The sequence below is a fragment of the Echinococcus granulosus genome (genome assembly GCF_000524195.1).
Source record: "Echinococcus granulosus chromosome Unknown EG_S00032, whole genome shotgun sequence".
In the NCBI taxonomy this organism is placed as follows: Eukaryota; Metazoa; Platyhelminthes; class Cestoda; order Cyclophyllidea; family Taeniidae; genus Echinococcus; species Echinococcus granulosus.
In genome coordinates this window covers 491,055-561,919 of record NW_020170412.1, presented here as the reverse complement: position 1 = coordinate 561,919, position 70,865 = coordinate 491,055, and the positions used below count along the sequence as shown (strand labels likewise).

The following is a 70,865-nucleotide window of genomic DNA, read 5'->3' as shown; positions in this document are numbered from 1 at the left end:
GGAAGTGTTATAATGGGGCAGAAGGGCTTGGGAGTTAATGGCTTAACCCAGAGGTAGGGCCACCTAGGTGAGGCACAGTAATGGAGTCCCATGTGACCCGTTAACAAAACCAAGATTTAAGCAAATAAAATATTGTATGTGTTTCTTTGGAATTTTGTCAAGCTCGACTGTGTAAACTAAATGGGTAGGGATCCTAACGGACAAACAGTAGCCCTGGCCAATAAGCGTTTTTGTGTTAATGGGGATATTGGCATTTATAGATTTTGCAATTGTAAATCTAGGTAAATTTTTAAGTTCGAGTGTGATTATAAAGGCATTTTTCCAAAATCCATCACTTTGGTCCACCAAGCTATCACGCAAAATAAATAATTTTCCGTAGAAATAAAATTTAACCATATGTCTTTTCAGTAAAATCTGTGACAAGATCTCAAAACTTTATTTTCTAGGAGTTTGTCAACTTTCCAGTCGGGGGTGCTCATTGGCTAGTGCTTTACGCTTTCCATCTGCACTCTGCGGCCGTACTCGCTCGTGTGGATAATGGAGCAGCCTCTGTTCTCATGTATACGTTGTCTCAAAAATTTTCCATCTTCGCAGATGTCACGATCTGGGACAATTTGCAAGGTTTTGCGCTCCCTCTTTTACTTGACGACTGATGTCTAGGCATGCAATCCACACCATTCGTCATTCAAGCAATGCGAGTATTGCAGATCCGATTTCAAACAGTCGATGTAAGCCACCGCTCCGTTTCATTGGTTTAATATTTTAGGTCAGGTGCAATTTGTCCCCGATGTTGCTCACTAAAATCCAGATACGGAGATCCGAAATCTTGTACAATTTGTCAACTTCCGATGGCATTCGGTAGTGCATTAGTCTGTCAACGGTGTTTACACTACCGCACCAAGTTTGGTGATCCCAGACAGTGTGAAAAATGTCTTCATATGTGTGCTTTTTATAAGGACGAGGTAATTAACGTCTACCCATTTCCTCGATTCCTATATTGTGTCTCTACTTCCCTATTTCGTTTTCAGGCTAGTCGAAGCAAGGTTGATGGTCAAGTTCTCTGCTGGGTGTGTACATATAATTACAAAATGTCCAAATCAAAGGAACGGTCGGAGAAGCATCAATCAAAGCGCAGTAGCTTCAATGACTCTTATCTATCGAAATCTCACGACTCATCAAAGTACGCTGTTCTGTTAAGCTTTTCATTCCAATGTGTCTTTTTTCAAAATTCATCGGAACCGCTTTGTTCGGTGATAGTTCAAGCGCCATCAAACGTCAAAGAACCGAAGAATACACAAGTAGACATTCTTCAAACCGTCCTGGAAATGCTGCCAATTACAGGTACGTTACTGTGGCGCCTCTTTTGTATCCCATGTGCATTCTTGTCTTCCTAGTATGTTGAATCGACTTGAGTTACCTATGTAGACCTATTTCATATCAGTTTATCTTTGTACGTTTTATAGGCTTTCCTTGAGTTATAGTGACCTTTTGTAATCCTGATATATTTCTCTGCATACGTCTTTTATTCCATTAAACTACGAATTTCAATCGCGTTTTCAATATTATGGAAGAAGTGATTTTTGGGTATTTGTCCCTAGATTGGGTTTCAGCCCTGTTTCCATACCATATTTTCTGTCCATTCTTCACATTCTGCATGTGCCCTTTCGGCGTCTTTAAGTACAATGAGAGCTGTTGTGTAAATTTGCCTTAAAACTTTTTCTAGGCGCTTATATGTTGGATCGACAGACAATCACGTACTTGTAGGTACCATCAACTTCCTGTACGCTCTCATACACCAATGCTGCTTCAAATACCGCTTTATTTTCTCAAATACCATATACATTATTTACGTGGCTCATCATTGGGCAAATTTTTATTAATTTGCCCTCTTTTTTTCAAACCATTTTTCATACTGAAATGTATTTATACTTGTATTCCCAGACTAGGTCATCTCGACGTTTAATCCTTCAATTTCGGTCTATTCTACCTCTTTTTGAAAAGGATTTTTATTTAGTACTGCAATGAGAAGTTTCTCTAAGCATTTGTATTGAGCCGCTCTACAAATGTCCATTATTCTAAGCATCTCGTTTTTCTTACGGACTTATGGGCAAAAGCCTCTTCGCTTACTTAAATTCAATGCAAGCTAGTCATTTGTAAAAGCAAAGTTTTAACTTGGATCATAAGTTGCACGTTTCCCCACCCCTGATCCAGCATGGACTCGGCATACAATGAGCATCTCCTGACTATCGGCCAATTGCAGGAAGATATCAAGGCTTTGAAACGCCAACTGGCGCAGAAGGATGCGGAGTTATTGGCGAAGGATAAGATGATCGCGGGTCTTAAGTCCGACCTCGATGACTACGAGTCACAACAGCGAGAGCGCGCCTTCAAAACGCAGCACATAGCCAACGAAGAGATTGAAAGGCTCAAGGTGAGCTGCGCTTGGATGTGGTGATATTTTGCACGAATTATCCCGAGTCCTATTTCACCATTGCAAAATTGGATTTCTTACGTCAAAATTTTCTTTAGGAATTGAGCAAAAACATTAAAACAAGGCTGGTGAAAGCCATGAAAAAACCGAAGATCTGAATTTCTTTGGACATTTTTCATTTGCTCACGGCGTCCAAATGGGGCTGAATCACTTATAGATTCCGGTATGCTGAATTAGGACTGGACCTCGTGGTACAGCATGCGAGTAACTCCTATGCTTACATACGAGACATTTGCCCATTATTGTGTCCACCGCTCACCAACAAGCCTTCCAATTTTACTATTAAAAACTTGTCTCTGGAAAACTTAAGGATTAGTGAAATTAGGATTGAGTATGGAACAGGAAGACTGAAATAAGGCTAATCTAGGGGGATTGAAGATGTGGAACTAGTCATTACTTTTTAGGGTGTAACGATGTAGCGCCCGAGTTGGCCCCAGGCATACTTGCGGGTCTATGTTTACTCCGCAGCACTAGTCAGTGCTAGGCTAAAAATATAACTACCTGGAATCTAAAGAGGCATCTTATTTGGCTCTAAGCGCACATATACCAGACGTATGTCTATGACTTTTCGGCGTCATTGTCGACAAGTTTAGCCGTCCACTTGCGGATTTGTGGCACCCGTAAGAGTAAACTTGGAGATTGAAGGAGAGGCGATGTAGGTGACGCCTTTGCTTCTGCTTTGTTAGCCTATGTCTTGCTGTAGTGATGCGGTGCCTAAGTTACCCTGGTTTGCGTTCAGTGCCCACAGATGATACTTTTATTTCTGCTACTAAATTGTTAAACCTCTTGTGATGCTAAATTGTTCACACGATCTTGGTCAAAAGTTAAACTGCAATAATGGCGATATAAGAGATTAATATATTCAAGATTTTTTGCACACATGTATGGCACTCCAAGTCTGCGGTTATCCTTAATGCTTTAATTTGTCGAAAAAGTGGGTCCCTTACGGGCCCCCTGCTCTGAAACCAAGTAATCTTATCCCAAATCGGTACATCTCCATCCTTAGGTGGCCTTTTACTCGGTCTGGGTTACGCGTTGCCACCCCAGTCACTTTCAATGGATGCTCAACAGTGGAGTCCTATCATTCATTCACAACTTTATTTTTACATAGACTGTCTTTTCCACATAAGTTTGTCCTATATATCATTCCAACTTTAAAATTGCAAATGTTTTTAACTCACGTGCTATTTTTACATATGAAAGGGCTTCCAACCCATGGTGTGGTTCTCAAGTTATGGAATGCTAGATTAACTGCCATTAAAAGGCCTGCTATTTTTTGATTTAGGAGTGAATATTTTTAATCACATCATCCCAGTTAAGGTCTCGGGGAATAAGGGTTTGAATTCAATTCTACTGTTCTTGTTTCGGGTATAGCGCTTTTCATCGTTGGCGTTCTCAAACCGCCTTCTCCGTGATTAAAAGACGCAGCCAAAGACAAGATATGCAGCCTATAGTGACTTCTTTTTTGTTTTACCCATGATTAGTGAATGCCACGTATCTGCTTCTGGTAATTGTCACTTAAGTTTCAGATCCCCAAGTATGCAGAGAGCGACTTTTTGTCATCTTTTTGGAGTAGAATGTGGGACATGGTTACAGTGGCTTCTTTCATTTGTTCAATAGGAGACCATCCGTACCCTGAAGCGAGAAAAGGCAGAGCTGTCGGCCTCTCGTTTTACCTCCAAGAAACGTCGCATCGTAGCTCACACCGGCTCCCCCCTCACCCTCTCACCCATCCGTGTTCCACCAAAGCCAGCCAAACTCACCACCGTTTCCACTCCCAATGCTGTCTTCCACCGTAGCGGTGGGGGCGGTGCCGCCGCCAAGGAAGCCGGTGATAGTACTGCCTCCCCTACTCCGCCTCACAGCCCCGACACGAGCGGTGGTGCCGCAGTTGACTTGCCATCGACCTCCGGCACTCCTCCGACGCTTTTGACTACCACCACTGGTGAGGAGAAGGCGGGGGCTGGGTATGGCTCTTCCGCTCCGTCTTCGGCGCATTCATCAGTACCCCCGTCGCCTGGTTCACTGCCAACAAACGGACCGAGTAAAACGGTGCTGGCGGAAACGGGAGAACTGGAGTGTGCTATTCGGAGAGACTTGTTGGGCAGAGGTAGCAGTAGTGATAGTAGCGATGAAGAAGCGACAGCGGCGGTGGTGGATTAATCTCGACTACTTTGAACTACTGTTGACGAGCTGTACGCCCTCGGCGGACGTCCGACCCGACTCCGATGATGACTATTGCCATTGTGTCATTTAGTCACAAATTTTTTTGTACTCCGTGCTGATACTTATCCGAAGGGAACAATATACGCCCTGGTTGCGTAAGGCGTCGTGGGGTTCTTTGCGCCAGGTCGGGGTTTTGGACCCCGCGGGGTGGCTGCGGCGCATTCGACGTCGGCATTGGGGTGACTAGGTTTCCTTGTCCGGATTGTCTGGTTACGCCCCTCAGGCTTGAGGTTGTTTAACTGCGGCCTATCTCAATGAACATGAGACGCCCCACTGGTATACCAGAGAAATATTTTCTAAAACGGGATGTAGGAGTATCAACGAATACTAAGCTGACAAATCGCGAAGCTTAGCTAGTCCTATAAAGTGGAACTGATTTAAATATGTGAATGGATTGTGTCGAAAATGTTGTTAATAATAGCTGTAATTGCTTATCATCGTTAAACATATCATATAAAAACAACGGTATTTAATATTTTGAATTTGTTTTTGTTTCAAGAAACTTCTTAGTCACTTTTCCTTATTTTTAACAATGAGATTACATTTGACCTTGTGGTTGTCTTTACTCCTTGTTTTAAGCACCACCATGAGTGTAGAGGGCTGGTTAATTTAGGCCTATAGGCTTCATTTCTAATTTAGCTATATTTTATTGTGGAGGAATGGAAGAGTATTATGAAATATCTATCAAAAGCCCGGCTGGTGCACCGGATGAGATTTTTCGTGTGGTCAGATGTTCGGTGAGAGTTTAGGAATTTTTATTTCTTTAATATTGTTATAATTTCTTATATCACTTTCTTACCTTATAGGAGGATTTAGTAAAAGATGATAATAGGGAACTTTACGATTGTATTAATTGTACATTATTTGATGTTGAGGAGTTAAACGCAAACAAAGTTTTGCTTAATGGTTTTTCGGCTGTGAGTTGGACTTCGTGGAAATCAATTTCTTCGTACTGCATATTTTACAATTCCTGTGTAGAAGAATTTTGCAAACAAGTACTGTCAATCATTTACATAATCAGTTTTCTTATAGTGGAAAGCTAGCGGGATCACCCCAAAATTTTGCCAACGCCAAGCCAAATTCCATCAATTGAAATATATCATGGCACTTTGCTACAATCGTGCTATCGAAGAGCCCGACAGACTAAACCAGTATCCACCCTTTTCCCCTCAAGTCTATGGGGAAACTTCCTTCGAATTGATCCAGCAAATGGTCGAAAGTATCCCCATAAGCGGCGAGGACACCTTTATCGATCTTGGTAGCGGTGTTGGCCAGGTGGTTTTGCAGGTAGCCGCGTCCACTAATGTCAAATTCTCCTACGGAATTGAAAAGGCTGATTATCCTGCCCAATGTGCAGTCCGTATGGACAGGGAATTTCGAAGGTGGATGGCTTTTTTTGGGAAAACTTATCAACCATACGAGGTTTGGTTTTATTTCATCTATTTACACATTTGAAATTCCAAAACTACCATCTGTTTCTCCTTTGTTTGTTTATAGTTAATTCAGGGTGATTTCCTTGCTGATGAATATGTGGATATTATCGAGACATCGACAATCGTATTCGCCAATAATTTTGCCTTTGGTCCGGAGTTGGACTACCAATTGACTCTTCGGTTCTCCCGCCTCTGTGAGGGGGCTAGAGTCATCTCTTCAAAGTCCTTTTGTGGACGTACCATTCGCATGTCTGATCGCAGGCTTGGAGGTAAGCGTTTTGTATAAGCAGTGAATTATGGCCCTTTATTTGTTATCTAATTGTAGTCTCCCCTTTTTTCTGCAGATCTGAGCTCCATCATAAAGCTGACTCTACTAGATCCCGTTAACGACGGTGTCTCTTGGACAGATAAGCCTTTCAGCTACTATGTCCACACTATAGATCGGTCTCCGGTAAGTCGACTCTCTCTCTATCCTGTTGGTGTGAATTTCACTTTGTGTGCGTTAGTGCTCGTTTCTGTATGCGTGCGTATTCGCCTTCATTACTGCTTCATTTCACTTGCTTTCCATCCACTTCTGTCATCTGGTGACTCACCTGAAGAAAGCCTGTGCAAACACATCTTGGTTGACCGTTTCTTGTTGCATAGATGTATGCACAACTGTTGCCATCATTATTGCTTCCGCTGGTGCTCCTTTTTGCTCATTCGTTACCCTTTTCTTAGGCCCCTTGGAGAACCTTGGTGATTCATTTTGGGGGTATGAGTTGATGGAGCTTTTCCAATTTTTCATTCCACCTAGCAATTAAAGGGGATAGGATTGTTTACTTCGATTTAAATCATCATCTGTTCGTCCGTGATATTTGTGGATGCTGCGATGCCATTAATCACCTGGTTCACCTAAACAAGAGTTATTCTCGCATCTACCGTCTAACATTATCACTAGGAGAGTCAGGCTGTCCATTTGTCGTGCTCGAATTTTACCTGGTTCACTCGGTTCTTTTACTGACCTCAACATTGTGACCATTTGCATGTGTGAGGACACTGTGAGAGCATCGGGGATCTAGTTTCGCTTCTCTCATTCGCTAGATTGTCTTTTGCCTTGTGATAGATTTATTGTTGCGTTATGTAACTCTATTAAAAATAATGAGGCTGTTTGCCTTCAATACTATTTGAGGGCGCTGTGAGACCATCAAGCAACTATTTCCGGTCCTTTTATCATCGAATCTTACCATAAGAGGGCCTGACATTTGTTTATCTCGTGTTAGATTACCAATGCCCCAGATGGTTTTTCATTAGCTGGACTTGTTAACTCCGAAGTCTATGGAGGTATCGGTCGTCTAATTCCATTCCTCTTATTGTTAGATTCCATCACTTTCAATGACCCTGTCCACTTGCGAACAAACGTGTGGTTGCTGTGGCGATAAACCTGACTTCGCTTCCCCCGCCATTCAATTCTGTCACATAATGTATCGTCCACTTTTCTCGTTGCTTCATTTCGTTCCTGGCTAGTAATGGGAGGTTGTCCACTCAACAGCATGCGAGGATACCCTGGTGGCATTCATCTTGGTTGGGGACTTTGACCTTAGAGATCACATAACTAGTTGTATCTCCTTTTCATTGTCTCCCTTTCAGTTACTTAAATACTTCAATGACCTCAAAAAGGGTCAGCGAGGACATAGGACGAAGGAGCGCAAGTCAGCCAGTTCTGCGTCAACCCCTTCTGCCACCAACTCCACGTCCAATTCCAGTGATGGCTCACAGGTGATTTCTCTTATTTTAGCTTGTACTCTGGTGTGGTGGTTGTTCCACAGTGTAACCCATGCTGAAGTGGAAACGTGTAGGTTAAATCAACTTTCAGCCGGCACAGCGCTCTTTGGCTTTATGGAATGCGGTGCCGGGAGATTGCTGCAAATAAGCTGCTGCGTTATTCCTTTTACTTTTTCTATTAATAACGTCTAATTATCCCACGAGAACAATGCGTTCATAACTAACGCATTTGAAGCCGGATTAAGTTACTGGTGGAGTATCACGCGACATCGGGATATTTCAATGGCTCCAAAATGATACCTGCTTACTCTTTAAGGGGCGGCTATTCATATAAATATCATTTTCATGACGATACTGAAGGATTAGGACTACATAGTCACGCTTTAGCAGCATATCACAGTTGGGTGATAGTGAAATCCCACTCATTTTTCATTCCCCCTTGCATTTTTTTGAGTTGGCCCCCAGTGCTTATCATTCATGTGCCCTCTAGCGGCCTTGGAGACCTCACAGTCATGTGGGGCTTAAGTGGTAGTGCACGCTTGACCCTGTTGCGTTTTGCTGTCAGTATAGTCACCAGGGTGGTGTTCACCACTGAGGGCATATGATTCTGAAAATGTCTGCGCCGAAATAATACCCGTTGGTGTTAGTCACCGGGTCACGAGGCAGTGAAATATGACGGTTGAGTCGATTACGCTCCGAAGGCAGAGGTGCCTGAAACTAGTCTCTTTGCCATGCTTCTGCGTTATTACCAACCTTAAACGACAGCCGGGCAGTAGCAGAATTCACTTCGCCTCTCATATCATTCCGTTTCTGCTGTCTCTGATCGCTTGGGTAAAATGACTACCACTCCCCTCTGATTAAGGTGGAAGTCAGTGGGCAGTATCTCTGTGGTAGTTTAAGGGATTCGGACCCACCCCAAACCGTCCCTTGAAGTACCTCTTCATCTGTAGGATGGATTCTAATTATAAAATATTCGATAAACTTGGCGTATCTTTTCCTTGTTTGTTCCTTATTTTTTACCCACCAGTGATCCCTCCGGTTACCACTAAGCCCACCTTATGGGATGGGGATCTGAAGATTGAAATTGGACAGTTTAGCGACCATTAAAAACAGTAAAATCCCATCAACGTTTGCTGATGCTCGTCCTTGCTGTAAACCTTGATAGTAAAGGCACTGTAGACCCTTGTGACCCAAAAACGCATTAGCCATCTGTGAATGAAACTTCGAAGTTAAGTGGTAATCAAAATATTATCACCTTGTGCTTTTTTGATCACTTTTCGATTTATCATCAATGTCATCCCTGGACGAAACAAAACTCTAAACAATATCGGCTTCTTAAATATCAGAATTGCTTTTCAAATATCTCCCAAACTTTTGAATAACGTCCTTCTTGTGACGCAGAAGGGTTAGAACCAAGCCCGCTCCATCTCGGAGTGCCAAGCCCTGTCAGCATGCTAGTATCCCGTTGAAGTCAAGGTGCATCCATATGTATGAAATCTATCTCGATTATTCAATTTTTCTGTACCGGTCCTCCAAGTTTTCTCATTCTCTTCTAAAAGCGGGTGCATATAATGGTTACGTTCATATTCCTTTGCCTTTCTAGGTAGGCTGACAACTATTTAAAGCAGTTTTCATGCGAGCATGTTTTGGGGGTGGATGTTGTTGACGTAGTTGAACACGTGACAACTGCCTAAGCTTGGTTTTTGATCTTTCTTCCTCTTTCCTTTCAAGGCTGGAAGCGCAACGCCCTCAGTGTGTGGCAGTGAACAGCCTCACACTCCGCAGTCGCAGCGTTCAACCAACGCTGCCGAGGCTCGTGGCGGCCGCAAGCGCCGACGACGAGCTGGCTGCCGCCAGGGTGGTAGCAAGGCAAAGCGATGCACCGTGCGCGAGGCTGATGCGAAGCCTAACATCTCCTTCTCGTCCTCCTCTGCTTCCACGATTGCAGAGCATGATGGAGACGATGGCGACAACGAGTCTACCATGGACTCGGTGCAGCCGGCACCACCGCCCTCTCCGTCTCCTCCCCCTCTTCCCGCCTTGCTCAAAACCGAGGAAACTGACGAGTTCAGTGGTGGTAAGAGGCCTTTGCGCATGAAAGTGGACTTGAGACTACTTCAGACCACCTTCGTCTAGTCCACATGCCCTCGTATCCACCTCCTACCACCGGTTTTTTGTTTATTCTTTTGCATTTTTGGGGGTTTTTCGCTTAGCAGCCATTAGATAGACCTTTGTGTGCTTCCGTTTTTTACTTTTGCCAGTAATAAACCTTTTGCGTTTTTCCTCAGCATGCTTTTATTTCGACTCATTGGGGTGATGAGTGGGCGGACTGCTCACTAGCGCATGAATGCCACTGTGACTTCAGGCATTATGGCTCTTAAATAAACCCCTTTTTATGGTTTTTGCTTTTTTATCCTCTAAGAAGGGTTTTGAATGGATACCTATCGCTGAGTTGTGGGAGTGGAAAGTAGAAAACCTTTTATTTTTGCCTCCTTTGGGAGCCTTTAGGTAACCTTTTCTGATTTACCGGCAGTCACCTACTTGTTCATGGGTTTGGGATTTCTAATTAACTTGTCGTGAAAAGTTTTTCATTCATGAAGTTGGCTCGGGTAGTCTTGTCTGTCTCTTCAAAATACGACTATATCAGAATGTATTTCTGCTACTTATTCTACTGGTAAAACTCATCTTACCGTGACCTTTCTGTCTGTCAGAGTGGTACAAGTGGCTTTTTTTTGTTTCTCGTCCTCTCCGAGCGCGTTCGAATAGGAGACTATCAGTGATTTGTTCCCTGGTGTTTTCGGTTCACTCTCCCCCTTTCCTTTGGTTTACAGACACCTCTCGTATGACCTCCCATTCCGATCAGTGTCTCCCGCAACCGTTGGGTGACCTCCCCACTTCACCATCCTCAGCATCACCGTCTACCTCTTTATGTTCACATTCGGATTGCACCTCCGCTGACTCCGACTTCAAGGTCAAATTGGAGCCGAAGACGGAGCTTTCACTGCCTTCCACCTCTTCTTGGTCGTCCCTCCACGGGGCTATCCTAGAGAAGAATCCTCACCACCACCAATTTGGCTGCTCGACGTCATCGGCTCTGCGGCACCATCCCAGTAGGTGTCTAAGTGGTGTCAAAATCAACTGCCTCTTCTACTTTCTGTGGTTCGAATCAAGCGAGGTGCTCTAGGCTACCATGAAGAACAATTTTAAGTAGTCTTCTACATCTACACACCTACCTCAGCATTTATACCTGGAAGACTTAAAAGTGGTAAATTTTATCGGAATGGTTGAGCCATCCTAGGACAACTGACCCCATCTCATCATTGGTGCAAAGGCTGTCTTGCTCTCGAGTGTATTTGCCGTCTCAAATAGGAAGATCAGAGTATGCATCATTCAGACATTACAAGCACTAAAAGTTTATCCAAGTGGTTGTTATGTTGGTAGGCTGGGAACCGCCATGACGAAAATCTCCTCTGAAGTATGGCCAGCCGTCCTTGAAACCTTTGTATCATTCAAGTGCCTTACAGATGAGAAGATGAGCATCTTGCCGCCAAGCTAGATTGTGTTTGAGATATTCCATGGGAATAGATATTTGTTAGTGTTGCCTTTGTGCACCCATTGCCTACCATCTTGAAGAATGGTTTCTCGACTGGTCCATGACATGCGCACCTCTCACGTCAGCACCCACAAATGGTCCTCACTGCTGAAGGGAATCTAATCTTTCTACCTCCTTTTTTTCATGTCTGCAGAGCTGACGAAACGGATGCTTCTCAAACAGGTTGGTCGAATGCGACGTCCAGTGTATGCGAAGGGGTTGCTAGATAAGGCGATAAACCTTGAGAAGGAGCGTCAGAATCGGTTGATGGGCCATGTCATCAGGCTGGAGGAGACGATAAAATTGATGCATGAAGAGGGGAGGCAGCAGCTCGCGGCTTTCACGAACAAGGTTAGTCAAATCTCATCCAGAAGGGTTTACCTCTAGGTTAGAGGGATTAACGGGATGTCGGTGTCTTCCAATCCCACTTGAATACTCCTATTCACCAAGCTTACTGCGGCTTTAAAACAATAGGCATTGTAGATCACAGGTGGATTGATAAATAGCGGATTGCTTTATCCTACAATAGCATCCCCCGCACTTCGCTCGCTATATATAGTGTAAGGAGTGGGGCGTATCTTCAAAGCACCTCAGAAGCCTTTTGATTGATGGTTTTTTAGTAGTGCTAGCACTGGTTCCACAAATCGCTGATTAAACGCACCACTGTGTTCTGGAATGCCTCCAAGTGTAATGAGGAGTATTGTGTTAGAATTCTAGAGTTTCCGCGCGAATCACGCGTGGAGTAATGGTTACCAGGCCGAGAAACGATTAGCCACTTTGTCGATCAGTGGCCTAAAATCCCTGCACCAGTTGTGACATCAAGCGAAATTCATATTCTCCAACACTGGAACCTTCTCATGCAGCCTGATCAAAAGATTACACCCATCTCCCTTTCTCATTGGTAAGAGAAGGGTACGTGGAACGAGGCTTCTCCCCGAATCGCACGTCACGTCCACGATACTGTTTGCTCCTAGGCGCATTCAAAAAGACCTTTGTTGTACGTGCTTTGGAGGTAGGAAAAGGAAGGTGGTCCAATTAATCAATGTTTTGAACACACCCATGTCGCCTGTCCAATTGTGGAGGCACAACCATGACTCACTCTCGTTTCCTGCTTTCTTTTCAGCTCGGAATGCTAGTCACTACCCCGGCCACCTTCTTCTTGGAAGCGCGTAAAATTATCCGACATCATCGCAACCTCGAGGCGAAAATGGTGGAACTGCGCGAGGAGGTGAGGCACATTTTTCCCCTTGTCCCCTATTCTGTCATCTCTCCACTTATTTGGATGTTGGCACCTTAGTTGGCCCGACTGGCTGATTTCCAACGTCAGATGGCGATGAAGACGCAGTCGAATTGCGAGCACCTCGAGCCCGAGGAAGAGGAGGAGGAGGAGGCTGATGTCGAAGCCATCTATCGACCGCCGATTGCGAAGCGCCCTCACTATCCTCCTCAACTCTTTCCCGAGACGGAGGTGACGGTGCTAACTCCGCCAACCCTCTTACCGACGGAGGAGGACATACCACCGCCACAACTTATTGCTCCGGCGATAGCCCCGCCACGACTTACACCGATCCCGTGCGTGCATAGTGAGGGCACACCGCCACCACCATCTCCTCACGCTGATGATGAAGTAGGAAACTCAGCTTTTTCTTTGACCACTGCCCTATTGCCTTTGAGAAAGTCGCTCAGTTTTACTGGTGGGAGTTCTTGTGTGTTTGTGTATGTGTGGAAATGGGGAAGTAGTGTTGTTTAAGTGTGAAAAGTGCTTTCGTTTGCCTCTTGTCAGGCGGTAGGGCTTCGTGGTTGATGTGATTCTGATGCCTACCCCGAATTTTGTAGGATGGGGAACGGAGTTTATCAGCTATTTAAGCTTTGCGTGACCCCTGCCATCAGCTCTTGTGGGTGGGTAAATGCTGCGCTTGCCTTCCCGATGCTCTTTTTTGTGATTCCTGCTAATTTACGAGCCTCTCGGATTGGTTCGACCAACTGCCTGGGTTGAATTTGGATTGAATGCAGCTTTGAGGCGGGTTGGTGTCAGACTAGGTGTACTTGATTCTGGTAAACGTCTCGTTTCTTGCACTCTTTTTTTTTAAGAATTAAGTCGAAATTGACGTCAATCTAAATCCGGTTCTCAGGCTTCATTATTTTTAACTTTTGTAGCTCCCTGTCTCGACCCTTTCTGCTGTCTTCGTATGCTTGACGTCTCTGAAACTTTCTGGTAGCCGTCCTTGTAAATAAGATGGTGGAGGTAGCGACTTCAGTTCCACTTCAAGTGCCTCAGATGGAGTTGGGGTGGCGCGATGCTGATAAGGGCCTTGAGATCAGTGAGAAATTGAGAAGAGCTTTGAAGTTCGTTAATCATTTGAATTGGTTCTCTATGAAATTCCCACCTTTAAAGTTACTGTGGCATTCTCTTCTAAAGTTAGCCTTCTTTAGTCCTACTCCTGGAGTATTCCATTCACATTCCATCGGTCTTGGTATAATTACGTTGGCAGGGGTTACCAGACGCCCCAGAATGGAATTAAATGTAGCCCGAGTGTTCTTCCAGTTTCTGCACTTTGTGATGGATTTAAACGACTTAGGTTGTAGTTTCATCCATGACTGGACCCGAAATTGACACTTATAGTGTTACCCTCGGTTTGCACACCTCGTATTTTGCATAAGCTCGAATGACTGTAAATTTCACCAAAATTCTCGCCGCTGATGTGAAATTGGGGAGGATGAAGGCAAGCTAGACTGTCCTAGTGCTGATGGCTGCTACGCCACTCCTTGCGTCATACATTACTCATGAAGTAATGTGCGGAAAATTGGAAGCACAGCTCTGGGGGCTGGGGTTAACCCGGCCCGATTTGATTTTGATGATGACAAGCTGAGATTGATAGAATGCAATTGGGAGAAGCATGGATCTTCGATGTGCTGCAGGGACTTGTGGACTGAATCGTCTTCCCGAAGGCTGGAAGTCTTGAATTCTGATTCGATGGCCTCCTTGATTGTGGTATCCGCTATTTGCCTTCATTTTCACACTTCTAATTGTTTTTACCTCTGGTGGTATTCCTTGAGCTGCCTCTCTCAGGATAATACAACCTCTTGGTGTTCTTTATTGAAGTCAACCTTTGAAAATCAAATTTTAGGAGGCTGAAATCAAGTTACTTTGGCTGTGTTTTGGTAAAACTGCAAAATTTCTTTCCCCAATGTGTCCTGTAGGCACTAGGGGCGAATTCCAAGCCCTAAAGCTCAAATTAGGTTGGAGTAATCAGTTTCTAACATTACCCGCGTTTTTAAAATCAGTCGGAACCAACCCACGTGCATTAGCTGTGTGAATTGCACATGATTTCTCGTTTTCGCTATTATCGTCACCATGGCTAATTGTTGTTGTCACCCGTGCTGGCGACTGGAGAGAGTAGCTTGTCTCAGCCTGCTTCTCAGTTAATGCACACGGTAGCACTGGACACGCAACAACACGCGCGCCATCTGCTCTCTCTCTTTCTCGCTCTCGCTCTCTCTCACCTGCTACTAACTCCTACCTCAGGTCTGCGATTTCACCACTGAAGTCCTTCCACCGCTCTACCGCCGTCGTTACTACTCCCTCGATGCTGTGAGGTTTGGGGAGCTGCAAGCACGCCTGCGGCAGGCGACGTCCAGCAGCAACACTCCACAGCCAAGTGCTTCTCGCATTTCCTAGGTCTTCTCTTCCCTTTCCTTTGTGGTCCAACTTTTCTTGTTCTTTTTTTTTATACGCACCCACGCACACACACTCCTTCCAGGAGGATGTTGTTTTGGCATTTCTTGCATATGGACAGTTGGGGAGAGCCCTCCTGCATTATCATCACCAGGTTTCACTGTTGTCGCCTCAGCGCGTGAAAATTCCAGATGCAAATATTTCTCTCTTTGTTTTTACGGACTGTTTGAGCGATTGTAAATAATGAGGAGGCGCCGATAGGTCTTTGAAGTGGGATGTATAGTCTCCCACTCCTCCTTCTCACCTTTGTTGATGGTTATTACTTGAGATTTGCGCGAGCACTAGAGAGTAGCCTTCCTTAGAGCTCTGCGAACTTTCCACTCTCCCCTCGCTCCTCTATGTGTGTATCTTTCACTCCCAAATATAGTACTATTTGCTGAGGTGGTCTTCTGTTTTGGGAGGTTCTGCCTCGGTTACCATCTATTTGACCGAAGTGACGGTGGTTAAGCGGCAGCACCATTTGGAGCGGCGTCTTTTCAGCCGGTGAGGGGTCTATGTTGACGCTGCACAATTGTTACAAAAGGGAGGGGGCCTTTGAAGTTATCTTCGTGTGCCAGTGGACACACTCTCTCTGCTCTGACATGCATAACGCGGTGACGACACCACCTTATTTGCTCGTGTAAACACACAGTGTCGCTGCTTGGGTGCTATGACTGTACACACCGTTAAGCGGCGATAAACGTGAATTTTGGACAAACATCTCTTTGTTTAATTGAATGTTATGAAGAGTTGGCTCGAAGTGTCACGAATATAGCTAACTTTGGAGGTCTCTTGGCCTTAGGATTGTTTATTTTTGCCTCAAAAAGACATTTCTCCACCGGATTCCTGTCCTCTGGATGAGCGCATGTTGTCGGCGGTGGATTGACACCCACATTGACATACTGAGCCTATTCTAACGGGTCAGAGGTTTAGAGGCGTGGTAAGATGCCATCGATGAAGTTGTTTTCCACTCTTAATTACCACTACTCCGTGTAGAACGGGTAGAAGTGAACTTACCTGAACCTTGTCCTCAGAGGTCACGGCCACATCGACTAACCAGCCAATCTACTTGTCTGTGCAGTACTTAGTTGTCACGTTAGTTCCAAGTTTTGGCTCTGGCCCAGAGTGAAAAAAAAACAACTATCACAGGCGGTTTAATTAATCGTTAATCGTAATTGAATTAGTGGGCTGGCAAATGTCTGGCTCGCTGTAATTAATTAATCAATATGGGATAAATTAATTACCGCCCCCCCCCCCCACCTCAGCGACCTGGACTGAAGAGTGGCTTGGGAATGAGACTACTGGGTAGCAGTGGAGACTATCAGGACGGACATGCATCACTCCTGCTTGACCGTTGATAGCCAGACGATTGGTTCCGGCACGAATAGATTGAGGTCCCCCCCCCCCTCCCCAATTACGAGTGGACTTCTTTGCCGTTTGACGGTTACACGGTCGCTTAAGTCTCCACAGGTTATACTACCCCTCCTCTGGGTTATGCCAGTCGCGCCTATCAGTCCCCCCCATAGGCCATAGTACTACAATTTCGGAAAAGACTCGGGGCTAGGAACGGCCGTAGCAACCAGTAGAGCGTTTTCATTCCCAATCTGGTACTGCTGGAGGGTGTTTATCCAAAACCACATGTCTTAACGCCTCCGTATTTTGATGAATCATTTACAAACGAACTGACGTGTCTAAGGATGTTAAAAAACCATAATTCCTCCATCGTCGTGGGCGTGATGTGCGCATGTGACTTCGGAATTTGATAAACTTTTCATCTCCCGGAGGAAGGAGGGTGAAAAATTGCTCTCAAGAAGGAGAGTGAAGCACGATCTAGTTACTCAGATGGATCGCTGTGGCCCCTTCCCTTGCTGCACGGGCAACTGCAAGTAATGGGTCGCCAGACCATCGTAATTGGGTAACCTTGTGCATAACTAAACCATTAGGAATGTCCAATTCCCTAGTGTTTTACTGGTCTGTCAAGGGGTGAATGGTTTGGCGCGAGTGACGACACTTCCTCCCCTTCTCTGCTCGCGTAGACGTCGCCTATTTTGCTGCGCATCACCTGCTGGGCATCAATTGGTCGGCTCAAGGTCGCCGAGGGGCTGTAGGTTTGATTGCCGGCCGGTTTGCGTTCGCGCACATCCGATGCTGGTACAAATGCACGGAGCGCCTAAAATGCTCATCTTTATTTCTCGTAACTTAAATATTTCTCCCACGTTTCTCAATTAATCTTTCGGGGAAAAATTGCAGCATGATTTTTGGATTGTAAAGTTGAGAATCACAGTCGTAAAATTGTGCACAGTCAAATGAGGTCACTCTGTAAAAGCAGAGGAGGTGTTAGTCAACCAATTCTCCATTCCGACTGCCGTGATTTATTACCACATGCCAACTAAGGTACACAGCGCATATTGGGTCAAGACAGAGCTGTCCCGTGCGCATTTACTTCCATTTACTAGAGTGGCCGGCGATACCCCAGCTTGTCAATATTAAGAGAGGTGTATTTACCATCGGCTATGGTTGAGATGTCAAGGTGATTGTTTACCATTATTCTTCACTTTTAATGCCACAAATCTCTAGTGGAATACATTCAAACTCCTAATTAAGCTTTGCTGAATACAACAATACTTCAAGAATATAGTTTCATATTTTTATGCCAAATTACCTAGCATCATTGTTGATTCCATGCAATCGAAGAATTGGATTTGTCAAACAAAATTTGACATCTCCTCTGCGATGGCTAGTCTTTGATGAGGCAACGGCATGCCCTGTAATTTTGCGACAGATGAGAGGATGCAATATGTTTTAGCGTAACAACACTTTTAAAATTTCGAATCCTTTCATTTCGTTTATCAAACCTGAATTAGATTAAGAATATACGATCACTTTCAACCGGTCTTTGGAAGAGAGGAGGAAAATGCAAAACAAGTAATAAGCTAGAAATACTTCATGTAAAGGCCACGCTTGGTTGATAGAATCATTTAGTGTTATCAACTCAAATGAAGATGGGCAAGATGTGAAGCTTTATAACATTCCTTCAATCATTTTTACAATTTAATGACTTAATAAAAAAATGTACAATTATCCCTAACTGATGCTCAGACCTCCAAAATATACCTGTGGTAAGCAAAAGTGCTTCAATATTTGCGTAAAACACAAAACCCATGGTGAGAGTCAAGCATAGAGACAATGGTATATTTAAATATGTATATTTGGTTGACTTGGTTTGGGATCAATGGTTTCCGTCAAATGGTTTCGCAAAATAAAATCTTAAAAAAAAAACAAACCACTGTGCTTTAAGGTAATCCTAATTTAGGACAATCCATGGCTTACTTGCTTGTATTTCTTTAAGTAAAGTGTGGAGAATAACCCCGCGCATTAAGAGCAGCCGCGATTTGTGCTGATCAAGCAAATACTTCACTGCATTTTTCATGAATTTTGGCCTGTAAATTTTCAACAAAAATCTTTTATGTTTAACATTTTTGTTTATAGCAACTGAAACTGCACTTCAAGGTTCTAGGTGTGGTGGGTCGACATGTGGGTTGTGCGTCGTCGGATTCGGTGCTTGGATGCAGCCTAGGAAAGTTTATTTGACAAAAAGTGAACAAATTGCTTTTTCCGTTGCAAAAGGTAGGATTCGGTTTTATATTCGAGTAGTATCCTGAGGGTTAGTCCATTTTACAATGTATTGCTCGCACCTATATGACAAAACATGCCGTGTTTAAAGACAAAAAATCCTCTGTTTAATCCGTGCTGGACAATCGTATATTATTCTCTTGCGCTAATTGCATTGTCGCTATTTCGATTTCAGGTCAATATCTAGTTGGTAACAATAACGGTCACTTCTACCGATTTCTACTTTTTAAACCTACAAGTCCTTTTGCAAGTGGTATTTTATGACTCATGATTTAGTATGCTAGACAAACGCTACAGAGAATCTAGTAAGCTTGATTCTTATTTGATCGTGTTTGTTTCTCCAACATTTTTATCTTTTTGCAACCAGAACATGGAGGACACTGACAGAGCCTTACCTGAAGGCGCTAAAACACCCCCGAATGAACCATCTTTCGAGATAATTGATCTTCAGGTACTCTGTTTCCTCATCAAACGTCAAAATTCTTAGGAACTCTTCCCCAGCAATACGCCTTCCATGAAAGCGGAAGTTTTGAACGAAGACTTGTCATCGATTCCCTCCACTTCTTTAAGCAAAACACACGAGCAAGTGGATTCAGCACCAATGGGCATAGAAGATCAGCTTTATAGTAATTACTTGAGTGGAGCAATTTCTTTTGATGAGCTTATGAAAGAACTTCACGCAAAGACCAATTTGGATCGGACGGGTAGCAACTCTAAAAAGGCCGCTCGACGTCGTCCGCGTCCTCCTCCCAGAAACCAACGCGCAAAATCCGGAAGTGAATTTAAAGACCCACTTTACGAACCCGGTAAATATCCTTATTTTATTTCGGCCTTTTGATCAACTTTATGTGAATTCATTTGGTGTATCTTGGATTTTGTTTTTAATCTAGAAAGCGATTTCGGTGATGAAAGACTTAGAAGATCACGAAAGAGTAAACAATCGGCTCCCCGGAAGGTAGGTGACAGTGATTAAACAGTATCTCAAATACGAATTAAATGAACCCTTAGAAAGTCGTTTGCTGAATGAGTATGGGTGCACTGTGTATTGGCAAAAATTTATTTTTTGATATTGTTAAGTGGTGTACTGTTCGATGTCATTATTATTATCGGTTTCTAAAACTCACTGAATCATAATGTGGCAAACTATTTCCAGATTTGGATCTTCCTTCATGACCTTCATACTTCTTTTCCTAATTCTAGAAGTGGGACCTTAAATTAGAATTAGCAAATTATTTGGGGGAAGCGGAAAGACACTTAAATAACGGGAATTTTGACAAGACTGAAGAGATTTGCCGAAACATCATCAACGCCGGTGAGCAGTTTTCACTCGGAACGTGTTCAAGTTAAAATTATGGGTTGGCGAAGTATTTTCTTCTTGTAGCTCCACATGCCTCTGCCCCCTACGTCGTTCTGGCCGACATGTTTTACAGGCAGGACCGCAGAAAGGATTCTCAAGAGGTATGTCTGGTGGCACTTTCCTGCTGTCTCCCAGTAGAGTAAAAATTTATTTTCTAACCTTCATCCCTCGCAGCACATGCTGCAAGCAGCGGAGCGTAATCCTCGAGACTCTGCATTGTGGATGAATTTGGTTGATTTTTCCGAGGACGAGGGCGACCTGAAACAGGCCATTGTCTACGCTCGAAATGGTTAGTAGTGCAAATAATTATGCTAAAGTGCTATAAGCAACGAAACGTTTATTGGAATATTTGTATTCTTTTTCTTCTCTAGCAATGCGATCTGCGCGGAATGATTCAGAGATTCGCCACCGGCTGGTGAGTCTCCTGATGGCGACGGGTCAAGAAAAGGAGGCTCTTCGGGTGCGACTTACGGCTCTTCTCTTTGGCAAAAATAATGATCCCCGTAAGGCCTACAATCAGATTGTCAAAATCGCTGAGGTGTGTTTTTCTTGTTACTACGCTTTTATGATGACACTTGAAAACCCATGAAATCGGCGGCTATTACGAGACTTAGACATCGATTTGCTTTATTAAAAAGTTGACACATCGAACTTTTCGGTGCTTATAAGTAAACCTACGACGTGGTGAGTAATACGTGATGTGTGTGATGCCCGAGTTACCTCTAAAGACATCGAATGGTATGTAAATTCGGGACCGGTTTACTATCGGCATACAGATAGGCTATTGGTTATAGCCTTCCGATTGTGATAGCTGGATCACTGGATCCCGAAAAGTCCGCTTAGTTTTGTGTAAAATTGAGGCAAGCATTAGTATCCACATTTAAATTTCATGTTTAATTTCATTTCGATTCATTCATTTATATGTGCGTTACTTTACTGATGGTAGGAGTTCGCTGCTCTTGGTGACCCAGGTGGTTGTATTCGAACCTATGAGTTGGCTTTTGAAAAGCTTCCTGAGATATGTCCTACCAAGGGTAAGCCCTATCGCCACGTTAATGCCCTATTTGCTCTGTCTCGACATTCCCACATTATTGATACGAACATTGATCCTTCCTTCTCCCCTAGATCAGCTCCGTGTGCTTGACCTCTTTCAAGAGGGTGATCGACCTGAAGAGGCTTTTAAGGTTCGTTTTACTTTACCGCATAACCTCTGGAATTTACGTTACATGGAACAGTCCATCAATGTCCGACCTTGGAAAAAGCGTCAATTGTCTGTTATGCTCCATTTCCTCTACTTCTCAATGCACATCAGTTCTCACCAGATATGAAAGGCTAACTTGGGTTTCGTTGTTTTGCTTTCCCTGTAGTTCTTCCTCATGTACTGGGGCGTCTCCCTCATTTGCGAGAATGGACAAGTTGCCTCACCATATCGCGTGCCTTCCAACACTGCCATTATGGAGTCAATTCGGCGGTAAGTCAGCCCTTCATCTACGTTCCCACAACGGGCATTCTAAGAAAATTAGTCGGCAGCAAATCTCGACTGTGCAAAGAGGTGTCTGCTTCTGCTATCTGAAAATTTGCTCTCATTTACCCGATTGTTATATATTTTCGGCTAATAAAGAAAACTCTAAACAGCATAATCGTTACTTTATTGTTAATCTTTTCAGTGTTTTTCTCTAACGCATCGGCTTTGGGTGTAACCGCCTTCCCTCTCCATTTCAGATGTGAATTTGCAGAAGATATGAATGTGGTTGTACTAATCCGTTTCTTCATCCTCATGTTGAAGTACAACCTGGGATCAGTTGTAAAGGCGAGTGATTGTATTAAGTGGACTTGGTGCCTTTTTTTCTGTTTTATTCTCTGAAATGGGTCAATATAAGGAGGTACCAAGTCACCTTTGCAGTTTAACAAACCGGGTAGATCCACGTTGAGCATTCTGAATGGGTTTTGTTGGTTAATTACCAGCAATTGAAAAAATTGCCTTGTTCGATCCATAGGATCACCTGAATTCTCTGATCGCCTCCTCCTCCACCAAGGAGTTTCGTCGAAGTCACGGTCTCTTCTTCGACCTGGCTAAGTCCTGCAAATCTGCTGGTCTCATCTCCGAGGGACTGGCCATTGCAGGACGTCTCACTACTACGCCTAAAATCAAGCCCGTGAGTTCTTAATCTGTGGGCAAATAAATTGAGCTTTCCTTTTCTTAACTGTATGTTTGGGTCGCAGAATCCCAAAGCACTGTGCCTTCTCGGCGACCTGCAAGTGGAATCGAACCTACATGAAGAAGCCCTCTCTACTTACCGCCATATCATCAACCGACTCGATCCACGGTGTACTGAGGCGCGTTTGGCGTTGGGGAATCTTCTTCGTCGTCTAGGGGACGAAAAAACTGCTCTAGAAGTCCTTGAACCTTCCCTACTCCGTATCAGTCAGCCAGATGCTCAAGAAACTGGAGTGGAAGCGGAAGTCGGAGACAATTCCACTGAAGATGAGGACGATGATGACGACGATGAGGGTGACGACAGTGAAACCTCCAACAGTGACCGCTTCTCTGATTCGGTGGAAGAAGAGGATGAGGAGAGTGGGGGGGACAATTCTGAAGCAGTGGAGGCCGAGGCGTTGACATCAGCGGTGGTGAGTGGCGGGTTCGTAACTTCACCAATGCTCTGCAATGATCCCACCGCTATGCGACTGGCTTTTGAGCGCTGCAAACTCCTTGATTCGCCTGCTACTGTGAATCAATTTTTGGAGGAGGCATGCCGTCTCCTCTTCTCTGATGTGATGCAGATCTACTCCTGTGAACGACCTGGACGTGAGTTTTCGATCTAATGTCAAAATACTCGCTACTTATATAGTCAATGTAAGCACGATTTTATCCGTGTCCCACAGCCGCAGTGATGTTCCAGTACTACCTGTCGAAACACCCTTCCGTGCAAGCACTAGCCCATCTGGACGAACAGACGGACCCAGCTTTGCGTGTCTCATCGGAGGACCTGTGGGCGACTTGCTGCTGCCGAGTGATTGAGATTCTGATTAAACGAGCCGACTATGTCACTTTGGATCGATTTCTCTCCTGGGCCTCTGTGCTGCCTTGGATTGTGGAAACGTCTTATCGACGGCGTATGATCACCCACCTCTACATCAGCAATGCGCTTCAAGTTGGACATGGGGAGACTGCTATGGAGGCGATGAGGCAGATTGAAAAGGAGGTACATTTTTTGTCGAATTTCGTTTCCTCTTTTCATGCTCTCCAGGCATTAGCAGTATACAAATCAGTTTTGCTTAATCTTTTCCTTCCCTTTCAGTTTTCCCATCTGAATCAGTACTGGAACCTCCTCAATATTGCCTCGACGACTTCTCGAGAGCTTCGACTCACGAGATTCCTTCTTCGACGAATTGCTAAGGATAGGGACAATCTTGGCGCTTCACTGATGAGTTGTGGCGACTGTATGGCAAGGGGATCGAGTCGCTACTCCATAGGTATGTTCTAAGAGCTATTTCCATTTGAGTATTCCATCATCGTACTAGCTATAGATAGCTTGATCTGGGTGTTTGAGGGTGACCAGAGAGTCTCTGCGTTTTAGCTCTCATGGCTGACATCCGATCTCGATTCCCCAACAACCCTCTTGTCTCCCTCCTACTCGCCGTCTGCTTTCTCAACATCTCCGTCCACAAGCACCTCTTCTCCCGTCACAAAACAGTCCTTCAGGTGAGCATTTTGGTCAATGGTTGGAAGGCAGGATAATGGTACCATCAGCATTAAAATACGTATTCTTAGTCCTGTCTTGGCTTTTTGGTAAAGAAATACCTTTTCCACGTTTTAGTGCCTTGGATTCTTAGGGGAGTACCGCCAGCTGCGTGGAGAATGTCAAGAGACCTACTTTAATATTGCTCGAGCTTGCCATCAGTGCAGTAAGTTGCTTTATTCGCTTGAAGAATTAAGAAACTTACTATTGCTCTTGAGTACTTGTCCTTCTAATGGAATTTTTAATCCCTCAGTGCTGGGACACATTGCTATTCCCTACTACGAAAAGGTTCTTGAGATGGAACCGGTTGGTTCAACGGAGGAAGAAAAGCGGGTGAGTACTTGGATACACAAAATCCTTTTCATCCTTACCTTTCTTCCACTTCATTAATAGAGGCGTTTAGTGTGAAGGCTTTGGTATTCCTCAAGTAGCTTTCGCTTTAACATCGACGTTGCCCTTGTCGTGATGATTGTCTAAAGGGCACGGAGATATCTCGGTGGGCGATTTTTAGTCCATGGATCTTGTTGTAATCCGCCACATCGCTTTTTTGAGGTTTTATCCTTTTTCGTATGGATCATTGTCGGAAAGCGAGTCGACCAATAGCGAATGTTCGTTCGAACAGAGTACTTATTAGCCGCGTGGGCGTTCTTCCGGTCTGTCTGGGGCTTGCAAGAATGAATGGGAGGCGTTTAGGGACATACAGGCTAGGGAGATGGAAGGTTCATCTGTTTTTGTGATACAACATAGGGGGTCTCGATACTGGGTTTGATCACCTGTCAGAAATGTTGTTGTGCTGTATGGTGAACATTTCCTGGCACTTTCTGGTTGCGAACTTGATCACCTCACTAAGGGAGGTGGTATTTGTGCTACGGAGCTTCTCAAGCATAACAGGTGGCCGAACTCCATGTCTGAACTGGGCGATTATCTATCCTGCGACTACGGTTGCAGGTGAGCCATGGAAGGCTCGTTCTGCTAGAAGTTTGACTTTCTTCCCGTATCCCTCGTCGGCTTCGTCTACTTATTAGTTGCGATGAAAGAAGTCTCTGGTGAGTGTCTGTTATTCCAGGTCGTTGAAGATTTGGGTAAAGTAGTGCGGCATTGTTTCGTCTCGGTGTCTGGGGCAATATCCGCGTCTACAAAGGCCGAGAAGAGATTTTGGGGGGCGAGTACGGAGGATCTGGAGGGTTCGCTGGTGTTACAGGTAGAAACTAGAGGTTAAATTTGCCGTTTTTAAGCCACTCCTTGGAGTCCAGTGTCAACTGGATTCGCTGTTCTGAGCCATTCTCATTCCACCCTCCCACAAAGTGCCATCATTGCGGAAACTCCCAGATATTTTGCTGATTTTCTATTCCCTGAAGTGGTCGTTGTCCCTAGTATTTGGTGTGTTGATCGCCAAGCGCCACCACTGTTTAGATAAACAGTTCATCCGTTGTCTGCCTTCCCAAGAGTACCTCCATTTGACCGTTTGTCAACACGCCCATCCACACGTAGCCGCGCACATCTTGCGTCGATGACACCCAGTTTATGTGCTGCGACAAAACCGATAAGTGGATGTCGCCATGTCGTTAGTTGAAAGAAATTTCGTCACAGTTCTAGAGTCATCCGATAAGACGGTTAGTAAGCAGCCGACTTTCCAAGTTGTGACGGTGCACAGGTTTTCATCCTCCCGAACTCACTATTTCCGGTTTCACAGCCACATCCTCGCGGTACGGCTAGGGTCCTGGTAAGCCATCTTATCTTGGAAGGGTTCTCCCATTGACCCTTCCATTCTTCAAATGGAACTGGCTGAACGGAATGTGAGATCCTTGGGATCATTGTGTTGGTGTCAGAGTATTGCTTAACTCTAAATGCAGCCAAATGATTCACTCGGTGGTTCGGTTGGTAGCCTATGCGTATCCCGCCATGCCCAGCGAGGAAACGGCAAGAAGGAATTATCTACTTCCCCATTACACAATTACTACTGTTCTCTTTTAAATCGTAGCTCCTTGACTTGAGGATGGAGGCAGCGTACAATCTGCAGTTGCTCTACCAGCAGAACAAGAACCCGACAATGGCGAGGTACATTATGCAGAAGTACCTCGTGATTGAGTGATCCTGGTTCGTTCTATTCTCTTCTCTTCCTTGGTGCGTCTGCGTGAATATACCCATGTAAATATTGTAGTATACTCCTGTCAGATTGTCCTCTATTTCTCAATCTAACTTTATTCTCTTTTTGTAATATTAATTGGGCCAAAATAAATGTTTCAATTTAGGCTTTGGTGGTTTTTGGGATGCTGACACCTCCTTGTCTTTTGTAAAGGCTGATGACATTGCTGAGTTGAGGTGTAGCGTACTGTAATTGGTCTACCGCCCTCTACTGCACCCTTACCGGGCTTAAATAGACTTTTTTTCCCCTCTGAAGCGTGAAATGATTTAGGAAAGGGAGGATTAGTGGCAAGAAGAGGTGGTGCCAAAGTCTGCTCTCCTTCGTCTCTTCCGCCCCTGCGGTGGGGCATTGTGAAAAAACTAGCCCATCGAAATTGCGCAGTCGCTTGGTATTCCCCCCGACGGTGTATTTATTTGGAAATAATCTGCTGTATCCCCGGTTCGTACTTTTGTTTTGCTGGGGAGTGGGTACCCATCACAGCCTCACGAAGATCTGGAATGCTGCTGATAAACTATTGAGTAGTGCGGGGATTGGGTTTGCTTAGTTCAACCACCCTTACCCGATTAGCCAGGTGACTAAGTTGGGAATTCGCTTGTCTGCCCGTCACATGATCCTGTCAGATTTCTCACTATGAATTTGTCTTTCAAATGTGACTTGGTTTCAAAGGAACTGCTCATCTCCCGCTTTCTCTGAAACCTTGTGACTGCTGAGATCACTCCCATGAGTTTCTGCCTACAGTGGCTCTTAATTGAAGCTTGTATAAGTGGAGAAAAAAGGAGGTGAACACGAGTCTTCCTTATTCTCACAGACATAATACCCCAAATTCGTCCCAACACTGAGGTGAACATCGGGGGGGAAAGGTATGTAGCATCTTTCCACCGCAACTCTTACAAATCCTAGGTGACTTTCCATCACACCCCTTCCGCTGTCCTTAATCGTAGTTGTGTAGTTCCCTGTAAATGAAGGGAATAGGATTGTGGAGTGTAAATTGAATGAATTCCAAAAGCTCACATTTCGGCGATTGGTTCAAGCATCTCACACACATTTGAATTTTCACGTCGAAGAGATCAAGTTTAAAATGACTTGCAGCGCCTACTTCCCTCAAAAAGTAGACAATGGACGTAGGAAGTCATTTTTCTTTGTACGTGGAAAAAAGCTGGAGCATCAATGGCATATGCATCACGATAAAGTAGCAGCAGACTTTGCAAGACACGTTCAAAGAGAACGCAGACTTGGGAACCTAAAAGAGTCAAGAAGCAGGGAATTTTAGGAAATTCAAACTGAATGTAATTTGGATGTGGTTCTCTACCGCATCTATGCACCACTGATACCTGCAAAGTAGCTTCAGCACAAAGCGATTCATCTGTACGTCTGAACATCCTACACCAACTTGCACCATTTCTCCATCGCTTTCGGCACTCAGGATGTACTAACACCTCAATTATAGGAATGTCTGGGGGCTGAATTTGTTGTACTCACTATTCTCACGGGGAAACTTATTTATTTGTGCGATTTCTTTACACTATTTCCTCCTATGCGTTAGTTGAGCGTTAGGAATCAAGCAGACATTCCCTAAGGTGGTCGAATGGTCGCAGACATTACTGACTGCCCACGCTGTGGGCTGTACTCATGAATGTACTCATCATGAATGGAATAGGCATTCGCACACAGTTTTACGACCGAATGTCTTTAAAATGTACATGTTATTCATTTTGATGCGCTACTGGGGCTGGACATCATCGGTATCCCCACTCCGTACTGCAGTCTAGGTCTTCTGTAGATATGGCCATCCACAGGATCGGATTGTACGCCTTCTTTGACAGAGGGCTGCCCACATCACCACGTGCTGTGTCCGGACCGGTCAGTGAAGCACGCCGGCTGTAAATATAAACACAGAACTTACTCGCCACCCACTACTCTGCGTGGCATGACCGCGCCACGACGTCTTTTTACTAACTCAAACCTGAAATTCCTGTTTAACTCGGACGCCTCCTGCACCTAGGCTGAGAGGTTACTACTTGTGATCTGAAGTGGTAGAATTTACGTACCTCAACTGCGTTGATGTTAACAGTACCATTGATTCCATTGTTTGTTTACCATATGGCATCAAGTCATGCCGCATGGCCTCGTGATAAACAAACACTGTCCTGTTTATTGCAGTTTTGTCTTGCAAAATATAAAATGGGCTGTCATGTCTCAATGCAAAGTACTACAGGATGGCGAGATCGCGGCCCCTTTGGATCGTTTTCGTCTGTCTCTTCGCCACCGCCGCTCTTGGCTTGGAGCTCACTCTCGATCCAGATGAACTCGTATGCAAATTTCTTATTGATAAAAATAGCTAGACTGCATAAATATTACTGACATGGAATACGTCCCCGTTAAATGAATATGATGTTCACGAAGCCATTTTATGGTCTTGTTTAAGTAAATATAAGAAGAGACCCAGTTATTTCATCACACGTTCAACTTCAGTGGAAACTTGATGAGGCTGCCGCTAGCTTCGTGTGCTTTCATAAGACAGCTTAACAAGTTGCAGAAGCCTTCCAAAGTATATTATGTAGTGGGATAGTCCTTTTTAAACGGGATATGTGGCTGCTATGAATTCCCAACTGCCTATTCTACTTTGCGTGTGTTCATATGATTGTCTGATGCTAACGTAGAGAAGGTTCCATAATTACTTGAGGTCTGGAGAGCAGGCCTCCACGATATTTGAGAGAGGACTATAGTGTATTCCTTCGCCTTACCTTCATAGGTTAAGGCGCAGCGAGAGAGTCACGGTGGCTTCTACTTTTACGACTCAAATGGCGCAACACTGATGTTTAATCGCAGCCTCTTCGTCTACCGCGAGAACATTTACGACGGCTGGTCGCGGTGGAGTGAGTGTTCCCCCCATACCTGCCTCGAACATCGCTATCGTCGCTGTGTGGACGACTCCTACACTCAACCGGTCAACTACCTCACCTCCTCTGCCCGCATCTGCCCCTTCAAGTACATTGCAGAGGAGAGACCGTGTGAAGACAAGTCCAACTGCATCATCAACTGTGAGGGCGGTTCAACGTGGTTCTTGAGCGGGTGTAGCTGAAATGTCTTATGAGTAGTAGCAGTCGTGGTATCCTAAACCTGCAAAATGCGATAGCATCTTAGAGCTACACCCATTTTGGACCCATTTTTATGTTCTGTTTATATTTTAATGGCGCCCGGTCATCCTTGTGAAGGTTTAAGCATTCGCAGAAGACACCTTTCTTCTCTGCCGTTCTTATAGAAGTAGTTCACAAAAATGCATGATTGCTTCCCTTCTCCTTCCAAATGCTATACTCTTTTTGTTTTGTCAATTTTTAGCGAAACCGTCAGAAGAACTAACTAGAATGCAAGAAAAGTGCGGCATCAGAGGATCGTTTGATAAAAATACTGCAAAGCCCAGCCGTCGAAGATGGAAAGATATGGACGATGATGAAGCCGATGACGCTGAGGCCGAAGAACGTGGCGAGTACGAGTCCGAAAGGCTACCATATAGCTTAAAGATTCTTGGTGGAAAAAGCGCCAAATCAAAGAGCTGGCCGTGGCATGTAAGCTTTCCTGGATACTCTTTAGTATAACCTCTTGCATAGGTTATGCTGTTGACAGATAGAGTAAGGGGAAGGTAAGAAAATGAACAGATTGATACTTGAACAGATCAGTGACTAGACGGATCGACGGGGGGATGAAAGTGTAACGAATCTTGGAATCAATAGATGGATAGATAGCCAGATGGGTAGACCCATTATGTTCTGCGAATTCCATCTAACTTTTCCCATTGTGCTACACTTTTATTAACTATCCATCTCTGCCTACTCGGCAGATCTGGAAGTAATCACGAGTTTGACCACCCCTATTCTTCTAGGTTGGAATCTACAAAGCAGCCAATTACAACGCTTCCGAGGGATTGACTCGCTTGAAGTCTGAAAACATCATATGCGGGGGCACACTGATTACACCACGATGGGTTCTGACTGCGGCGCACTGCTTAAAGCCAATTTTCGGCTCCTCGAATGCCTTGCCTTTTGGCATTCCAGCGCCATTGAACACGGACGAGATGAAGCCCATTTTCCTGCTCGTTCGAGCCGGTGACACTGTTCTGGAGGGTACGCGTACTCGAAACGAGCAGGAGAGCGATCATGTGGTCGACCTGGTCGTCATTCATCCGGATTGGGTTGCCCAACGTGTTGATAGTCCATTCGATGTAGCTCTGTTGAGACTCGAGACACCTGTGAACATTGGTGAGTGACAAATCTGGTCTTTTGTCCTGTTTTTCTACCATGAATCTTCCTGACTCCTTCCATTCACACCAAACTCCTCTATTTCGTTTCCATCAGCCGTTCATCTATCCATTCGCTCGTTCATCCCAGATCCACCCATCCACCCATATGGAAGTCATTAATCTCTTCCCGGTCCACTCATTTCCCTTTTACGGACCTCTGTATCCATCTGTTTCTCCGACCCATTTCAGTCCATCAACCCATCCACCCTTCCAGCCTTGTTCCAGATGTGTGCCTATTAACTTGTCCATTAGTTCCAACACGTTTACATTACTCTGTTGTGGCTTCGCAGAGAGTGACGGTGCGGGCGTTGCTTGCGTACCCAAAAATGCAGATGCAACACCGGCGGAGGACGCAGTTTGCTTCTCCGTTGGCTGGGGTGAGAAATCTCGACCCATAAGCAAGCCGCGACGCCGCCGTCCTACCTTCTTTAATCCCTTCTTCTGGCCTTTTGGTCGTTTGTGGGAACGTCGACCACAGCGACCCACTTCCTTGAATGAGATTAGGGTCTCCATCGACCCACCTGAGAAGTGCTTCCATCATGACGATGAAAATGAGGCCCAAATCTGCGCTGGCAGCTCTAATAAGGTTAGAAGGCCTTTCGATCCTTTACCTCCCTTATCCACCATCTTGCCAGATAGCTTTTTTTGAATGCTGGATCAAATAATTCGTGACAAGCCGGTAAGATTGCTAGCCAGAGAGCCTAACCATGTCTCTCATTTTTTCTGTGATGGTGATGTCACAGGGCGTTTGCGCAGGCGACACAGGAGGTGGACTCTTCTGCCGAAATGAGGAGGATGGACGGTGGTACGTGTACGGTGTGATGGGCTCGGGACCCACGCAGTACTGTAAGTCACGTCGTTGGCTCTACAACTCGGTGGGCAGTGTCATCCAGTGGATCAACCGCTACGCAGTCTAAGGTTACTCAGTCATCTCTACGCCATCCTACCAATCTTGCCAACTGCTTACACTAAATTGTGCTTTTAAGATGATTTCGGTTTCGTTATAACTTTACAAAGCATAAAATATAAGTTAAACTGTCTTGTTTTGCTCTATAGGGCGCGGGTATTTACCATCTCTTCACCAACCTAGGAACAAGATGGTCTTCCTGGCCTTGTTTACCCACTAATCCACCTACCTCAAATGAAATTATCTTGAATTCTCCTTAACGGAATGACCCTTGAGAGTCACTGGCCCTAACTCAAGCCTCCTTAAGGGACTGCTCATTTGGCCCAGGTCACGGTATCCACTCATTCCAACAACGTCCGTTTTATCCACCCATTCATTTACTTTTCTTATTTCAGACCATCCACTTTCACTGGCATCTTCTTTCACTGCTCAATTTTGCAATTCTTGTCCGACTGTATACGCCGTGGCCAATTCTTGAGCGTCCTAGGTCACGAACTGCCTACTAGTTTGTTCACAGTCCATTTCAAGGATTTCGAACAAATGAGTTTTTTTCTGAGCACCTACGTTACTATCACAAACGGCTAGTGGCGAAATCATTTTTAATTGAATTTTAAGCGTAAATATGTATAAAGGTCGCTCTAAAAAACAAAATTTGTGCTGCATTGTCTTAGCGAGCTACTTTTTTTATTTAAGTAGCCTACCATATGTACTACTATTAATGTAATTGGGATGGTTGTTGAATACGTAGAGTGCTTAAGTTCCTAAATCTTCTCTTTCTAAACCCCGCCTCTTTTACTACGTACTCATAGCGGTTCCACTAATCCCCGTATCTCTTGATGACTGACCCTGCTAAAATACAGGACTGGGGTGAAAATAGATTGATAAAATAAGATTTTGGGATTTAATGACAGAAGTTCTCCCCTCGATCACTCTTTGACTCATTTTGAAGGGGCCCCTAATAAACCACCATTACTTTGGATCACTGAGATGGAGGTCAGTAAGCTCGGTTCGGTGTTAGCGATTTGGACATTCAATTTGATGTGCAGCATGCTTATTATTTACTGGAGTTTGAACTCTGCATTTACGATTATTGGAGAAGCCTAAGGAATATACCATCACTAAAAACATCCTTTTCCTGAACTATTTATGTATTTTGGAGGGGTGTGTAATTACAGTGATTCTTTAGCTAGTAGTATCTTTGAAGGAAAAAGGACCAAGGAAGGGAATAGGTCCTCAGAAGCTCGAATTGTTTCGAGGTAAAAAAGACTACAAATTCGAGTTCAATACGGAAAACTTAATGAGAGACGTCTCATTTGTCCCCAAAAAGGTGACCAAACAAGAGGACCTCATCATCACCGTCGTCCCTAGTTGTGGACGAGTAAAATCCTAAATTTCTTGCATAAAGATAAAAACAGCTGTCTTCATTGTAGGCAAGATTAGGTGGTCACTGAGTTTCAGCCTACCTTACAACAGGACAAATGTAAGCATTAGCAATGAGTAGGGACGAAAGACTCATTTATCAAATGAGAAAATCAAGAGCTTTTCGGTCACTCTTGTCATTTCTGGTGGAAGATAGTCGCCTTGCTTGTACCGAAATTTTCTTTTGAGTTACCTACTTGCACTATATCCTATTCGTCAATTCTCATTGTGCCAGATGCTCTATTCCACACTTTACAAGCATCTCTAAAGGGAGTTCCAGTCGATATTCATGCAATTTTAGCTTCCCACCGAACTTTCTTTCGAAAAAGTGTTTCACTAGAGGGCGTGAAGCTCATTTTTTGTGGTCAAAAGACGCAGCAGGTACATATTGTACGACTGTGGAGATACTCCGCAGCAAGGGAAGATGAGAAACAAGCCACAAATATCATCTTGACTTCTGTGGGCTAGTGCCCTCTTTTACTACTTGACAACAGTCTAGCAGTGAATACGACCTTATTATTGAGTGTTGGGAAGGGATAATGAGCTTTCAACAGAAGAGGAATGATGCCCAGGTGGTGATGAAAACCGTGCATAGCAGAGAACAAAGAACCCGTAAAATCAAGTTGATGGCCTAAACCTCCAGAGCTACTAACTATGGCTAACAATTTCCATAAATTTTTTTGCTACTGAAAGTCTCCAACTTTGCAGTCCAATCAAGTATTCAACAGATGGGTAAGCGGCTTTCAAAATTTTTTCGATGCAGGCAATGACACCTTTACAGGTTGGGCTACGTCGGTGTGAGTGTGAGGCGAACGTTGGTCGCCGACGAACTAGAGGGAATAGAGTACGTCTGGCATGGGTTTCGTTGGAAATCAACCTCCATCTTCAATTGATGTCTCAGATATTAGGACAAGAAAGTGGGGAAACATGAAAGCACCAATCAGTCTATAAAAAACCACCAGTCATAGCACAAATGGTGGAACACTTACAAGTCATTCTATTGTCTTCGGTGCTACGTATCGGGTGAACATTGTAACATCGCTCGAATGGCTCATTTTAGCACCTGTTCGTCAAAGCATTATCTCAAGGACTCACCATCATGCTTTTGATCATAAGCTTCGGTCTTAACAGCATTTGATTTGAGAAGAAGGAAAAATGTAAAAGATGCTTGATCATAATTTGGCTTACTCTTAATCACTTCACTGATAGTGACTGCACTTGAAATACATTAGCATTGTAAAACGCCTGGATTCGAGGTATGGTGAATTTGACAATTTTACCACTTAAAAGAGGAGGTGATGTCGACAGTTCCATAAAGTCAGCCTGTTTCAGTGCTCTATAAGGCCCCTATTTCTAGCCTTATTTTCTAAGCATTGTGGAAGGTTTCGAAACTCGTGCTTGATTTCATTCCCTCCTGATTGGACAGTATCAGGTGCCGTCGGAAACAGAGAGTCCAACTGACACACAGGATTGAAAGGTCCTTAAACTGATTGTGAGGTCAATGCTACTAATGGAATGGCAACCGTTCTCTAGTAGGAGTGGAACCGCAGAGGCTGAAGAGGTCACACACAACGAAGCGAAGTATTCACTCACCAAATCAGAAGAGAGGCCACGATTCCACACGCCAACCAGTCCTACGGATCTGATGATCCCAAAGAAAAGCAAAATTCATCCCAAAGAAATGGGCTGAGTGGTTGATTTATAGCGGCTTCAAAGGAAATGCGAAGAATGTGTGTTACTACTAACTGTTGAGTACCAAAATTAAGTGTAGCATCAAATTCATTCCCCCATTCACCATCATGCTCGCAGTTTCCCAAATTAAACGGTTTTCTCAAGCGTAAGAATTGGTCATTTTCAGGCCTCATCTAGCTAACAGGTGATATTTTTCTTCCTATGATGTTTTTATACTCTTGGGGTACTCATATAGCGAGGTAAACGAAGTGCTAGAGCTACTCCTCAGGATGCCTTCAGACTCAACACTTAGAATGCTATGTAAGTGATTTCCAGGTTTATTTACGATCTAAAAAATGCTCCTGATTTAATTCGTGTGCACAAATCTTTCTTGGACTAGGTCAGGATACTAGTCTTCTCCCAATAGACAGTCTGTCAAAGTTGTCTCCGCTAGGCATTCATTGCTAGCGTGAATTCCGGAGTCCACATTGACAGTTATGAATTACTTGAATTTCGTCTTTGAGCTAAAATGTCATTCCTACTGATAAATCATCATCACCATTACAATTTCGGTCGACGCTCTTTGCGTACAGAGAGTTAGCCTTCATTCCAAGCAGCAGTCAGCACCAAGGGCAAATGGCGAATCACTTTTTTGGAATTTAGATGATCACACCTTTGAAGGAGGAAAAAATAGGTAGTTGTAACACTTTTCGAGCTAAAGTAGTTAAGTGTGTCAACTTCTCAGGCCTAATCAGCCTTCCCGGTGTTGACCGTCATGCCGAGCTGCTGATAATATTTCAACTGATCTGCGTTTTGATGACAAAACCACCTCAAGACTACTCATAAGTCATTTTATCTCCCCAGAGGTGCGCACTTCCGATCCTGCATTCGCAGAAGTGCTGATCCTGTCATCCAAAGCGAATAAGGACATCTTTCGTTACCAGAGACCTTTCAAAATACCGTAATTTGCAAGATCTCAACCCATTCTGATCGCCTAATAATAAGTAGTTCCAAGGACAGAAGGCTAAAGTCAAAAAAATTTCACGAAATATGAATTACCACAGTCGATTGACATGGATGGATGGATGGATGGATACGGGATGGATGGATAAGCAATGGATGAATAGAAAGATGGGTACGAGATGAATGAATGAATGGATGTGGAATGGACGAATACATCTTAATTCGTCCAGAGGCTAGCTGTCTTAAGATACGAAATGGTATTTTCTGTTCCAACGTTTAGCTTATCAAAACGTCCTTGATTATTCTTAGATCAACAACTTCTTACCATACCTTGGTTACACTTTCTTTGTGCGTAAATGCCTACAAAAGTAACTGTTAGTCAGGAAATTTCCCCTTGGTAAATGCCTAGCAATTGTGCTGAGGCCCATCCGCTTGATACAATGCGATACGACGCAAAAAAAATTGTGGGTGTGCAGGAAAAGATCTACACTTTAAAACAACAAAAACCACTCGGTCGGATCGGTGGAAGACCGCATACTTCAAAAGACTTCCTCTTGAGGCAGCTTGCGCTTTAGTTAGGATGGAAGGGAACACTGTTTGGTCCCATTATTTCCTTCCCATACCAACATCACCTTTTTATTATTACTTGTGGACAATCATATATGAAAGGGGAACAGGTGGGTGAAAAGTGGAACTGCTGTAGAAATGGAGAATTGTCTCAGAGCCAGTTTTGTCTTACCGAGACAAAGCTTTTGATGGAAGTAGGCTTCATGGTGTGCTCGTGCCTTTTAAGGAAAGGGTGGTGGGTTGCAACACTGACTATCTTGACAAGATAGGCAGTAGTACTTATTACCATTGATGCCATCTTTAAATTAAAGGTAAGGATTTGACGGTTCTTGCAATATTCATGTGGTTAGAATCATAATTTTTGTTACTTGTCGCAGAGAAGCGCCTCAAGTCTGGGCTAGAAACACTCTTTCAATCTAAGGCCTTCAAGAATGTGGCTCTTTGATTGTTTTTTAAACTCTTCGTTATGGTTTTATGGACACTGGAAGCCTTGCCGTTGCACTTTGTCTAAGTGGCCTGGCCTCAGAGCCATGTCGCTAGCTCCTCTTCGCTCAGCCCTTCTGCACGTCAGCAATACATGTCCTGTCCTAGTATTGTCTCCACATTGGTGACAGAGGCAAGCAAACTCGGCCCCCAAGGATAACTACACTGATTCCCATTCCTAAAAGCTAAACATTAACGTAACAGAGGGAGAGCATTCGCTACGGATGAAGAAACGCGTGACGGCCCCTATCCCGCCTTCTGTGGGAATGCTATCATTAACTGAAACAGCACTAGCCATGAACCATCTGGGGAAGTTCCTAGCGGAGCTGTCCACGGTACCTGTATGAAGATGTCAATGATGTAAGGACGTAATACCTCCTCCACCTTTCGGCTAGCTAGGTAGAACCAAGAGAGCGAGACCTAGGCAGAGCTGAAGTGAAAACGAATTGGCCTGGAGGAATGGATGCAAAACCCTACCCCTCGAGACTATGATAAACCCCATCCTTTACTAAGTCCCAGCTTTTGGACCGCTGTTCTTACCACTGGCGTTGGACATAAAAGATGGCCTACACATTCTCCTTCCCGCAATACAATTCCCAAACAGGACTAAAACTCCCGATCCGGTAGGATGGTCCAGAGGGACCAGTGGCATTGCAGTCACATATCTCCTCAGTTGCAAGAAAATTCGATGACTTGTTTTACAGAAGTTTTTCTTACGGTGCCGGCTACGTCTTGATGACCGTCGTGGGAGGTTAACCAAGGGAAGGGCCCATGTCGACGTTCCAGAGGGTAGAGAGGGCTTTGTAATGCCTTGATTAATTATTGAACTCCTTGTTTCGATTGCACGGACACTAAAGGCGCCGTCTTTTTTACCTCCGCCCAGCGGCAGGCCTCCGGGCCATGCCGGTAGCCCTGCGACCCCTCGGAAGTTCGGTAATAGGCTTTCCGTCCTAATATTATAACTTCCTCATCTTCAGAAAAGACTGGGGACCTTACAGAAACGGGTGAAACATAAGCGACAAAAAAATAAATCTCCCAGCCTGGTATTTTCTCTTCATCACTGAATTATAATCCAACACTCTTTATTTAACTGGTGATTTATGAGCTTTCTCCATCTTCTCCGTCATGCGATTTGTTTTATGCGGTCTAGGGAATTAAAAAGAACATTCGTCAGGCATCTTCTGCAGACTACCTTTATATGTGCTTCAAAAAGGCATCTGCAACATCAACCAATCGTAGACAATATCTTCATTGGTTTGTTTAAATCCGCTTTTGGTTACGCGACCACCTAAGTCTCCGCAGATCGTACTTTCTTTGGACCACAGCAAAAGCCTCTCAGCCCTTCTTTACATCAGTAATACATAGTTCACCACACCACTACGACTTCTTCTGATTTCAACGAAGTCTCGAATTTCTGTGGAGGATTCACACAACAATGCCTTGAAAGCGCCTGGGTGTAAAATCTAAAACGGGATTTTTCTATGAATACAGAAGAGGTTAGACGAGCTCCTAACAGAAGCGAAGGCGGTCGAATACCACGCTGTTTCGGTGGTTACTGATACCGCGGATGCTAAAGAGACCGCCAAGCAGGACGTAAAATTTAACAGTGGAATTTTTAATGCGGCGCCAAAGAGGTAGTTGTTGGACTTTCAGACTCTCCAATGGTTTAGATGATTGGATTATTTAATCCAAACCGTCGGACTTAACGCCATTTAAATATCCACGACCTTTAAGATTGTAAATTTGAAATGCGCACAATGAGGACCTGAACGATAACGTCAAGAACAACAAAAAAACAATAATGACATTGTCACTTCGTCAGATTTCCATATTACGTTCACCTTTCACCTTTAGCTACTTGGAGCATTCGCATGCGTGCTAAATCGAGTTTTCCGCCACCGTTACTTCGAATTTAGAAAAATTAACCTTCATCGCATTTTCACCGTTTTTTTTCCCAACTTGTCGGCTGCATTTAACGTCTTTAATTCACTAGCCTATTCGCTCATAGAAGCTTAAAAAAATTAGTCGCTTCTGTTAACTTTCATAGCTTTGATTAGAGAATCTCACGTCCGCAACTTTCGCAGGCCTTGATGCAATGTTTTGGGGCCGTCACTAAATTTGCCGATTGACTACGCTTCGACTGGGATGCACCAACTGGGGATACTCCCTTAAAAGTCGTTCCAACTGAAGGTCCTTCAATGAGTCGGCATGCAACGAGTTTCTAGATTACCTCCTCCTCATCCTTTGATGCACTTGTTGAAATATTTTTGGTTCGCTGGAAGAGCCGAATGAAGCCAAATCAACCTATTCATTGTATAGTTGTCACAGGTAATAACATGATCCACGTGCAAATATTCACAGGCGGCTTCACTTACCTCTCCCTAGCGGTCAATGACCATGAGTTGACGACGAATTGCCACAGGATTGTTAGAATCCTCTCCTTCTCCATAGAAGCGCTTTTAATGGTGATATCACCTCCTACAACTGACAAATTGGTTGAAGCTCCACACTGTGGACATACACAAACTCTGGCGACGGCAGTAGTTTATGGAGAAGTCGTGCTCATTCCCTCAGGGTGAAAGCGGTTAAACCCCTGCTTATAGCACCGCAAGGTATCCATAACGTTTAGCGCTGTTTAAATTATGCCTCCTTTAGATGGTGGACATACCCATCCTAGGCAAAAACCAGAGATTCAAACAGCGCAGCAGCTATTCGTTTTACCTCGTAGAGATTCGACTTCTAGCTTTAATTATTTTTTCCGGTTCTTAGAATTGAACACCATTATGTAAAATACCACAAAGTTCAGATTGTTGTAACGCCGGCTCTAACCACAGTCAAATTAAACAATTTCCACAAAGTCTAGACCTATACTGGTAGTAAATTTATTGTGTTATTTTACGTTAACGAGGCGGCACCAAAATTTCCTAAAAGCCAATCGTCAGTTTATAGGAAACTAACCCCTCAGTGACCTCTTATAAGGTTCCTTTTTAAACGCGTACACTTGGTCGCTTACAAAATGACAAGATAAGTACACTAGAGACTATAACTCGGATGTTTGGGAGAACAGCAAGGGACAACTCCTTAAGGGTAACTAAGTAAACAGGGTCAGTAGACTCCCATTCGGGATTAAAACCTTAGAAGAGTAAGTGCCCAACATCATTTCGCATTTTTTTCATGCTACCCTGACCCCAGCTAGCAGTGGCATTGAAATGTTGCGTGGAAGCCTCAAAGTCACAGGATTTGCCATTCTACTAATTAACTGGCATCCCCGTTCTCGCCCTCTGATTAACTGCCTTACGAGCCAATCAGAATTAGACTTTGTGCTTGCAATTATTCTGATTGGCTCCTACCTCAAGCCAAGTAGCAACGAGGGCTAATCGGCTTCACATGCTTTTAACTGTGTCTGCGTGAGTGTGTGCACCATCCCTCGGATTCTGGGCTTCAGACTTAGCTGAGGTGAGTTCTTACTTGATATTTGTTCTTTTATGGCTTTAAGTCAGACTTGGTTGGATGATAACACACGGTTAAGCCTCTTGACCTTTTACATAGGGACTGGTCCTGGCGAAAGGGGGCCTCAGAAGACTAAAATCTCCTCTCAAAAACCAGTTGATTAACATTTTTCGCCAATTCCTAACAAGGCAGCCTTGTTGTTCTGTCGACCTGGCTAACACTGAAGTTGTTTAACCCCTACAACAACGTCACCCATGTGAGGATAACGGTGATTACATCTAAAATCACGTGACAGCAATCGGATGTCGCCAGGACTTTTCACAAATTACCAACTTGGCTGCGATTTGCCTGCTCGTGACGTAGACAGGCAAACAGCGTCGGTCGGTCGGTTGGTCGGTCGGTTCGGTCGCTGACACGAGCGCAATTGCGCCGCTAAATGGACTTGTCATTGTCGTGGACTTTTTTCATCAGCCTCAGAGTACTTCAATACGTTCCAAGCTTAGATTTCATGGTGTCCATTTTGTCCTACCTTGTATGTAATTTCTAGATGTCGGTGCGGATGTACTGGTGCGAAGTACCCTTGGCGGCTTCCTTTGATGTATTCACATCTTGCCTCTGCTTATTGCCCATTTACGAAATGTAACCTTTGCCATCCCAGATTACCTTTCATTTGTTATTCAATTACATCTGCGGTAATTCAACAACTTGCCTAAATTATGGTGCAAGTAAAGCGTCGAATTTACGTATTTTTCTCATGGCATCATCCGGTGTTATCATGCCTTTGTTTTGTCGGTTTTGACACTGCAGTCAGAAATTCTCCACTGCTTCTCGAATTTGCCTTTTTTGAGTAGCCATAGTGCTTCCTCTCGTCAACACCAAGTTTACGGAGAATGGGTGGTCTCTCCCCTCATCTCGGAGTGCGCTTTTAAGGGCCTTGTTTGAATTTTCACCACTTTGCTTTGCCAAAAAGAGGTAAACGGGGCATGAATTTTGTAAAGCCTCACTTCTTTTTTCCTATTTTAAGTGACTTCGAGTGGCTTTGGAACTTTGGCTGATCTTACAGCACATTTTAAATTACCCACCAAGTTTGGGAGGGCCAGAATCCTCACCTCTAAAAAACCCACGAATGAGGGCTTAAGGCATAAAAAAGCAATAATCATGTAAGCAATCCACTGGAAGCCTGACCTTTTCGGATAGCAGTTACGGTTTTACATCTATCCCATGGTTAGGTAAAACCCCTACCCTTGCCCATGAAAGGAAAGGACGGAGTGTTGTGTCAATGACTCTCCGGCTAAAATGCGCCAATCAGAGCGCAGGAGATGTGGGACTCTGTTGTTTCGACGCTTCAAATGCACTTTTTCAGGGCATTCTTTTGGAAGTAGCACTGTTAATATCGCCTCTTCACCTCAGGGCAAACATAACGACTTTCTAGACGGCTAGCTTCTAGAGTTATTTTTAGTCCAGGCGTTGGTCTCCAGCTTCAATGGTAATGTTGACTCGGGAATGCGGAGTGGCTGTACTGGGAGGCTAACAAAATGCACTTACTGGCACATTCTCATTCTCGTTATGGTCCACGCTTTGCCTTTCTCACGCATTTTGGCCGAATTCTTTCACGCACACACACACACACACACACACGTTACAACACCTTCACTTGACAGACCTGACCTTTAGCCAGGGATTTACCAATAAAAAGAAAGGTGCTGCTACTGCTGTTACTGAATTTATTATCCACATGGCGATTTCTACCTCATCTTCACCGACAAATTTGGCATTTTCATGCATCATTTTATCACCTCCTTTATTGGGGGATAATATTGCGCTGTAAAATTTTCAGACGCCAATCCACTAAGGGGCGCAAGGTTTTCTTGACTTTATGCCTGCATTTTAATCATCAAAATCGGCCATGTCTGTTTGGCTGATTTGCTTTGGAGGCGATGTAGTCTAGACGATATCCTACATTTCCATCGCTTTTCATGCAGAAATCTGTCTGTCATCAGCTCCGATTATGTCATTAGTCGTTGTGTTCGCGGGCCTGTTGTTAGCCATTCTTTGTAGTCATTGTCTTCGCTTCATTAGTGACACCGAAATCAGCGTGTCAGCCCAAAGACGGCGCTATTTCGCCACGTCTCATGCCGTGAGCCTCGACCATCCAGAGTAGTCAATGAAAATGCTGTTAGAGTGAGTTCGCTTACCTCTGTTCACGGAGACATCTCTGAAACCTCTGAAACGGGGAAAATGTTACCGTTCCCGACTAACTACCTCTTCCCTTTGTGTTTTTCTAGTCCACATTCTCATCATATGGGCGTGGGCAATTTTAGAGATCCTCTAAAACGAAAGCGAATTTGATGGCCAGACCAACTATCACATGACTTTACCTCAATCCCAACCCACCTGATGCAGAATTTGTGCAGAGGATTTACAGTACCTCCTTAAAGTTCACTGCCTTCGTGCATGCTTAATGTGTCCTCATGGTATTTGGATTTGGTAATGTTCGGAGGTACTGTGATTTGTTCTTCTCGCCTTTAAATATCGTCTGTCAGAAGTGACAAATAAACAATCCCATTTAAAGCCCCACTCCTGTTTTCCGATTCACTTGAATAGGTCAATACGGATCCGAAGCCTGTTACGCAGAGTTGGTTGCGTATTTGCGGTTGGATGTTCTAGCAACTTTTGCCTTTTTGGACGGATTCACACCCAGCCGTCGTTGATGAACCTGTGTCTGTTGGTAAATCCACGCGAACTGTCTAATTTGAAATCGTGAAGAGGGCGGACATTTGCGTCCACTAGGCATCAGGCTGTGGTCTATTCACACGATACTTTTGTCACCTAATTCGAGTTCAAACTTCTCTCGCTTCGTGTACTATTTCCAACACATATTCTTCTTGCCAAAACATGAAAGGTTTCGGCTCTTCTATTCGTCTTCAGTCGTGGGAAACTAAGTGCTCTCTCAAGAGTCTTTGTAAGGCATCTCTCCAAGAGACCGGCGTAAAGAAAGAAAAGTGTGAATACTCACTAAAGTTTGCAGGGTTCACTTTGTCAAGACTTGTGTTATATGGCCAATGCTCTTCACCCTCGCACATTCAACGTCCCGCCTTCCTCCCTTCTTTCCTTCACCCGACATGAGTTGAGGATACTTAAAACATCCGCACGCACAGGCGTAAACCGTCCGGGTAGTCTTAAACGGGGTATCGAAACGTGAGAACATCTGTCCCGCTTCGGTGACTAAGTCACTTATCCATTAGCTGGGTGTCCATGGTTCCGTCTCGCTCGTGATTGGTTGGATGTGTGGCCCAGCCAATCAGAACCGTCCTTCGTACAAGTATCCACTTCTCCAAGTTGCGGCTGTTAGTTTGTGTGTATGTATCAGAAATTTACTTATAAATGTCACTTTGTAAATGAGTACTCTGCGGAGGTCTTCTTTATCCGAAAATTTACTTCCACCAGCAAAGAGGTCTGCCTCTGAATGGCATAAGTGGAACCTTGATACTACTTTGAAAAGATAGTTGTAAAAGTTAAGAGAAGGTAAAAATTGGAAGTCATTTGTTTCACATCTTATCCTTCCCGTTAACACAAAGTGTCTAACGAATGTCTAACGATTTCCGCCTCTTTTGAAAGCATAGAGTATAAAAGTGATTTGTGCAGTTTTCTTACTGAAGGAGGAGAAGAGTTAGTGGATGTGACCGTTAAGTGTTGGCAATTCGAAGGGGACGATTGGACTTTCAATTTACGTCCCACAGAATACTCAAAGTTACAGTCACTTCAGTTGGGGAGACGACAGACCGTCAGCAAAACAGGTTCATACATGAAGCGAATTTCACGCCATCAGCCAGGGCAAGGTTAAGGACGTGTATGCAGGTAAGGTCTCCTTTTGCCATTCGGCGTCTGTGCCACGACCCAGCTTTTGGTTACTGGCAGTGTAGTTTCAAGGGCACGATTACCTCCCTAAAGGTCAGGCGATTTTGCCTCCTCTTGGTCGTCTGCAGCATTTGTTTTATTGCTTCACTTCATTAATCAAAATGAAGTGGTGAAAAGTGTGTGAAGAATTGCCGCGAGAAATTGCGCTAAAAGTCGTGTAGGCGAAAAGGCTCCCGAGTGCCTCAAAAATTTTAACAAAGGGTTAAATCAAGAGGCAACGACAGGGGCAGTTTGACCTTTGTTTCACACGTGAACCTCTATTTCACGTTTACTTTACAGAAAAACTTCGAATGTTGTCAGGTCTCTGTTCAAGGGTACCGCTGACAACGTCAGAAAGCGAATCGAACTACAATTCTTCTTCCTCCTCCTCCACATCATCCACCATCCTGCAACTCTCAGTTGCAGATTCCGTGCCACTGGTGCTGCCACAACCCGAGAAACCGCCCCCACAAACTCACCATGGCGGGGTCGAGAATTTAAGTCTGCTCGCCCACCTACGGCGTCTCGTCTTGGGCTCGTCCACCTTTCAATTTCGACGCCTTCAAGACGCGGATTTGGAGGAGGACGCACACACTGTTGTGACTTACATATCGTTGGGTGCTTCCACACCGCTTCAGCAACGTCACGCTGACTCCACTCCCACTGGTGGTAATGCGGATGGTAGTCAAGCCGTGCCACTACGTCAAAAATCGCTGAAAAAGCGACACGTCACCTGGAAAGATCTTGAAGCAGAAGTCTCAATCGAGAAGGTACGAAGTGGGCAAATATCTGATCCATTAGCCGTGGATTGTTTTCACCAAATTTATGTCGGCTTTTTTCATCAGACCAAGGCACAATTCATTGGTGTTGGGTAATTTGTTGAAGCACAACTTTTTAATTTGCGTTTCTAGGTAACCTGAATATTTTAAACTTCGCCCAAGGTTATGCATGAGTGGAGAGCATTTTCGGGTAGATAACTCTAGGCAATAAAGTGGAAATGGTAAAGTTCCCTTTTTTTGGCGTTTTATCTGGCGACATTAAAGAATCACGACGTAGATAAATCGACTTCACGGTCAGGAATGCGGTAGATCGTAAATAAGTATAAATGCGAAGGAATAGTATTTCTCATGTAATGGTTGGTTGTGTGTCAGTTAGACAATTAGGTAGCGCCCCGAGACTTACCTGAAAAAGGAAAAAATATAACATGTATTATCGAGACACAGAAGATCTGGAGGGCTGCTGGCATGATCCAGAGGCCAGACCGCCCAATGCAGGTGCAATGGTGGAACTTAAACGATAAGTTAAACAAAAGATTAAAGTGTCGTCCTCGGTGCTACGTTTAGTTAACCTCATGCGTCGGCCGTCAGAACTTAGTCGGTGCTGTAAGGCGAAGCACCTACGCACCAACCGCGTCGGTATTCGAACTCGGGTGCAAACGAGGAGACATTCGACCTCAACTCCACTGATCCCTCTTGGCACCTTCACTGGGTCAGGAGATTCATCCTGTTTGACAACTGTATTGAGGGCGAGCGAGATGTGCAGGCTATCGTGTATGGCCATTGTCAGTCGTCAGAACACCGGCCTAAAAGTTGAGTTGTTTAATGAGAAATAGAGTTTGAAATAATTTCGTGAGGATGAGGTTTTGCATGTGTTAGTTCTTTCCACTTTGTTCTCACTTCAGTTTTGTCCAGGCATTTGTGTGAGTTCTATCCAGCTAGTAGGGAGGTGGAAGTGGTACTGCGGGTTCACCTCATTGACATCTTCATACAGATGCCGAAGGCAGTGCCGTAGCAAACTCCTTTAGATGGTTCACGGCTATTGCTGCTTCAGTTATTGATAACACTTCTGTAGAACACGGGACTGAGGTGGTTGTCGAAGAAAGACGTCATTTTCGATCCGTCTGGTACAGGTCGCCACGGATTCGCCCCTGCATAGCCCACGACCTTCTACTGTTACGTTAAGGTTTGGCATTCGGGAATGTAAATCGGGTTGGTTATCCTTTATGATCTGATGCACTTCCTGTTGAATTATTTGAACAACTAACCGGGGTGTAGCTCAATACCTTTTAAATTGACCTCGTAATCTGATGAATATCAGTATATCTGCGACATTTATCAAGGATAGGATCGTCCTTGTTTACGCTTAAGAACCTATTGCACGGAAGTATAACTAGCATTTCCACAAATTCTAAGGGGAATAAAGTGATTTCTTTATTTTTCCATATTTTGAATCCTGCTCAACATCAGGGGGTGCCCAACCGTCACTCACTCTATCTTCCCTCCCTGGAGGAGATGAAAGTTGAGGAGAAGAAAGTCCGACGACGTCACAGCTATACAGGAGAAAATGGGGAGGAGAACAGTATCACTTTTACATCACCAGTAGTGGTACCACTGCCACCGCCACCGCCACCGCCGCCGCCGCCGCCGCCGCCGCCACCAGGATACAATGAGGGTGTTGACTTGGATGAGAAAAAGGCCCGCTACAAATTACAGTTGCGCCACTTTAAGCGTCGTCGTCGGTACAGTGATTGGTTCTTCACCCTCTACGAATTTGACAAACCCACAAATCCCGAGGTGAGTACCACTTTTCTCCCCACAATAGGTTGCTAAATCTTCTTCCACCATAAAATGAGTTTGAAAGGTATCCTCCATCGGGCGAGAGCAACAAATGGCAATAAGTTACTTCTTTCGCGCACGCAATTGTTACCTGTGAATGTCTTGCTTAGGGTCGGGCATTTAAGAATCTGATCCGCCGACTTGATATGATACACCTCAAAGGTGTGCAGGAAAATTTCTCATTTAAAAGTGGCCTCCACTAGCCAATCAGCGCGAAGGAATCCCCAGTCCACATGGCGATGCAAGACCCCATACCGCATGATGCAAAACTTACTCATGGAGGAAATCGCTCTTTAGGATAAAAGAGAAATGCTACCCTATCCTCAGTATTCTCCTGATTACCGTTCTCTAAGAAATCATCTTCTGGGATTCGCTAACCACACGACCGCATGCGAATCGGACGGTTAGGGACAGAAACAAGGGTGGCTGTTGGCAAGGTGGTAGAACCATAACTTCTTGTAAAAGTGGAGCTCGTAGCAAACTTGTTAGATTATCCCATTGGAACGTTGTGATAGGGTGTAGTGACGGTTTTTTTAAACAAGTAAAGTACATGACAGAAGCTTTTTGTGTTTGCCCACTTCAATACTTGCATCGGACTCCAACCATATTTGTTTTAATAAGCAACAGCTGTTTTGGGTATCGTTTGTGTAGACTTTTCCTTCGAAAAGAAATTAATTAGACGCCAAAATATGTCGTTCTTATCCCTATAATAAGTGAAAATCCATTAAGAAATGGGAAATAAACAACCAGGCGTACAAAACAGTTGGAAGGTCACTGGATTGGCCTGAAAGTTAAGCCACAGAGTGAAAGTACGAGCCGCGGAGACTAAAGTGCTCGCTTGGCAGACAAAATATCAAATCACTACACAACCAGAGATGCGCCCAAGAACACTTTAATGCTGTCAACCATTTCTGTACTCGGTCAGTCCGGTCTCCTGTTAAGCAGTGACCGCTGTAAGAAAATGAGACAAAGAGCTATGATTAGGCCCTACCACTGCTGAAGAAGAAATCCAGTGCTGACATTTTGTGATGTATCTAATCGCCCTTTGCAGTTATAAAACCTAAAGGAAGTACCTGACTATATGGCTTCCCACATTTATTAGTGACATGATTCGCTCACTGTTGCACGGCGTCCCGAGTCTTTCCTGAGGTCCTGATAAGACGCATCAATGCAGGAGAAGGTTCGGTATCACCGTGCAGAAGGGCTGGAGGGCCACAAACGCTTTCCCTGTGCCATTCCACCCAGCAGAAGTAAAGCCTGATGAAGTCGAATAGCCCATATAGTTAAGCAGCCAGCTAAATAGGTATGAAACAACCGCTGCGTACCAAGACGGAATTTTCGGAAGTGTGTATAGGTCGTAATTGTGTCTGACCATATATTCTTTAACGCAAGTATTTCATTTTTGTCTATATTGTCCAATAAAGTGCGAGAAATTCCCTCAGTGTTAATGGGACAACGGGCAAAAAGATCACGCGTTTTGTCCAAATGCTAATTGTGCAACTGCCACCTCAGCAGTGCGGAGCCTCCTTTATCGTGCGACACCGCTCACAAAGTTATGAGTTGGGATTTGCGCAGAAGGTGTTTTCAAATCATTTTGGCAAATAAATTTCACTGGGAATTGGTGGTAGGACGCAGCTTCGCTCACTGGTTACTTCCGTTGGTAACTTTTCCATCGTGAAAGTCTGTTTTTATTGCTCGGAACATTATTGTTCATTTACACTTTGTGAGACCTAGTCAATTTGAGCATAATTTTAAGCCTAAGGGAAGGCCATCTAGAAATGACTATTTTACTTCCAAATTAATTGAGTTCTATTTAAAATTCAGTCTTGTTTAAGTCAGTTAAATTGCGTTTGTGTAAATACACACGCTAATTGTGGAGATTTGGAATTTATGTAGTTGATCAAAAAAGTTTCGTGCTAGTTCTGAAGGTGTGCCCAAATTTTATCTACATGGCTGCGGTGATTTGATGTCTCTTTCGTAGTACACTTAAACACGCTGAATCTTCTGACCTTACAGATCGTACTTGGGTCATGGCGGCATGGTCTTTCAATTGTGTCGGTGGCTTTTCAACTACTTCTGTAGTGATAAAATCATCTTTATGTACGACTTAAGGGAGGTTTTGGGACCCCACACTTTGTTTTAGTATCTACTCTTGCTTATAATGAAATCCCCAAGTTGCTTCAAAATGAACAAAAGTGTATATTGTACACGATAACATGAATTGTTTGTTCACATAACGATACAATAGAGGAGCTATTTATCATCACAAGTCAGTCAGTCCGTCAGTCAGCAATCAAAAGTGTATGAAGTGTTTTTAGAACATGTGCAGAAGAGGTGAAGAATGGTTTGATGCTTTTCAGCCACTGCACTCCACTACTGTACAGGGCGTCAATTTGCCGCCTAGTATCTTCCACCAACTGCTTCATCACTCATATTAATCATAACTTAAGATTGTTCTTGGCGCTTTCATCCCCATTTATTCGAATCACTGGCGATGTGTGAATCTTCAGGATCGAGAACGGTGGGTCTGCCTGAACAGTAGGGTGATTCATCATCAGGACGTAACTATTTAAACCACCTGTGGGTAGCCGGCTGGACTGCACCATTTGCAAATGCTACACAATAAATATTATGAGAAGCATCTACAGCTTTAAAATCGACTTAAACTTGTTTTATGAGACTTATACCAAGGAGCTCACGAATTTCTTTTGCCGCCTGGTGAGCCTCTACTCGACAATAGGATTAGCTTATTTTAAAGGTGAATGCACCATAGCTAAGAACTTGATGCACTCAAAATGCTGACATACTACGAGGTGGTGTCAAATGTTTATATCGTTAGTTCTTTAATTTTGTGTTTTAGGAGTCCCTAGCTCTGGACAGTCATCTCTTCGAGACCATACTGTCCCGTCTACATGGCATCTACGCCTTATCACTAAACAGTGTATTTGACCCCAACAGCAACCAGAAACCTGCCCGCCTCTGCTTCGAACGCCTTCCTAAACTTCCCACTGTCAGACGTCACCAACAGCGGCAACACCGACGACGACGGTGTGACAGTCGCTTTGCGAACAACTCCTCCTCCAGTTGCGTCTCCTGTATCTCCTTCGGCATGTTCGACAGTACCTCGCCGCATAACCCAGGCCAGCTTTTCTGCCCCGAGCGCGAAGTGGGGTGTGGCGGACCAGGTCGCTCCTTCTATTGTCAAGGTTGTGGACGCAACATGACGGGCGGTTCTAGTCTAGTCAGTGTGGCAGGAAGTGCGGACTCTAGTCAGCGACCCGAGATCTGCTACTCCATGACTCGATCAGTCGAGTTCTACCGATTCACGAGGACAATTCAATGGCAAAAGCCTCATCAAAAGTGCGTTTTGGCTGTCAGAATGCAATACAGTACGGTTTAAGTATCAATCACATTCATGGTTAGCAACTGATCTCGGCACTAAATTCATGGGAAGGCTCCACCCCACGCAACTTAAAAGTTGAAACAAAATCTTCCATTAAATTGGTCGGGAGCGATTACATGGCCTCTAAGACTGAAAGGAGTGTCGAAGGTTCCCTTCACAATTATAGGTCTATGACCAGCGATCGCAGTAAATAGGGAGGGTAGCAAGAAATCGCTTCTACCAGCTGTCGGACTAATCATTGAGCCCAAACTAAGCTCTACATCATGATTGTCGACTTTAAAAAGTGTGTTTTCTTTACAAAAGCCAGCCATAAATCATTTTAAACTTATGCACTAAAGTCATTTGGATTTGTTTACCCTTCCGGAATTCCATTTTTAAGGCTACAAAGACCTTCTTGACTTAAAAGGCACATTTTGTATGAATTATGGTGCTACTCTGCTATGAGCGGTGGCCGGACATCTGGCAATCTGTGTATGACCACTTAATTGTAACAAAGGTCAGTTATTTTAGTGTCCTTCTGTTCTATCATCGCAGTTATGCAAAAAATTCATCGCTATGATATTTCACTCGGCTACCTATATGAAGGCCCTTTTCACCTCTTGGCGCCGTTATTACCATGCTAAAATGCGGTAGGCCAACGGGCCTTTGGATCTACTGGTGTGTATGTTTTAGCGCTATTTTATGTCCCAGTGGGATGAAACACACGCAATGACGCTGTACTTGGAGCTGAATTTTGCGCTGTTTTAAGCTAACTCTCGCGCTCGTGTCAGGGTGGTAGAGAACACTCACTAATCCTCTTTCAAATTAGACCAGGTAGAAACTATTCTTTCAAAAATCGCATTTACCTGCTCCCTGCTATGCAAAGTGCTTATAAAGTGTAATGTTATGCTAATTTAACAAGTTTTATTCCCAATATTTTTTCATTTAATCTGGGCCGTGGCTATACTACTCTGGAATATTAAGTAGCATTTCAGCAATTAGATGAAGTCAGGGGGTATTAGATGGATGTAAATAAAGTAGGTTTGCCTGCCTACTCATTTTGTAGTCAACCGCCAGAATGCAGACTTCGTCACCGCGCTTCACTTGGTCAGCATCATTCAACGCCTCAGTCGACGCGGCAGTGGGTGTGTCGGGCGCCTAAACGCTCCCGTCGTCGTTCCAATGCTCGCCGACATCCCCGGGAGGCTGTCTCAGTGCCGCCATCGCAGCCCACGGCACAGCCAGCACCGACACAATCACAACAGCCGCGACGGAGTTCGGCAAAGGAGAAACACAAAAAGGTGCGACGGGTAATGCACAAAAGGATGAGTCAGCAGCGCGTTGCTGATTGGCTCGTTGCTACGCATGGAGGTCAAGTTGACGACTGTACCGCTCCGCTCATTGTCTTCTAACCCTAACCTCTCTCTCCCCCTTCATCTGAACTGGAAGTGAAACAAAAACTAGATTGTTATGCCTTTCGTTTGCGAATAAATAAAGATATTTTGGTCTCTTGCATTGTCCACTGGAAAGCTGCAAACGAAGCGGGTTGGAACTTCATCATCAATGTTTGGATTCCACAAATCATAGTCATTTTTTTGGCCCGATTTAATCACTCTAAACTGGTTATTGGCTTTCTCTTAAAACAGGCGCTATTGTAGCCTCTTCCTCCCCACAAAAATGATTTCATTTGATTTTAAGGATTGCAGTACACGATAGCAGCACACTTTTTTTTCTTTTTAAATCTTAACAAAAAGCGGTGACGTCGCCTCAGTTTGCTTTATTCGAGTTCACATTGTTAATTAACGCTCCTTCATTGATGCTTCCCCTCTCAAGGCAGAATGCAAACCCTTCATTACCCATTTTAGGTTTGTATAGGAGTTAGTGAATTTGCTACTTAAATAAATTAAGTAACGCCTCTTCTAACTGCGTCTGCTTTAAAGGTTAGAGCGTTCACCCCAGTCACACGAAGCCCCTGATTAGCTAAAAGGCCAATTCTCTGTCAGAAAGTGACTATACGACGTTATACACGGCCATATAACGGTAGTTCAATGTATTAATGATATTTTTCCATGTTTTATGCCATTTTATTTTAAAAATTTCCGGTCTAAATAAATTAATCTACGAGGATAAAGTGGAAATAGGAACCAATCAGAGAATGCGGCCACCATGATTTCCCATTATTGTACCTTAATGAGAAAATATCTTTCGCCTTGACCTCTCCCTTTAGAGTTTGTAGGATTTGGTTTCAATGTCTCCAGTTTCAAATAGCAGCAGAGCAAATTGGACGAGAAATCCTCGATTAATATGCCCCACTTATTGTTGCCAGCTTTTAACAGAAAGTGCTTTTGTTGGACTATTTTATCTTGAACGATGCACAATTAAGATTGTTGTGCCTAATTTATCCATTAGTAGCATAAATATTTTACTAGACAAATTCTTAACAAGTTAATAGTGCAGAGGGTGGGGTTAGGAGAGGGGACGAAGGGCGGGCTTGAGAGGAGAGAAAGGGTTAATGCAAAGCAGCTTTTAGTGTAGTCGCCTCAAAAAACGGCCCACTATTTTACTAATCACCAGCAACGTGAGTCCCCAAGGAATTGGTTGGATGGGTGGTAGATATCAGCCACGAAATTCTGGGATTTGGAGAATCCCCGAATCCATAACCCCTCCTATCCTGGAAAGCAAAGAAATGCGCTTTTTCAGCGAAATTTCCTTAGCCATAAAATAGCCCAAACTGCAGTTTAAAGTAGATTCCGAGAGGTTATTCTTGAAACACAGATAACCTGACCAACGGCTACATTTATTTCAGGTGGTCAACAAGTAAACGGTGAGTAAAAACAACCATTTTTAAGTCTTCTAAAATGCATAACTTTTTCCCCTTCCTACTCTAGCAGGAAGTGATAAAGAAAGACTTTTGTTATGTTTTTTTTTAGGTAATGAGGGACTTACTATTTCGGTTCCCACCGAGGGGCCGCAGTATCGCGTTCACGTCCGCTACCCCTCGGTCCTATCTCGAGGACGCAGCACTATGATAATACCTTTTTTTGTCCAAGACTTGGGCTCATTTTTTGCACCCTGAGACTTCTCTGGAGGCGAAAGAAGCCAGAATATGTATTGTTGACCTATAGAAGAGCTTGGAGGCTACTGGCATGGTTCAGAGGCCAGGCTGCCAGGCAAGGGCCTCATTTGTCGTTACTAAAACCGAGGGCTAGAGAAGAAAAAAACTATTCAAGTGCTTTACCGATTCTGAATAAAATTACTTCTTTTTTGTTCCAGGATTTTGAAAGGGCAAAATTTATTTGTGAAGTACCTTTATCAGTCCTCAAAAAGTACGGGAAAGCTACCGTAGGTTAAAGGTCCTGACAGTGGGAATTAAACCACCTTCACGTGATAGCTCTGCTTAATTGGAAGGGTTTTGGGGATAAATTCCTCACCTTTTCGCCATTTTTCGGTGTTAAACTGAAGGAGAAGTCGGTTGGCTTGAAATCTGTAGCATGGCCTATACTCAGAAATATTAACTCACTTTTTGAAGTAGCTAGGGTATACAATCTTACTAGCGCCACACAGCTCTGAATATTTCATATGCTCTGGGAAAACATGGAATCCCTATCGCTTCAAAAGCCGCAAGATACAACGTCGTAGGCGGTCATTCATTTGCCAGTTGACATTCGAGTGACACCGCGGCCGTACTAATGGCTAGAATTCAAGCTGAGTTTGCTAACTTATTGCGTACAAAAGTAGCTCTTGATTGACGCAATACTTAGAGCTCGTCGGGATCACGTTACCGGATCACGTTACAGGATCGCGTCACTGACATTCGTATTTAGAAGCGCAGTCTTGCGGATCAGTGGATTCAGGGGTTGGTTTTGCAGCGTCTAAAGTGGAAAAAAAGAATAGAAAGTCTATTTAATAGACAAATGTTCTTCAAAAGATGTTTTTTTAGCCTCTTGGTTATATTTAAGTTTCAAAGGCGCTTTAATGAAACTGCAAGTTTACAGTTGATTGGTTGGAATATTCTCCACCACTGATTGGCCGTACAAATGTTCTTTCCTTCTCCTTTTGGTAACTATTTTTGGTATCCACTCATAAAACTGCCTCCTTAGATAGACAAGATTTTGGTATATATTGCTATTGTTTTTCATGAAGATAATGCAGACCTACTCATTAAATGAATTAATCGTGGCTCCCATAGTGTTAATGCCCACCACCGTCTTCCCCTATTAGCGCTAGGGTGGAGTTTTACAAGGAATGGCCTCCCATTATTTACGAACGAGTACTTTTGTGGAACAAAATAGGTGACTATTTTGTGATTGGCAACTATTTTTGGAGGACAGACTCAAACAAAACAATCTTAGTTGCCAATATGAAAAGAGGGGTACAATTCAACTTGCAGCGAGTTGGAAGTATAGCCGAAGTATCGAAGGGCCAAGGGGCTACTAGCATGGAGCGAAATCCACGCCACCCAGTAAAAGTAAAAAAAGGTGCAGTCTTGAGTGCCAACGAAATCAAAACAAGAATTTAAACAATCAACACATTACACAGACCCTCCTCGGTCAACCTTCCGTGTCGGCGATCAAAGCTTAGTCGGTGCTGTAAGGCGAAGCACCTACGCACCAACCGCGTCGGTATTCGAACTCGGGTGCAAACGAGGAGACATTCGACCTCAACTCCACTGATCCCTCTTGGCACCTTCACTGGGTCAGGAGATTCATCCTGTTTGACAACTGTATTGAGGGCGAGCGAGATGTGCAGGCTGTCGCGTATGTCCATTGTCAGTCATCAAAACACTGGCCTAAAAGCTGAGTTATTTAATGAGAAATAGAGTTTGAAATAATTTCGTGAGGATGAGGTTTTGCATGTGTCAGTCCTTTTCACTATGTCCAGACATATCTGTGTGGGTTCTATCCAGCTAGTGGGGAGGTGGAAGAAGTGCCACGAGTTCGCCTCATTGACATCCTCATGCGGCTGCGGAAGACAGCTCCTTAACGAACCCTTTCGGATAAGTTAACGGTTAGTGCAGCTTCAGTAGTTGATAGCATTTGCGCAGGAGGTGGAATTGGCCCCTTTTAGTAGGGGCCAATCATCAGCATGTGCCCTTCCAACGTCACATTAAGGTTTAGCATTCAGAGATGGGAGTCAGGGTAGTTGCCTTTGAGGATCGCGTTCGCTTTCAGCTGTTATCAACGTAGCACCATGAGTCGTCCTTGAAGTCGACGTAAAGAAGGGCTGGAGGGCGGCTGGCATGTCCCAGAGGCTATGGCGCCCAGTGGAATTACAAAGACGGAGTCTTAAGTACCCGCGTAATCAAATCACAGAGTTAAGAAAACAATTGAAGTATAACAAACATTTTTTTGTACCATCAACATCACGCCTTCTTGTCTGGGTTTTACAGCGCCCTCTTTTTATCCATATCTTCAAGTTTTTCCCATAAATGTGACTGAGACATTTGTTAGTATAAAAAGTTTAGTGAAGCCACCGCTGTTACAAAGAAGGTGTTCAGTATTCGATCCTTAAAATAAGCAAAGTCGTTTATTCCCCCCAATGCCAACGCAATCATGGTTTGGGGCGTGGAGTCTGAGGGCCGATTAAAATTAGGCCAGGATGCGTAAATATTAAAGCGTGGACAATAAAATTTCACACTAGTCTTTTTTTAGCAATGCAACAACTCATCGGTAAGTTGTTACAATTTTAATCACCCTCCGTTCGCCGTAGAGTTGTGCAAATTTGACACTCACTCTAGGATTTTCAATATTATAGTCCAAATTTTTTTCTTAAGTATACGGGAAAGCATAAAAATTAAGCAGATGGCAGGAAAAAAGCCTTGTATATTGGCTGATAAAGACGATGGCTTTGATGTGTGTGTGTGCTGTATCCACCTCTTACTGATTTCGTCCTTTCTTCGATGATGTGACGCCACAAGCTTCCCGAGCGCAAGCACAAAAGAGACAGAAGATACTGCTTGTACTTTCGTTACATCAGGAGTATAAACAGACATTGTTATGATTGAAAATTTTCCCCTTTTAAACACCCGATATCATCTAGAGTCTTCCCTTCCCGTTAGTTGGGGGCAAATTGAAACAGCGGGGTGGATGGGCGAAAGTGGCGGAGGCGGAGGAGCAGAAGTGAGAGAGGGTGGCATCGGCAAGTAAAATGTTACAAACCAAAGTACAGAGATTATTTGATCAGACAATATGGTCGAAAATAACTATTATGATGCTCCATATGGTGTTAATTCTCACCCGCACAACTCCACCTTTGATACACGCACTCACACACACACGTAAATATATCCACCTATTTATACTAAAATGTCACCGCTACTTTACGACTTGCAAGATACAAACTGTTGTTTACTTCATTTTAAAAATCTCGGATTATTTGTTTGACTAAATCAAAGATTGTTTATGGAAGCGAATTAGACAAGTGAAAAGACTATTTAATAGGTAGGGCTTGCGGCTAGATCAAATGGAAATGTCGGCTAAGCATTTTAGTGATTGGTGATGAAGAAGGAGATGACATTTGGCCTCAAATTCTCCTTTTTTCCATTTCCTTGAATGGTTTACAGTTCTTAAGTCTACTGATAATAATATCAGTAGCGTCTTCCAATTAATCAAAATGTGGTACCGTTTGTGGTGGTAATTGCCTCTCAAGCGTATCCAAAGCTACCAAAAAGCAGCCCATCAAAAATCTGCTATAATCGCTATTAGCTTCACTTCGATATCGTATAAATGTAGGTTTGCAAACGCCCTTACTACTTAAGCATAAACCAGAGATGAGCCAACGTATTACGAGCTAATAAAAGGAAAATTCTAGCCTAGGAGAGGACTATTGAAAAGGTGTGAATACGGTGGAAGATAGGAAAAAAACGGATGTACGCATTCACGATCGACACTTAAGAAACTAACATTGTCTGCTGAGAAAAAACAGCGCACTAGGAGTCTGGCAACAGTCCCGGTTAGAATGTTCTTTCGAGGCGGCAAAAGTACACGACCCTGCCGTGTATGTGTGTTAGCGGTTGACCAGAAAAGCGGCGCAATTCTGACATCGAAACAAGCCTAATGTAAGTTAAAATAACACATGCGCTCTGGTGCGTTTGGAAGCTACGCGGGTGTATCAGTGAGAGTCGACAGTTGGGTCTTTCTTGTTGGATCCCCAAACGCTGGCCTACTTCTGCATTTTGCCTCTTCATCACATTAGTAGGCAACGATTCAACAGTCAGAGCAGAATCTTAATAGGCTATTTTCCCAGAAGCATGGAATAGAGTAATTCAGGAACTGACGTTTGTATGCCTACTTTTTCCATTCTTCAATCGAAGTTTGATATATTTTAGCATATTTTTGGCCTTAAAGACCTCAAATTGTCACATGTCTCATAAAAAATTGTAACTAAACAATGTTGTTAACTGGCTGTAGATAAAATGAGTCCATTAAATGGCACCATTTGGACGTTGATTTCGACAATAAGTAGTATGTGGCTGCAGTTGCCCAAACACCTTATTTCCAGGCATTTAGCAATCCCAAAATTCGTTTTCCACCGTCTTTCCAGTCGCTCATCAGGGTGAGTCAATGCCTGCTGAGCAGTGGATTCAAAGGAGCGATCGCTAACTGCTAGAGCCCTTCCAGCATAAATAAGATATGATGAGAAGACCAGTATAAAAAACACTAGCCAGTGCAATAAAAGCTGGGTCTGCGGTCTCTGCCAAGTAATTTTATTATTTTTACTAAAATCAGGGCACCGATTTCCAACGCTTTCTTTCAGTGACGCGTCATTAGATTTACACTACTGATGCGCTAAATAAGTAGACACAGGTGGGAATTAGTAAATTGTACGCTTACAAGTGCCAATAAAATTTATGTAACTACTCTTACCAGGTGTTTTCCTTAAATAGTATTTCTTAAATATGTTTACTAATAGGGAAAAACCGCTGCGCCACCGCAGGCCTCTACCTTTTGACGTTCCTTTAACACGGAGGAAGCAATTAGTATCAGAAATTGTCAGGAGATTCAAGAAAACACAATAAATTGACGGGATTTTTCTAGTGTAAAGTTTATCCATTCACTTTCTGTGTAAACAAAGATGGAAGCACAAGTTTTATTTGTAATCCCTAATATTAGCCAAACCAGTTTGTGAAGGATACCGAATTCGCTGCTGTATTCTACCTCCTTCAAGTCAGTCATCGTGTCCAAAAAGACAGTCTCCTTTTCAAAAACGAAGACATCAAATGTCGTGAGAAAAAAAAAGAAAAAGAAGAGGGTAGCAGACGGAGGCTCCCCACTTAAAAACCGATTTCTCATCATCTCGACGTTGGCGTTGTCCAGCGATGGGACCTTTTAGGTGAATGAGAAATGTGTATTTTCTTAAAGTACTTCACACAAACACATCTACACACACGCCGTGAGTATGTTTGTTTGCTGGTGGAGCCATAAATCACTCACCGTGGTTCTGCCACTCGGCCCGCGTACTTTAGCGGTGAGTCACGGCTCGCCGTCCGCTCGGTGGAGGGTTGTCTTGGCTGCCACCAACTTCTGCACAGGCAAGCACAATCACCTTCCTCCTCCAGTCAGTTTGAACTTTGTTCAATGTATCTTGGCAGACTCTTTACTGTGGAGGATTGGGATGGGAGATGGGTAGCCAATGTGAGGTTTGGAGTTTTTAGGTCCAAGTGTGTTCTTAACGCTGCACAATTTTGAGGAGGTCAGAAGGGAGGATCCAACGCGTCCCGTAGGTGCTCGTTAGTGGAAGAATTTACGTTATCAATGGAAAAGTCGCAATTAAGTTTCAGTAACCTATCATTAAGTTGAGTGCCCCGATTCCTACCCCCTCCCCGATTCGTCCGCGGCACCCAGACACGGAACTCGCGACCCTTCGGTATAGCAGATCCAATAGGAAGTAGTAAGTACCGTCAGGACTAACTACACAGCCAATTTGTTTAATTATCCACTAAAACGTTGTTTAATTCACGTTTTTAATAAAGCTAGTGAGACGCATTGTCGGTGGTACAATAAGTAAATACGGGGTTACATGGAAGGATGGGGGAAGTGTACCAAGGTATTCGCTACATAGAAAGCGCAAAAGTGCAATTCACTGGGTTGAAATGGAGACGGAAAGGACATTTGCTACTTCTACTTAGTCAAAAACCTTCAAGTAGCACCCAGTCACTCTGAATGCTATTTTGGTCCTTTGTACTAGGGTCCTTTACGAAGGGAGTAGTAAAACGAGCCACAGTATAGCGTGAACTTCTTCAAAAGTTGCGTAAGAAACTATTTTTAAATTACACAAAGAAAGTGACCCTTTTTGTTTGCAACCTTTATCACGAGTTGGAGTCTTTCCCCCAGTTAAACAGTCCATAGTGGAGGACATCATCTAGGGACATCTTAGGTAGGACAGAAACAAGCAGGCAAGTGAATTCGCGATCCTTCCACCTTAATGAGGTTCACTTGCGCTCCGCTAGGGACCTCTGATGGCGTTTTTTGATAAGGAGAGCTTAAATTACCCCAAAAAAGTCAAAGGACTGTTGGATCATCCATTCACCTGTTCCCTCTTAAATGTACGGTGGCTTTCGCTGAGGTGTGAGTCGGTCAGTAAACAGGAACCTCATAGCAGATTGGACGGCATTGTCTCTCTAGGGGTTGGAGGAACCTACCCTGAGCACGCTTAACCACTTTATTTATCCCTATCCCATAAAGCATTTCCTTGTCCGCTTATTCCAAGGCTTTGAAAGCTGAGGTGGAGGGGAGAAACACCAAGGCCGAAACACTCAGACTTATTTAGTATCCCGAAATCGAGGGCCTCCGCGCTCTAGACCCTCCGTCATTGAATCAGCAATTCCTCTCTTGCAGGACAAAATTCTTCCCGAGGAGGTGAAAAAAAGCGGTCGGTACCAATGCTAATGCTGAATTCGGCCACAATTTAAGTGATCGACTAGTGAAAACAATGACTGTGAAAGCAAGGGTTTTGATTTCATGCGGACCATATCTGTTTTATTAAACCCTGGCAGCTATGCGTTATTAATAAACCATTGATCAACCGTTTATCTCGGTATACAAACATGGCGTTACCTTAACCGATCCCTTTTATTATGTAAATAATTGTGGGGTGTCGTTGATGTGTCCATTACTGGGGGCAAAAACGGATGAAAGAATAGGATCGGTGGGTGGAAAGGCCAGTCCAGCTTACTAGGCGATTGTTCAACCTTAGGCTCCACAGCACTGGGGTTTTGTCAATCAAACAATACCAACTTCATTAAATCTGCAAGCCGAAGTTATTTACCTAATTAAAAATGTCAAATACACTTCTTTCGGGAGGTAAATAAACCAGAAGGGTACAAAGTGGAAAGAGAGCACTCGTCTGTGGTAAATAACTAGAGGCTTGGGTCACTGAAACTTATTTTGAAAGCCGCAAATCCAGTGGGAGATCTTTTTCCTCCAAAAAGGACGAAGAATGCGCAATAGTTCTTTCTTGAAGGTAACCTTGTGTGTAAGCACCCTGAGAACTGAAAATACATGAATCCCATAATATGAGGGAAATAACTTTTCCCATGGCCCTCTCATGGTCCGATTTCAGTCCTTCTTGTGGCAGTAATTGGGGAAAAGTGCAATTAACAAAAGTGCACTTCAATCTGCAGATAAATTTAAGGCTTAGGGCCATGATGGCCTCCTAATCTGTTCCTTTTTGAATAATGGTGTCAGGCCCAGTTCCCAAACCCCCTTAACTGCATCCAATGTTTACCCAGCAATTCAACTGGTGCCAAATCGCCATCGCTTGGAGCTAAAGCGCAGCAGAGTCAGCAATCCTATGGCCGAAGAGATGAACTTCTGATGATGGGGAGGATGTATGATTAGTGTGGGTGACATTCCCGATCCTCTTCAAAAATATTTGTAATCGACCTCGGTGATAACGTGGTCTTCACAGGTGGGTTGGGAAGTGCCCATCCTCTGGAGCTGAGGATGAACAAATGTTATCCACTCTGGACCCAGCCCACGGAGGCAACCCGATTTAGTAACATGCCCACGAGTGAACTGTTTCCCCAGTAAAGGCATCTTAAAAGCGCAGCTTAAATAAATGTGATATCAATTTAAAAATTAGCGACAATTCCAAACCACTAAAATTGCCTCCACTGGAGTCCCCAGGCCAGCCACAAATCACTCGGGCACTTCCCGAAATTGTCAGCCCTCCAAAAATACCAAACTTTGTGTGGGATGCACCGGAGAAATTTAAAGGGACAATGATAATTTTCCATTCCTCCTACGGGAAGGCAAAGTCGCTGGCCGATTCTGTGGGAATTCGGAAAGTGCGCAACTTGTAGTATCAAAGCGATTCTTCCGCCAGATGGACTGATGGACTGCCTTGAGGCTTCAATTCCGTGTAATAACTTAAATGGTCAAATTGTTGATCCACTACTCGATGTAGCACTGGCTTTATTTGTCCTCGATAGCAAACAACCGAGTTGGACTGTTGGCTTTGCCATTGTGGATCACAAAACGCCAGTGACGTCGTGACTTTCTACTGGTGAAAGCCCACAAGTCGAACCACCTCCATTCTTAGGTAACTTTACATTTTATCTCATGAAGCTTAGAAATTGATAACTATGCAGCAAATTCGGGAGTCGGGGTTTACTATTCCATTTCTAGCCCAGTCCGAGTCGTTTAAGTCCACATCACAGGTCAGTGGTAATGTGTCAACGCACCAGTTTTTCCATCATGAAATAAAAGAACTTTTAATCCTTTTTGCTCTACAAAGTGGTCGGTGTGTGTGGTTTAAGCTATCAAGGCAGGCATTTCAAGAATCAGAGCCAAAGTGCATGCAGTTTGAACTCTCCCTCTTGCGGATCCATAGAAATTATTTCCGCATTTCCCTAGGCCATCCTGAAAAGGTGCACCCTCTTCCACTTTGTAGAACAGCCAGCAATTACAATAAATTATAAAAACTATTTCAGTTGTTGGAAACATTCTAGCCTTACTTCATTGTTAAAAGTGCCAGAAATCCATTAAGACCGAATATTGAAAGTTCGCCCTCGAAGCAATCTTCTGTCGTCGGTCCACCCCGAGCTCCTGCAAGTATAAAACAGCAGAATCACAGGCGGGTGCAAAAAAAGGGTTCCTTGTAGCCGCTGAACAGAAGAATATAGTGCCTCACTGTCACCTATTGGCATCTACTTGATTGATGCCCATAGAGGGCGGCGAACTTCGCCTCATGAATGAAGGAATTTCCCCAATTTTAGGAGTCACAACAAGTGTCCCTCATGGCTGTTTGGCATAATTCACAACTCCCAGAAAATTGCTCGTAGTATCCAGCAACAATAATTAAAATACAAAAGGCTGAAAGATGAGAATCAAAGTGCGCGCGTGTGTGTGCGCATAAACTGCGCACACACACGCGCGCACTTTCGAATAAGCCAATCAGGAGGGAGGATGGACGCCACCGCCTCGGTTATAAAGGCGGCTTCTTACTTCGAGGGGACATGCAACTCTTCATCAACCCTCCTATTGAAAAGGCGACCTCTGTGTGGCAAGTCATCTCTACAAGTGAGTCTAATGCCATAACATGCATTTCCCTTTATAGCCTTTAAGGGACTTTTTTGCTTGTGCCTTAATGCCGAATACTCCTATTATTTAAGAAGAAGAGGGGGAGTCAACCGATCTTCTGTACATCACCTAGGGTTCCATGTATTTATCTGGCCCTTGCATCGTTTGCATCCAGCCAAGTGACAAATCTAGATCACCACCACCACCTGAAGGCACACTCTGTTCTGTTGAAGTTTCATGCAGTCTTTGAAGTGAAAAAACCTGCATTTAAAAATAGCAGAGGTAGTAGAGATTGTTGGAGTAGGCACTAAAGCAAGTTACCTCTCAGTAGACCTAATTTCTCAAAATAAAATCCAGTGGTTTTAGCACTGATGCCGTTGCGGTTGGAAGGCTGCATGAGAGCATGGTGGCCGTTAACGCAGAAGGTGAAACCATAATTCAAGCAATCCTTCCTCCACGTGTGAAACATAGCCGACACCTTTACTATTTACAATTACTTGTTTACTATAGCCGCTCAAAACCGTGTCAAATGCCAGATTATAGCAGCGAATGATTAAAAGATCCCGTGTGGTTTTCACTATAGCTTGCAGCATTGACGCCTTTAGTCCACCAAAGACCTGATTGCTCAGATCTATTGGAAATCATAGTTTTACCCAACGCATCGGCACAGTCCTACTTTTATCACTCTCTCCCTCTCTCACACTCTCCACTTCTTCTTGTAGTAGCGGAAAGCACCACCCATTTCCCTCGATCCTAGCTCCAAGTTACCTCACCTGAATGATGATCCCCCATTCCCTATTCTTTATAACGAAGCGCTCAGTGTCACGATTGACATCTCAATTCGAGATGGAGGTGTCAAGAGCACTTGTCGCTCTCGTATAGCCTGTTTGGTGGTAAAACAATGATATGGCACCTGAACTGAGTGGGTATGGAAATTTGTGGTAGCTATTAATTAGGAGGTACACGGGAGAGGATTATCACATGCCAAGCATTAGAAGATAAGGCCAAAGTTGTCAATTTTTTCTTGCCTTCTCTCATGTAATGAGATCGTGTCATCCCTTTAAGACCTTTTGCTGGATATCCGACTGTGTATCCGATTTGTGATGCAAAATGGCTTTTGTATTACCGAGTTAGTCTCCGAATATTCACCACCCATCTCACCCTTCTACTATAAAGAGCTCCATAAAGGTGAAATTCATAGTAAACCTGTGTCTTGTTGAAAAAGAATAGTAGATTGAATTGGTGATACTTCCAGTGAACAGACTATCTGAAGGAGCTTTCTGTAGTTGTTAGTCAATCCGCACGAATTCATTCGGTTGCTCTTCACCTAGTAAACGCAATCTCCTGGCACCGGTGGATCCGACCAAAATCAAAGTTTTACTTGACTGGAATAAGTAGAAAAGTTATAGGCCCCACGTGTAGTGGATACAGCAAAAAATGCAACAAAAGGATGCCCACTGGAGGGGTGGACCTCTTCACTTCCCCAAGATCAGTTCCCTCTCTCCGCCGTGGGACAAAACAGGCATCCGTTCACGCCCTCGTTTCGGCAGTGGACAAATTTGTGCCAGGGTGAAGTTGTACGGTTGTAGGATGACTTAATGGAAGCCTTCATGCAGACTGTAGGTGGATGTTTGTATGATAGACAGCATTGAGCGCACACACACGCACACACGTAGCGAGTGTGTGTGCGCGCGTGCGTAGGTGCGTGCACAGTCATCCTTATAAGCCACTGTCGCACGCTCTTGACCTTCATAACCACTACAGGCATGTTTATTTGCGCGCAGCCGTTTCTCCTCAACATGACCTTCAACCGACGCTCGCCCATCCTCGTCCTCCTCCTTGTGCTCCACAACCTCTTCGCCAGTCTGGCTGTTGTTCTGCCTCCCTCCGATAACAAGGCTCACGGCCTCCAATCCTGGGAGGACTTACTTCCAGAGTCCATCGATTGTGAAGAGTTTATTGACGCTCCGGAGTGCAGAAACCACGATATCATTCGACGCAGGTCGACAGAATGCACCTACACCGTGACCCTGCGTTCTAAAATCTTTCCTGATGAAGAATTGGAAATGTGCGCCCATCCTAGACCTTCACTACCCTGCCGAATGAATGGCAATGTTATCTGTGAAGTTCCACCAATGGAGGTGTCGAAATTTGACCTTATGATACTCTATCTCATTAATCACGAGTTGCAAGCGAGAATCCTGCGTCTGCAGAATCAGCAGGAAGCAGGAAGAGGCCTCAGCATCGATCTACAGCGCGAGATTGAGCTGATGATCGCGGATAATGTGGCATGGATGTGCTCAAGAAAGTGCAACAACTCCTCGTGCGAGTTTAGCGCTGAGTTGCAAACTCATAGGCGTACTGTGGGAAGCATTCCAAGAATGACCTCTCTGGTGACTGAATATCCTCTCTACGCTCGCAGCTCACGCCTTCAGCACATTCAAATCGACCTTCCGATTGGATCGTTTGAGATATCACGTCTACTGAAGAAGAAGGCGCCCTTTAGACACCTCGCTGTCTCCTCACTACCTCTCATGGTGTCGTGCCTCAAAAACTGATCGCACCCTCCAAAAAATACCTTTTGGAAATAAACGATCTCGTCTCCTTCTCATGTCAGTTGTTGCATTTATTATAACACTTGTGGTTGGAGCAGCAGCGGTACCTTCGTACTACTGCCCGACTTCTCCGACGCAGTCAGTTTTGCTCCGTCTCCCTGTCCCCCTCCCTCAGCTCCGTGACAAGATTTTCACTTTTACCTCTACGTCTCTCCCTCTCCCCCCTGACCTCCCCATGTGTGTGTGTGTGTGTGTGCATTTGTGTGAGTACGTGGTTGTGCTTTTGACCAGCATTCCATGCGACTTTGTGTGTCCTATTTTGTGGTGTCTATGTCCTACTTACGACCCCTCTCCCACCGAAGGAATGAGACAGTTTGAAAATAATTATATTTAATGTGTGCCTTTTGTGGCGTGTCTGTTGATGCTATACCGACAGGTTGGCTGTGTCCTCGGGTGGCGAGACCCTTTGCCCTCCAGAGCTTTCCCTCATGAGAAGTTTCAATTACGAGGGCTCTCTGGAAAGTTTATTTGGGTGTAGACGGAGGGTCACTTTACTCTTTGACAAAAGCCAAATCCTTGTGAATAGTCAGTCATCTGTGTAGCCAGTATGGATCAGGGAAGGCAAAAATAATGGTACACCTTCAACCACACGATTGATAGTGATAGTGGGTGATCATCCAGGAAGCCCCCACCCACCAGCGCTTGGATTTAGATTCAACAAGAAACTCATTGCATGCGCATTACGCATAGTCATGCGGGATGTTGATCTGATGAAGTCAGAAGTCCTTCACATGACACACCGGCTAGGCAATTACTCCACAAGATCAATTTCACACCCTAGTGCCAGAGCTAGAGTTGCGTGACTGGTATGGTGTAACCGGAATGCACTACTACTGTCAGCAGTAGGGACAGTAGAGCAAACCTTTACCGCCCCAAAAGTGCGCATCTCCTCCGGGTTGGAACAAGACACACCACACTCGGTAATGACAAAAAGCCAGCCTCATCTACGACTCCGTAATCACACCACCAATTCGAAGCCTTTGAAGTTGCACTACTGCAGAGGCGTCCACAGGGGTACGTGGGGCCTAATACGAACCTGCACCATCTATATTACCGGAAGTTCAAATGATTGATAGGTGATGACAATGGAAGGCGCATTTTGTACTCTTTCAAGCACCAAAAGTGGCACCTGTCAAAGGTGCGATGTTCGTGTAAATGTATCCACCGCTAAGTATCGGTACACGCCCTCGTCTAGTTAACTTTTCGACTGCTTTCTTTCAAGTTTGCGGAGCTGATGTAAGCTTTTGGAATCGCGTTGGTAGCGCGAAAGTATCGGTCCTCCCAACGCCATACTGATGCTGCTGCATTACAGTCTTTGCCCATCTCCACAGGAAACTAGATAACTTTTCGAGATCACTCACACATGACGAATTTCTTGACCACCGTCTACTATCAATCGTCGTCACATGAAATCTTCCCGGTACATCTGCATCAGGCAATCGCCTGACAGTTAGGAAAGAGTGGAAGCGGTGGAGGTGAGGCGTCGTGCTTCAAAGCCAAATTGTCTCGCGAGGGGAAAGAAGGATAGATTGGAAGTGGTGAGTGCTTTAACGACCGCAGCATTTGAAGACGCCTACTGGATGAGCTGGCTTGACTACCTCATGCTACCTTTTTTCGGCCGTTGCCAAACTGCGGACGGTAGTACCCAGACTCCCAGGATGGAATAGCGACACGTGACAGAACGGAGAAGGTGAACAATTGACCAGCGTCCGTGTAAGCGGCCCACCACCTGTAAATAGATGCCATGTAGGTCGTTCGGCTAGCATGTAAGTGGCTCGTGATTGTCCTGCTACCTCCACCATGTGCTTTGATGCACTCCCTCTCCATCCGCCTCAATTTCGCAGGCACTTTTCAACTGTACTTGTCGGGCTATCTATCCGCCAATTTCTTCTTCAATGCCGACGTCTGAATAATTTAGACACGTCTCGTAATGTCCCACGGAATGGAGTCGAGGGGCACCTATGCCTTGTCAATTTGTCCGATCATTCCTGCTAGTCATCAGGTGGTAGTCGCAGGACCGAAGTGACCGAAACCACTTTTAGTGAAATAAAAAGCGACCTTTTGTCTACTTACCGAATTCAGACATTCAGTACGCACTTACTGATTAAAGAACAATGTGTCCCTAAATTAACTGCGTGGACTTTAAAAATCTCCCTATTATAGGCTACACATATCTGGCATGGAGATCTTTCTAACTACCCTTATCTGCGCAGTCTACAAAGTTTAAATTTCTAGAGTAGGTTTTAAAAATTAATTTGATTGTGACAAAATAATTATTTCTAAGAGCAATCTGATGGATGGAATGTCGGAGAACCAGAAAGACCAACACATCTTCCCCCCTCATACCCCGATCCAAAACCTCATTGTCGCCTTTATTAACTTGACTGACTCAGGTCTTCACGAGGGCTCAATCCACGATCTCTTGTTCTAGAAATTTGTTTATTTTTTGGTTATAATGGAGCATAGATGTCGTCGAACTTCGTTCTGAGGCAAAACTGGGTTACTCGAGCTAAGTCCTGTTTTGCCCTCCAGTACCTAGTAAGCAGGAGTCCACGCATTTAAGCTCTGCCTTCCCACTTTTAGAAGGTGTACTTTTGCCCCTCTTTTTTCCTCCCAACTACATTGCGTACATCTGCACTCCTTGTTTGTAGTTCCATCAACCGAGATGTTGACTGACACATCGCTGTTGACGAAGTTGGAGTCGTCTGTCACATCTCTTCAGTGGCCTTACCGTCAATCATTTTACTGGCATTCAGCAATACCACTGGTCATTTAAATTATACTAAAATTGAGCCTTACCAATAAACCACTCACATTTTCTTACCATTTCAGGGCCTCAGCCTGCCTGGACAAAGGCCACACCGAACTTCACTGTGACTGAGAATGAAGTAGGTAGGGGAAATCTTATTGACAGCCCCATTTATGTCAAGTGCTTGAGCTTTCCCAGAACACGGAGGCCAATAACAACGCACCTTTGGGGTCATTCACGTGCCAGGACATTCCCTCCCCAGGTGGTGAGTGACCTCACCTCACATGCTGGGCGCAATAAAACTTCAGGCGCATCACGTGCAGCAATAATGGCACCAGGCATTTACATTAAACTGGCAATAAAATAAAAACTCATCTATCCCCAAACCCATCCATCCATCTGACATCCATCCAACCGTCCATCCACCCTTTGCATTATCAGCCGTCTCTCATTCATGAATCCGTTTCCATCCACCTGTTCCGCAGCCATCCATCCTGCATCCTTCCATCAATCTATGCCGCGCTCATCTACCCGCCTAGAAATCATACTTAAGGCTCAATTTCGCACACTGAAAATCACTTATCAGAGCTCCAAAAGCCCATTTACGAATTCAAGAGGTGAATAAATTCCAGGAGCTTTTGGAAGGACTTCCTTGAGCAAAGGGGGAGAAGTAACAAAAGATAGCGAATTAATGAGCGTTTGGAATACTCCTTCAGCGCAGGTAAACACAAGTTCTTGCCTTCAACATCCTTTTCGGCGATCTACCATTTGCGTGGACTGCGAGACAGTTACGGCCAAATAATCGTGGAATTCCCCTGTCACTTCACATCAGCTGCCTTCAAACCGCCGTCCGCTCTTGCATCAAAAACGCTTTGCCATCTATCCCACTAGTGATCCATTTTGGATCAGTGCGATTCAGGAGTCCTTAAGAATAGCCTTACCTCCGTCCATAAAGGCAGAGGAGGCAGGAATGCTTGCAAAACCACTCAACCGTGCGTCACTACGGTCAAAACAGCTATTCCTTTGCATAGAATTAGTTTCTTTTCCCTAGAAAAGTTTCATTCATACCCGAGAAGGGCCTTTGAGTGCCCGCCATGACATCCACAAGCAACCCACCGTGGAGTGATTGATGGCAATGCTCATTTTCCCACGCCTCTTGTGAAGAAAAACCCTGATACAATTGCTAGTTAAAGCAAAAAAATAGGAAGGAATGCAGAAGAGACTCAGTTGTTGTTATTTTATTTAATATAGGTCAATTTCTCTTCAAGGGATGACCAAAAGTTGGTTAGGCTTGCGGCACCCCAAGCCACAATGATCGGATGTAGGTCGGCTGGTAGGGTCTTGAAAGGCGCAGTGATTTACAACGGCTCATAAAGCATAGACGTGGACCAGTTTCTCGGTTCTTCGCATCATGATCTAAAAATTTTCCTCCAAATTGACTACCACTTCTCGACAATAACCAGAGATATGCGCATTAGCGAATGCGAAGGAGAAAAAACAGTTTGAAGTAAAGGTGAGATATAAGTAGAGCTGTCAATGGTAAGGGGCTTTGTTTCCGCAGATAAGGCAAAATCGTACAGGATGACACTATGATATGCTCCTGGCTCCTTCGGGAAGGGCGACAGATTGTGATGACAGACGATTTTGACGAGTCCAGTACTTGAAGACGCCTTTACCTTGCTTTTTCGCTCTGAGGTACTTGTGTCCTGCCCCAAAGGAGTTGGATGATCTCTGGGTTGGGATGAACCCTGACTTTAATTGTACATTATACTACCCATCTGACAGCCGGAATTCGTAGAGTTTGAAGAGCCCGAGTCATTATACGGACATCTTTAGTCAACGTCAGTAAGACAAAGTGCGTCCTGATGTCTCCACTAGATCTAGACCTTCATCCTGTTTGATAAGTGGATTGAGGAAAGGGAGAATATGTTGTCCAATGTTGGCAGTAAGAACACCTACCCGAAAACCAGATTTCAAAGAGTTTTGTGGGAATGAGGGTTTGAGTCCGTTCCTTCTTGCCACTTTTTTCTTACTTCAGTGCTTCCCACCGCTCTCTGCCTGACCTCTACCCAGCTAGTGACGAGGTGGAGGAGGAATAGCGTGTTCACTTACTTGACATCTCCACAACGAACTCCTCCAAATGTTTCACAGCTATAGCTAGAGTCGTTAAGAGCATTTCAGCAGAACACGGGACTGGGGTAGCTACCAAAGGTGGACGTCGGCCTCAATCCTTCAGTTAGGAGGCGACATAAATTCCTCCATTCGCGGCATATACCCTTCTTCCCATTCAGGAATGAAAATCAGGATGCGAAGCCTTTGAGAATCGGGTTCGCTTTCCGCTACCAGGGATGTCAAGCCCCCAGTCTTCCCACCGCCGAAAGGAAGGGTGGAGAGGCTACTGATAACCTACCAGAAGTCGATCTACGAAAATAAATGATCCGATAAGGTGATCCGACCAGCCGAACTCGCATGTCCTTGCCCTCCCTTCGGATGGGGATCGCGTGAGCCAAATCAATAACCTTGGCGCCGCCAAGACACTGACAGGAGGAGAATGCAAGGCAAGCACGTGGCGCGACCACAAATACTTGTGGCTGCATGAACACATTTTTCCATAAAAAGCTGTAAGACATCACCAAAAACAGCAGCAGCATTAGGTGTTATCGAACCAGGACTGGCGCCTTCGCCAGTATGCATTTGAACCAGGCCTTTGTGAGAGCTGCCTCACACCTTACGGGCGAATGGTGTCGCAACAACCAAAAATTAATCCTTGCCTGTGACATGGATGAGACCCTGTTGACTGAGTCCGAGGACGACAACACTTTATTCTGCGTCCCAAAGTACTCTATATGCTGCGCAACATCCGTGCTTTCTACGAGCTCTGCCTAGTGACTTACTCCACACGTGACCGAACTGAAGACATCCTACGACTCAAATTAGATCCCAATGGACGTCTATTTAACGGTCGTGTGCTCTGTCGTGAGGACGTGTTGGCAGGTTTTGAGAATAAGCGTGAAGCTCTATTCGCGCATCTGCCCCAGGGTAAGACAAACAAGGGTTTGATGAAGGTGCGTCGCCTCAAACCTGGGTACATTGTACGACCACCTGCCTGGCCCTACATTGTCATGCTAGACGACTTTCCAGCCGCATGGTCCAATTTCTCCTCCTGCATCCCTATCCGTCCCTTTCTTCTTGGACCAGATGGAGGTGGACTCAACTCCAATGGTAAAGC

General features: G+C 44.4%; 7 protein-coding genes across 7 annotated transcripts in view; all 7 read left to right on the top strand. All coding sequences in view use genetic code 11, as the record gives it.

Annotated features, from left to right (window-relative positions):
- Nucleotides 1–2,212: 2,212 nt before the first annotated feature.
- Nucleotides 2,213–4,904, top strand: EGR_04864 (hypothetical protein; the record flags this gene model as incomplete). Its single annotated transcript, XM_024494113.1, has 3 exons — nt 2,213–2,431; nt 4,112–4,645; nt 4,749–4,904. 3 exons carry the CDS (start codon nt 2,213–2,215, stop codon nt 4,902–4,904), a joined length of 909 nt encoding a protein of 302 aa, XP_024351502.1.
- A 914-nt stretch (nt 4,905–5,818) lies between these two features.
- Nucleotides 5,819–26,046, top strand: EGR_04863 (Histone-lysine N-methyltransferase, H3 lysine-79 specific; the record flags this gene model as incomplete). The annotated part of the gene is made up of 31 exons (XM_024494112.1): nt 5,819–6,139; nt 6,215–6,419; nt 6,495–6,601; nt 7,780–7,908; nt 9,646–9,991; nt 10,746–11,024; nt 11,661–11,857; nt 12,630–12,734; nt 12,804–13,133; nt 15,033–15,165; nt 17,258–17,325; nt 19,222–19,305; nt 19,342–19,660; nt 19,745–19,809; nt 20,055–20,166; nt 20,236–20,312; nt 20,386–20,500; nt 20,583–20,749; nt 21,158–21,245; nt 21,337–21,395; nt 21,579–21,682; nt 21,934–22,015; nt 22,209–22,367; nt 22,435–23,020; nt 23,098–23,417; nt 23,514–23,688; nt 23,793–23,917; nt 24,033–24,120; nt 24,208–24,287; nt 25,021–25,155; nt 25,936–26,046. The coding sequence occupies 31 exons, from the start codon at nt 5,819–5,821 to the stop codon at nt 26,044–26,046; spliced, it is 5,271 nt and encodes a 1,756-aa protein (XP_024351501.1).
- Nucleotides 26,047–28,316: 2,270 nt separating this feature from the next.
- On the top strand, nt 28,317–31,314 carry EGR_04862 (Tryptase; the record flags this gene model as incomplete). Its single annotated transcript, XM_024494111.1, has 6 exons — nt 28,317–28,409; nt 28,853–29,141; nt 29,440–29,666; nt 29,981–30,356; nt 30,688–30,983; nt 31,141–31,314. 6 exons carry the CDS (start codon nt 28,317–28,319, stop codon nt 31,312–31,314), a joined length of 1,455 nt encoding a protein of 484 aa, XP_024351500.1.
- An 8,578-nt stretch (nt 31,315–39,892) lies between these two features.
- EGR_04861 (hypothetical protein) lies at nt 39,893–51,163 on the top strand (the record flags this gene model as incomplete). Its single annotated transcript, XM_024494110.1, has 5 exons — nt 39,893–39,902; nt 44,055–44,524; nt 46,001–46,327; nt 49,230–49,729; nt 50,818–51,163. 5 exons carry the CDS (start codon nt 39,893–39,895, stop codon nt 51,161–51,163), a joined length of 1,653 nt encoding a protein of 550 aa, XP_024351499.1.
- An 836-nt stretch (nt 51,164–51,999) lies between these two features.
- On the top strand, nt 52,000–57,520 carry EGR_04860 (hypothetical protein; the record flags this gene model as incomplete). The annotated part of the gene is made up of 3 exons (XM_024494109.1): nt 52,000–52,195; nt 53,662–53,738; nt 57,479–57,520. The coding sequence occupies 3 exons, from the start codon at nt 52,000–52,002 to the stop codon at nt 57,518–57,520; spliced, it is 315 nt and encodes a 104-aa protein (XP_024351498.1).
- A 4,638-nt stretch (nt 57,521–62,158) lies between these two features.
- EGR_04859 (hypothetical protein) lies at nt 62,159–64,830 on the top strand (the record flags this gene model as incomplete). Its single annotated transcript, XM_024494108.1, has 3 exons — nt 62,159–62,272; nt 62,998–63,165; nt 64,057–64,830. 3 exons carry the CDS (start codon nt 62,159–62,161, stop codon nt 64,828–64,830), a joined length of 1,056 nt encoding a protein of 351 aa, XP_024351497.1.
- A 5,652-nt stretch (nt 64,831–70,482) lies between these two features.
- EGR_04858 (hypothetical protein) overlaps nt 70,483–70,865 on the top strand; it is a gene marked incomplete at both ends in the record, with an annotated part of 759 nt that continues 376 nt past the window's right edge. Inside the window, one exon of the mRNA XM_024494107.1 lies at nt 70,483–70,865. This exon is cut by the window's right edge and continues 376 nt beyond it. Coding sequence (XP_024351496.1) covers nt 70,483–70,865 — 383 coding nt within the window.